A 72089-nucleotide genomic window follows, 5' to 3' on the forward strand; every position below is an offset into this window, starting at 1 on the left:
CATAATCAATGGCTACGAGTATATATAGATTATTATGAGATTTTGGAAATGGACCCATAAAGTCAATACCCCAAATGTCAAATACTTCACATACTTGGATGACATTTTGTGGCATTTCATCACGTTGACTTATTTTTCCGGCCCTTTGACATGCATCACAGGATTTGCAAAGAAGGTGTGCATCTTTGTAAATTGTAGGCCAATAGAATCCAGCTTCATAAACTTTTCTTGCTGTTAGTTGAGGCCCATAATGCCCTCCTGTTGGTCCTGTGTGACAATGGTTTAATATTTTACTAGCTTCATCTCCAAATACACATCGGCGTATTATTCCATCGGGACAACTTTTAAACAGGTGTGGATCTTCCCAGAAATAGTGTTTTATATCACTGAAGAATTTCTTTCGTCTTTGGTACGATAATCCTTTTTCAAGGAATCCACAAACTAAGTAGTTTGCATAGTCTGCAAACCATGGGATTTCATTATAATCTATCTTCAATAGATATTCATCAGGAAAGTTGTCTTGTATGGCCGATTCATTTAGAACTTCTAATTCGGGATTTTCAAGACGAGAAAGATGATCAGCGACGAGATTTTCTGCTCCTCTTTTATCTCGGATTTCAATATCAAATTCTTGTAAGAGTAAGATCCAACGGATTAATCTTGGTTTAGCATCTTGTTTTGAAAATAGGTATCTAAGAGCAGAATGGTCGGTATAGACCACCGTTTTTGCTAGAACGAGATATGATCGAAATTTGTCAAAAGCAAAGACAATAGCAAGGAGTTCTTTTTCAGTAGTTGTATAGTTTGTTTGTGCTCCTTGTAACGTCTTACTAGCATAATATATAGGTTGAAATCGTTTTTCAATCCTTTGTCCTAAAACGGCTCCCATTGCAAAATCACTTGCATCGCACATTAGTTCAAATGGTAGATTCCAATTTGGTGTTATCATGATCGGTGCATTAGTGAGTTTCTCTTTAAGAATATTAAAAGATTTGATACACTCATCTGAAAAGATGAATGGAGCATCCTTTTCTAGGAGTTTATTCATAGGAGTGGCAATTTTTGAAAAATCTTTTATGAAACGTCGGTAAAAACCGGCATGCCCTAGAAAACTCCTAACTCCTCTAACATTTGTGGGATGTGGAAGTTTAGCAATTACATCTACTTTAGCTCTATCCACTTCAATTCCTTCTTTTGAAATTTTATGTCCAAGAACGATGCATTCTTTAACCATGAAATGGCATTTCTCCCAATTAAGTACTAGATTTGATTTTTCGCATCTAATTAGCATTCGTTCCAGATTAACTAGACATGATTTAAATGTATCACCGAAGACTGAAAAGTCATCCATGAATACTTCCATGCATTCTTCTATCATGTCGTGAAAAATCGCCATCATACACCTTTGAAAGGTTGCAGGGGCGTTACAAAGTCCAAATGGCATGCGTTTGTAAGCAAAAGTACCATAAGGGCACGTGAATGTGGTTTTCTCTTGATCTTCGGGTGCTATTGGAATTTGAAAATATCCGGAAAATCCATCTAGAAAACAATAGTAACTATTTCCGGCTAATCTTTCCAACATTTGATCTATGAAAGGTAAGGGAAAGTGATCTTTTCTGGTGGCGTCATTTAATTTTCTATAATCAATACATACACGCCATCCTGTTACAGTCCTAGTAGGAATAAGCTCATTTTTCTCATTTGTAATGACAGTCATGCCACCCTTCTTAGGTACGCATTGAACTGGGCTTACCCATGGACTATCAGAAATTGGATATATCAAACCTGCATCTAGCAGTTTAATAATCTCTTTCTTAACTACATCTTGCATATTAGGATTTAGTCTTCGTTGGCGTTGCACATACATTTTATGACCTTCTTCCATAAGGATTTTATGTGTGCAATACGAAGGACTTATTTCTTTAATATCATGAATCTTCCATGCAATGGCTGGTTTATGAGCTTTTAACACAGAAATGAGTTGTGATTTTTCATTTTCAGTAAGAGAAGACGATATTATTACAGGTAATTCAGATTTACCATGTAAATAAGCGTATTCCAAATGGTTTGGAAGTGGCTTTAACTCTAATTTCGGAGGTTCTTCTATCGATGATTTGTATCGATATCTGTCTTCTTCTTTTAGCATTTGAATTTCTTCTGTTGTTGGTTCATATCCATTAGCTATAAGTGTAGCTAACATTTCAGCTTCATCAATTGGTTCATTACCTTCTCCTAAAGAACATTCTCCTGTTCCTTGTAATTCTGGAAATTCTTCTAATAATTCTGCATGTGCATCTATAGTTTGAATATAATAACATGTATCATCTGCATATTGTGGTTGTTGCATTGCTCTATCAACTGAAAAGGTAACACTCTCATCCTCTATACTTAGGGTCAGTTTCTTACCGAACACGTCTATCATTGCTTTAGCCGTGTTTAAGAATGGTCTTCCTAATATGAGAGGAACTTGAGAATCTTCTTCCATGTCCAGAACAACAAAATCTACTGGAAATACTAAAGTACCAACTTTAACTAGCATGTTCTCCATTATCCCTCTAGGATATTTTATTGATCTATCGGCTAGTTGTATGCTTATTCTGGTTGGTTTTAATTCTCCAAGGTCTAGTTTAGTGTATAGTGAATACGGCATTAGATTTATACTAGCACCTAAGTCTGCCAATGCTTCTATTGAACTAAGACTACCCAGAAAACATGGAATTGTGAAACTTCCTGGATCAGATAGTTTTTCTGGTATCTTATTCAACAGTACTGCTGAACAATTAGCATTCATAGTAACAGCCGAGAGTTCTTCCATTTTCTTTCTATTTGAGATTAGATCTTTCAAGAATTTAGCATATCTTGGCATTCCTGAAATCACATCAATGAAAGGAAGATTTACATTTATCTGTTTAAACATATCCAAGAATTTGGATTGCTCGGCTTCAAGTTTCTCTTTCTTCATTTTACTCGGGTAAGGAAGTGGTGGTTGGTATGGTTTAACATAAGGTTTATCCTTAACTGTGTTATTTTCATTAACCTTCTCAACTACCGGTTCTTTTTCCTTATCTTGATCAGGTTGTGGTTCTTGTGGAGTAGGAATAGTTTCATCAGAAGTTACAGGTATTTCAGGTGGTTTAAGTGTTGTACCACTTCTTGTGGTAATGGCTTTAGCTGTTTCATTTCGGGGGTTAGCATTTGTATCACTAGGTAGACTTCCCGGTTTTCTTTCACTTATTAACCTTGCTAGGTTACTTACTTCTTGTTCTAGATTTTGAATAGAAGCTTGTTGATTTCTAAATGCTTGAGCATTTTGTTCATTAGTTTGTTTTTGAGATGTGAAAAACTGCGTTTGAGTTTCAACTAGCTTCGTCATCATATCTTCTAAATTTGGCTTTTTATCATCGGTTTGTTGTGGTGGTTTGTTTTGAAAATTAGGTCTTTGCTGGTTGTAAGTATTATTGGATACTTGTTGATTGCTAGGACCTTGTTGGTTGTTGTATGGAATATTTCGGTTATAATTCTGGTTTTGATTGTAAATCGGTCTTGGCGGTTGATAATTATTCTGATAATTATTTCCAGGCCTTTGGTTTATGTATGAAATATTCTCTCTTTGTTCCATTGTTAATTCAATACTGAGACAATCTTTTGTCAAATGTGGTCCTCCACACTGCTCACAACTAATTCGTATTGAGTGAATATCCTTAGTCATCTTTTCCATTCGTCTCTCCACAGCATCTATCTTTGCGGAAATGGAATCTAAGTCATGGCTAGAATCGGCTCTAGCTGCTTTAGATGATCTAATGATATCTTTTTTCTTGGTGCCACTCATGTGAGTGGGAAGCAGTATTATCAATAATTTTGTAAGCATCAGTTTCGGTTTTCTTCATAATAGAACCACCAGCTGCTATATCTATGTCTTTTCTTGTAGTGATGTCGCATCCTTGGTAGAATATTTGTACTATTTGACAGGTGTCTAAACCATGTTGCGGACATCCTCTTAATAACTTTCCATATCTTGTCCACGCCTCATATAGAGTTTCATTTGGTTTCTGTGTGAACGTAACAATTTCTGCTTGAAGTCTTACGGCTTTAGATGCAGGAAAGAATTGTTTAAGAAATTTGTCAACTAAAACGTCCCATGTATCAATCGCCCCTTCAGGTAACGATTCCAACCAATCTTTGGCTTCTCCCTTTAAAGTCCAGGGAAATAACATGAGATATATCTGTTCATCCTCCACTTCTCGGATTTTAAATAGTGTGCAGATCCTATTAAAGGTACGTAGATGTTCATTAGGATCTTCCTTCGGCGCACCACTAAATTGGCATTGATTAGTCACCATGTGTAGAATTTGTCCTTTGATTTCATAATCTGGCGCATTAATGTCTGGATGAGTAATTGCGTGACCTTGGCCAGTGCGTTTAGCTCTCATTCGGTCTTCCATACTTAAAGGTTCCAGATTCTCCATAATTGAATTTGTTGAATCGGTATCACTAGATGATTCTGATTTAATGGTTCGTTCCTCAACAATCTCTGTTTGAATGATTGGTGGCTCCGGAGGAAAGTTTAGTGGTTCAGGATCTACGAACCGTTCCTGAATATTTTCCGGATTCTCAATTGTGAGGTTGGGTTCAAAAAATGGATTATCGGAAATTTGAACTGAAGTACTTGGTCGACTGGATGACGATTCTAAAGAAAAATCAACGGCGGTTATATTTGCTAAATGTCTTGATCTAGTTACAAGTGGTGAACGTACAAAAGGTGATGAACGTCTTGCTTGGTGCATTCACTGAATATCCTATTAGTTTTTAAAAGGAAAGAAAAATTATAATAAGTTATCCAATTAATAGACTTTTCTGATTTTGCCCACGTTTCGAATAGCCAAAAGATGCAGCAGAGGGGCATGATTCATTTGGTCTCAATATAATTGAGGACTGTTTGGCTCCAATAACCCGGTCCACGTACAAATCCAACTATTACTACGAACCAGAAAATTTTGATGTCTATTAATTTAACCACTTAAAATAAATTTTCGTAATTTTAAGAAATTTAGATAAGAAGTAGAAAAAATTCTAAGTCCTAAAAACTAGAATAGCGAGAAATAAGAGAGAAAAAGAGTTCGTCGCAAAAGGTCGAAAAAGAAAAAATGGTTGAAAAATAAAAGGTGACGGAAAAATAAAAGAAACTTATAAAAACTTAAAAATACTTGACTAACCTAACCTTATTACTACAAATAACTTAAAATTATAATCGCAAATTGAAATTACTAATTGGAATGATAATTGGTACATAGTAAAAGGTCTAAAAATATTAAAGCTTACAGGAAAAACTAAATCCCAAATGGAAATAACTTAAAAAGAAACTAAAACTTAAAAAGGCGTCGCAAAATTTTAAAGTACCTAAATCTTAGTCTAAAGAAAAAGCACTTAAGGAATTCTACGGCAAAGCCTAAAAATCTAGGAGTAAAAATAACTATAGCAAAAACTAAGTTTAAAATTAAATATGAGAGAAAAATACAAATATTATGCTACAACGATTAAAATTACAGCTCCGCGAGTCGCGGAGATTGAAATTACAGCTCACATCTTTTGGAGTCTTTCTTGCCGACGGATTTTATATATAAATATAAAATATAAATAATTAATATAATTATTTATATATTATATTATATTCTTGTGCATAGTAGACTTGTAGTTTTTAGTCCGTTGCGTCGAGCGTTGAGAGTTGACTCTGGTCCCGGTCCTGGATTTTCGAACGTCCTTGCGTACAATTTTATATTTTGTATTTTGCGTTTTGAATCTTGTACTCTTGTAATTTCGAGAAGTTTCTTATCAATAATTGGAACCTCTTTGATTGTCTTTTGTACTTTTGAGCTTTTTGGTCGTTTGCATCTTCAATTCGTCGAATCTGTCTTTTGTCTTCACCTTTTATTATTTAAACGAATATTACTTGTAAATAGAACAATTGCAACTAAAAGCTTGTCTTTCTTGAGGAATAATGCTATGAAATATATGTTCGTTTTTAGCATTATCAAATATCAAAAATACTTGATGTTATGCGAGGTGTATACGAAATAGTTATTAATTTTAGCAGAAAACACTATTAAATACGATACAATTTTACACAAGATATTTAATTATTTATAGAATGGATATACTTAAACCTTGCTACAACACTTATAGGCAGTGTACCTAATCGTACAGTAGTGTAGTTTTTAGTAAGTCCGGTTCGTTCCACAGGGAAATCTTTAAACAAAGCTCAACGCTATATTAGTTTACTTTTATAAAAATACAAATATATATATAAGTAATATTATTATTATAAAGGGGGATTTTTACCGTTTAATGACCGGTTTGTCGATTTTAAAACTTTAGTCGCAGTTAAAACCAAATGTAAAGTATTAAAAATAAATACAAGACTTAAATTAAAGCATAAAGTAAATAACGATAATGAAATTGCGATAAATAAAAGTACGATAAAATAAAATTGCGATAATTAAAAAGTACGATAATTGAAAGTGCAATTAAATACAATAACAATAAAAATGCGATAATTAGAAGTGCAATTAAATATAAAATAAAGGAAATTAAATATGAAATAAAAGAATTATGCTTATTTAAACTTCCGTAATCATGATGTTTGACGTGTTGATTTTAGTTTTATGCCCATGGGTTAATTGTCCTTTGTTCTGGATTATTTAATATGTCCGTCTGGTTTTTGTCCATAACAGTCCATCAGTCATAAATATAAAGTGCGAGTGTCCTCGTCAAATTTTAATTATACCCGAAGTTAAATATTCCAACTAATTGGGGACTTAAACTGTAACAAGATTTTAATACTTTGTTTAATAATTACACCAGGATGTCGACTGAGTGTAACCCAAGGTTTTAATATTTTGTTATCAATTATACCAAGTGTCCTTGTACATAATTTCACCCCTGTTTTAATTATTCTAGTGGCTATTAATCCATTCCCGTGTCCGGTTAAATGAACGATTATTCGTACATATAAATACCCCGCCCATCGTGTCCGATCGAGTGTATATGGTAAATTATAGGGACGCCCAATTGTAAATCTTTATATTAACATTAACAAACTTTCATTTAGTTAAACAAATATAAAGCCTATTAATAGCCCATAGTCTAATTTCCACAAGTGTCGTTCTTTTGTCCAAACCCCAATTATGGTACAAAGCCCAATTACCCAATTTTAGTAATTAGCCCAACATCATGATTACTTCGTTTTAAATAAGCATAATAATAACTTAGCTACGAGACATTAATGTAAAAAGGTTGAACATAACTTACAATGATTAAAAATAGCGTAGCGTTACACGGACAGAATTTCGACTTACACCCTTACAACATTCGCTAACATACCCTTATTATTAGAATTATAATTAAAATTAAAATTAAAATTAAAATTAAAATATAAATATAAATATATACGATATAGATAGAGAGATGGATATATTTGGTGGTTTTTAAGATCAGAATTTGTTTGCTTTTATAGGAAGTTTCTGAAATTGGGGCTCCGCGACTCGCGGCCTTTTTGGCCTTCAAACTCCGCGAGTCGCGGAGATTGAAATTACAGCTCACATCTTTTGGAGTCTTTCTTGCCGACGGATTTTATATATAAATATAAAATATAAATAATTAATATAATTATTTATATATTATATTATATTCTTGTGCATAGTAGACTTGTAATTTTTAGTCCGTTGCGTCGAGCGTTGAGAGTTGACTCTGGTCCCGGTCCTGGATTTTCGAACGTCCTTGCGTACAATTTTATATTTTGTATTTTGCGTTTTGAATCTTGTACTCTTGTAATTTCGAGACGTTTCTTATCAATAATTGGAACCTCTTTGATTGTCTTTTGTACTTTTGAGCTTTTTGGTCGTTTGCGTCTTCAATTCGTCGAATCTGTCTTTTGTCTTCACCTTTTATTATTTAAACGAATATTACTTGTAAATAGAAAAATTTCAACTAAAAGCTTGTCTTTCTTGAGGAATAATGCTATGAAATATATGTTCGTTTTTAGCATTATCAAATATCAAAAATACTTGATGTTATGCGAGGTGTATACGAAATAGTTATTAATTTTAGCAGAAAACACTATTAAATACGATACAATTTTACACAAGATATTTAATTATTTATAGAATGGATATACTTAAACCTTGCTACAACACTTATAGGCAGTGTACCTAATCGTACAGTAGTGTAGTTTTTAGTAAGTCCGGTTCGTTCCACAGGGAAATCTTTAAACAAAGCTCAACGCTATATTAGTTTACTTTTATAAAAATACAAATATATATATAAGTAATATTATTATTATAAAGGGGGATTTTTACCGTTTAATGACCGGTTTGTCGATTTTAAAACTTTAGTCACAGTTAAAACCAAATGTAAAGTATTAAAAATAAATACAAGACTTAAATTAAAGCATTAAGTAAATAACGATAATGAAATTGCGATAAATAAAAGTACGATAAAATAAAATTGCGATAATTAAAAAGTACGATAATTGAAAGTGCAATTAAATACAATAACAATAAAAATGCGATAATTAGAAGTGCAATTAAATATAAAATAAAGGAAATTAAATATGAAATAAAAGAATTATGCTTATTTAAACTTCCGTAATCATGATGTTTGACGTGTTGATTTTAGTTTTATGCCCATGGGTTAATTGTCCTTTGTTCTGGATTATTTAATATGTCCGTCTGGTTTTTGTCCATAACAGTCCATCAGTCATAAATATAAAGTGCGAGTGTCCTCGTCAAATTTTAATTATACCCGAAGTTAAATATTCCAACTAATTGGGGACTTAAACTGTAACAAGATTTTAATACTTTGTTTAATAATTACACCAGGATGTCGACTGAGTGTAACCCAAGGTTTTAATATTTTGTTATCAATTATACCAAGTGTCCTTGTACATAATTTCACCCCTGTTTTAATTATTCTAGTGGCTATTAATCCATTCCCGTGTCCGGTTAAATGAACGATTATTCGTACATATAAATACCCCGCCCATCGTGTCCGATCGAGTGTATATGGTAAATTATAGGGATGCCCAATTGTAAATCTTTATATTAACATTAACAAACTTTCATTTAGTTAAACAAATATAAAGCCTATTAATAGCCCATAGTCTAATTTCCACAAGTGTCGTTCTTTTGTCCAAACCCCAATTATGGTACAAAGCCCAATTACCCAATTTTAGTAATTAGCCCAACATCATGATTACTTCGTTTTAAATAAGCATAATAATAACTTAGCTACGAGACATTAATGTAAAAAGGTTGAACATAACTTACAATGATTAAAAATAGCGTAGCGTTACACGGACAGAATTTCGACTTACACCCTTACAACATTCGCTAACATACCCTTATTATTAGAATTATAATTAAAATTAAAATTAAAATTAAAATATAAATATAAATATATACGATATAGATAGAGAGATGGATATATTTGGTGGTTTTTAAGATCAGAATTCGTTTGCTTTTATAGGAAGTTTCTGAAATTGGGGCTCCGCGACTCGCGGCCTTTTTGGCCTTCAAACTCCGCGAGTCGCGGAGATTGAAATTACAGCTCACATCTTTTGGAGTCTTTCTTGCCGACGGATTTTATATATAAATATAAAATATAAATAATTAATATAATTATTTATATATTATATTATATTCTTGTGCATAGTAGACTTGTAATTTTTAGTCCGTTGCGTCGAGCGTTGAGAGTTGACTCTGGTCCCGGTCCTGGATTTTCGAACGTCCTTCGGTACAATTTTATATTTTGTATTTTGCGTTTTGAATCTTGTACTCTTGTAATTTCGAGACGTTTCTTATCAATAATTGGAACCTCTTTGATTGTCTTTTGTACTTTTGAGCTTTTTGGTCGTTTGCGTCTTCAATTCGTCGAATCTGTCTTTTGTCTTCACCTTTTATTATTTAAACGAATATTACTTGTAAATAGAACAATTGCAACTAAAAGCTTGTCTTTCTTGAGGAATAATGCTATGAAATATATGTTCGTTTTTAGCATTATCAAATATTCCCACACTTGAGCGTTGCTTGTCCTCAAGCAATATCGTCTTGAAATACTAGAATCACTTCTTTATTCTTCACACTTTGTACATCAGTAATTTCTATACGGCGGTATAAACAATGGTAGTAACGATATGGTTTACAGTCCCACATGACTATAAAAATTTAGATCCATTAAGGAAATTGGATCTTTATGAAAACATTTGATCTTTTGAAATCTAGTTTTTACCCTAGATAAGTTTTCCGGAATAACCCTTTACCGGTGTTTGCAAAATATTTTTGTGGGTTTGGTGGGTTTCAGATTTGAAAATTTTAGCTCAAAACTTGCGGTTTTGTGTCACCCACTTGCTAACCTTGTATTTGGAAAGCAACACGTCCAGTTTACTTGTCCCGTATATTACCTTTCGGTAAACTACCGTCCGGTTGTAAAGGAAAGCGTTGAACAAGCAACTGTTAAGGCAATGTCCCCTGACATGCTTTTAATTATGGTCTATAACGTGTCGGACGCAATTACTATCCTTGGTAGGAGCAATAGTAAAGCTCACCCTTATAATTTTTTCGGTCTGGCACAAGGTCCTGTCTTTGACCACTATGCAACCACCGTTCTTATGGTTGACACCCGATTTAGTTCAGGTGACCTAATGAATTCCAGGTGAATTCCTAGGATTTTACGTTCAATGGTAATGAACGCATTGAAAATGGGTTTTCAGAAAACAAATCGGTTTGTAATTTTGATCAAAATATTTTCTCGTTCAAGCTCGAGTTTAGATATCATTGAATTCCATGAGTTTGTAATTCTCAATCTTTAAGGTCAATCTCTAGGATTGAGTGATATCAGTCTTAAAAGCTGATTTTTAATCTTTAAGGAGATTATCCTTTCTGGAGATCTGATTCATTAGTTTTGTCCAGCTAATTTGCATGGTGCCCCCCCATTGTACGAGATAAATCCTTCTCATGGTTAGGATAAATCTAACCACTTGGCGACCCTGTTTAATGCTGAGGTCCGTGGATTTCCTGCTGATTTTAGTGATGACTTTTCTAGATTTTTCGTCAACCTACAGCTGTTCTGAACGACAACTTCATGACCTAAATCAAGAAGCGCGTTTCTTTTTCGGAAGACTTTACTTCCTTTTAATGATGGAATTGATTCATCGTGTAGATCCATCTTTTCTTTTCTTTCATTGGGTAAAACAGTTTAGTTTAGTCCAAAGCAAAAGTATTTTTCAGTTATTTGTTACAGATATATGTGACATATGTTTAAGATAACTTGGTAAATTTTCCCACACTTGGCTTTTATTTTCCTTTTTATCGTCCTCTATTCCATTTTAAATGAATTTTAACATCTTAGTTTGTTTCTTAATTTATGTCCTTTCCGAGGTAACAATAATTTCGGTGTTAAAACCTAGTTTTATCGTTCATAAATATGTATAAACATGATTTTGAATTCATTTAATTGAAAATTTTGAAAAATTTTACTAGAATTGGGTAGTCAGTATATAAGATTAGGGCTGTTCTTTTTTATCAGAGAGCACTAGATTCTAATACAACTACTGCTTTACTAGTATTTTTAATGGTAACCAAGTGTTAAAATCTGAAAGAATTTAACCCCTTCCCACACTTAAGATCTTGCAATGCCCTCATTTGCAAGAAATCAGTAACAATTTAAATTATTGAGGGTGATTTGTGTGAAAATGATTAAATTTTACCAAAGTTTCCAAATATATTGGCGTTTGTTTGCTGAATGATAAATGGTGCACATCATTTGTTCATTCCGTCTTGTTGTTATTTCACATATATTTTGCATCTTGTCGTCAAAATTAGTTGCTTTTGCTGAACTTAATGCCAGTCTTTGAAAATGCGTTGTTTTACCCTGTTGTGTACATAAGATAAACTTGCAAACATATATACATATTTTTGAAGTTTGGTATATTACCCCACATTCAAAAATTATTAAAATCTAAGAATAAAAGTTAGATAATTATAAAAATGATTACAATATTAACAAAAGTATTAAACGTATCAATAATTACAAATTACAAAATAAAAAAAATAAAAAAAATAATAAGTATACTAAGGATGATATTGGTACCAATAGGGGTTCCAGGCATAACCATAAGTGCTATAGAATGCTTCGGCAGGGTCATACGTAGGATATGGTAGCTGCATCTCTATAGACCAAGGAGGGAAGATGGGTTTCGGTGTAGGAATATAGTTTCTACCTATATGTTGGCAATGAGCTATGATTTGGTTCTGATGAACTTGCCAATCTTCAAATGCTCTCTGTCTAGCATTTTCGTATTCCTGAGAAGCTATAAACCTATGCATTTCTTGCATCTCATTCCCCCCTCCTACATTACCTTGCTGCTGGTTTCTCTCCACCTGTGGATGTCTACCATGGTATCGTACTGCGGCGTTATTTCGCCTCTTCAAAACTTTCGCACCATGGTATACATTTAAACCTATAGTATCGCGGGGTTCTGGCTCTTCTAGTAATAATCCCCCCCGACTTATATCCACACCGAGATATTCACCAATCAAAGTAATAAAAATACCACCTCCTATTATGCTATGTGGTCGCATCCCCCGAACCATAGCTGATAAATAATAACCCACACAATATGGTATACTTACAGCGCTTTGTGGGTCTCGAATACACATATGGTAAAACAAATCCTGTTCATTTACTTTTTCTTTGTTCTTACCCCTTTGTGTAATCGAATTAGCTAAAAACCTATGTATCACTCTTAATTCGGCTCTATCTATATCCAAATAAGAGTAATTTCCCCCTTTGAAACGGTGATGGCTTGTCATTTGACTCCACACACCGTGTGTATCAAAATTCTCATCTATCTTTCTACCGTTTAGTATCAATCCTCTACAATCGGCAGACGCTAACTCCTTAGGCGTATATATACGTAAAGCCTGAGCCATGTCCAGTAAAGACATGTGGCGCATCGAACCGCCTAACAAAAATCTAATAAAAGAACGATCGGTTAAACTAGCTACCCGATCATTCAACTCTATACTACATAACAATTCTTCACACCATACTTTATATACAGGTCTACGTATGGTGAATAAACATACCCAGTCATTAAAAGAAGAATTACCATACCTCTGTATAAGTAATTCCCTAATTGGCCCGGCCAATTCTACAGCTTCTAAGGGTCCCCATTCTATGACCCTCGGTACCTCAACAACCTTGGAATGAAGAGTATGCAAACCCCGTTGATATTTTGGATAATCTATCCAAAGTCTGTCAAATCTCAGGTTCGGGTGCAACTCTTCCAAGTGCATATCAGAAAAGGTCATGACTGGATGAGGTATATCCTGCTTGTAGTAGTTATCCACCTCCTGTTGTTCCAAATTCTCAGCAGGAGCATTGCGGGCTTGGGATGAAGATTCACCCCTTTCATTCTGCAAAACACATCAAACACAATTTTTGTGCATCCAAATATGCATTAGTGTTAGCAAAATCATCAATCAAAATAATTACAATGACATTATCAATTTATATCAAACTTAAGCTCATTTTCACATTTTTATCAAATCTACACTTTTTCAAATAAGCATATACGAAAATGTTCGCCAAGTTCATAAACATTCAACTCAAATAACATGTCAAAATAATCATTACTAGCAATTAAACAAGTCTCAAATGGCATTATCTTTCAAAAATCAAGTTCATGAATTTTAGACTTGAAAAAGTCCACTTTAATTCTTAAAATCATGTTTAGGCTCAAAGTTTGGATCATTTAACTACCTAGACATGTTACACTACTCAATTTAGCAACAATTCATGACAAAAATCGGCCATAACCTGTTTATATCAAAAAGCCCCAAATTGCTCAAGAAGACAAACCCTAGATTACTCAAAATTTGAAGTTTAAGGCTTCTAATCATGTTAAACAGCATCAATCTAGGTTATACAAGCATAATACATAAACAATTTAAGCCTAATTACACTAAAAAGCATCAAAATCAAATTGGGAAAAAAATTGCTCAAGAACATCAAATTTCGAATTAAATGGTGTTTAGGTGTAGAAATTTACCGTTTTTCTTGAGTAATTCTTAGATAGCATCCTTCTCAACATGATTTTAGCAAAAGATTTGGTGATTAACGGTTAAAAATTGTGATTTTGGGGGGTTTTTTTCGGGTTTTTTTTCGGGGTTTTTTCGCTGCTGTGTTTTTGAGTTGTGGAGTTGTGTGTCCATAAACTGATCGTTCAGCTCTTTTATTTTTTTTTCTGATTTTTGGTCCCTCCGCGAGTCGCGGGGATTTACCCTCCAAACTCCGCGAGTCGCGGAGTTTGGTATTTTTTTTTTTTTATTTTCATTAACTTATTAAAACAATTAAGTAATTAATTTTAAAATTTTGTTTCCCTTGTTATTTAGGACGAGGTCGTTTCGGATCGATGTCCTAGTCCGTCCCTCGACAAAATTTTAAAATTTGTCTTTTTGTAGCGATTGTTTTAAAAGCTAAGATTTTTGGGTTTTTTTAATGTTTTTGGCATACTTTAAATCAATAAGATTAAAAATAATGATAATAAAAGTTCTCGTCCCTCCCTTGGGTAAAGCAATTTCGGTTCAAAGACCTAGTCTTCAACTTACGACGAATTTTAAAAATCATATTCTTAACTTAATGAGATAAAGTAAATTTTTGTTTTTTAAATTCACACAACTTAAATATAAAATTCAAAATTAATATTAAAAATTCACACCAAACTTAAAATTTGAAATGCATAAAATTAAAAATTCATATTTTAAAAATTAAAAATTCACACCAAACTTAATTTAAAAATTTATATTATAAATTCACACCTAACTTATATTAATTTTTCAAATATTTACAATTTTAATTATATTGTTTTTACAAAGTTTACAATATTAATTTAAGATTTATATATTAATTTTAAAAACATGGTAAAAATAAATTTAAAAATCTTTTTGGCTTTTTATCCCACTTTAATCAATCAAATATTATCAAAAATATGCTCCCCTCTTTTCGGTAAAGTAATTTCGGTTCCAAGACCTAATTTAACTCATGACGAATTTTTGAAATATTTTGGGTTGATTGATTAAAGATATTTATACCTTAAGAATAAACGTTAAATTTCGCAGTGATGTAATAAATTTTTGAATGATATCAATAATTTTGGTCGCCAAACCTAATTTTATTCAATACCAATTTAATACTTTTTAGCGAACAAATTAGCGTTTATTATCAAAAGGTTAAAATAAAAATAAAAATAAAAATTGTACAGACATACCTGTGGAATAGATTTCTTAGTTATATGATCTATCCCATTCATAAGATAGTCGGTTTAATTGATTTTCCATGGCTACATAGGCGTAACCTCGAGCATTCAGTGTCTTTTCTTCTAAACATATGAACGGTCCGTCTCTGCATAAAGTAACAAATTCGGTATTTGAATAGGTTTGATTATTTGAACATTTACCTCCATGTGACCATTTTCCGCATTTGTGACATCTTTCTAGGTGTCGTGCTCTTCTTTTCGCTGCGGATTTTGATTTTCCTTTACCAAATTGTAACTTATTATCTTCGCATCTGGATTCTTTTCTAACTCCGTCCATTCTTTCTCTGATTACTGATACTAATTCGCTCGGTAGTATGTCATTATTACGTTTAGTGATCAAAGCGTGTAGCATTAGACCATGGTTTAGTTCACAGGCAGTCTTCATTTTGTAAAAACCTAAAAAAAATAAAAATTCAGAATGGGGGGAGAAGACTAGTTCTTTAGGGTCTGCTAGGGAAAGACCATTCGGGTTCCATTTTCGAGAACTACACGAAAACAGACAATCTAACTCTAACAGAAATACATATTATCCTTTAAAGACTTGATTCTCCCCACACTTAGTTAGCTGTGGTATCGAAATTGTGATTAACTTCATTGTCGAATTCCATCGGACTATCTATGTAGTGTTTAACTCTGTGACCATTAACTTTAAATTCAATCCCATTTGAATTTATCAATTCTATCGTTCCGTACGGGAAAACTCTTTTAACTATGAATGGTCCAGACCATCTTGATTTCAATTTTCCAGGAAATAGCTTGAATCGTGAATTGAAAAGAAGAACTCTGTCTCCTTCTTTAAATTCTTTTGAACTTCTGATTCTTTTATCATGCCATTTCTTCGTTCTTTCCTTATAGATTAACGAATTTTCGTATGCTTCATGTCTTAATTCTTCTAATTCGTTTAGTTGACTTAATCGTAGACGTCCGGCTTCATGTAAATCAAGATTACATGTCTTCAAAGCCCAAAATGCTTTGTGTTCAATTTCTACTGAAAGATGACATGCTTTTCCATAAACAAGTCTAAAAGGTGTGGTTCCAATTGGAGTTTTGTAGGCTGTTCTAAAAGCCCAGAGTGCATCCTCCAATTTAATGGACCATTCCTTCGGATTTGATCCTACGGTTTTCTCTAGAATACGTTTTAAAGCTCGGTTGGTATTTTCAACTTGTCCACTTGTTTGTGGATGATATGCGGTGGAGATTTTATGAGTTACTCCATATCTTTTAAGAACTTTCTCAAGTTGATTATTACAGAAATGAGTACCCCGATCACTTATTAAAGCTTTCGGTGTTCCAAACCTTGCGAAAAGACGTTTTAAAAAGTTGACTACAACTCGTGCATCATTAGTTGGGAGAGCTTGTGCTTCCGCCCATTTAGATACATAATCAATGGCTACGAGTATATATAGATTATTATGAGATTTTGGAAATGGACCCATAAAGTCAATACCCCAAATGTCAAATACTTCACATACTTGGATGACATTTTGTGGCATTTCATCACGTTGACTCATTTTTCCGGCCCTTTGACATGCATCACAGGATTTGCAAAGAAGGTGTGCGTCTTTGTAAATTGTAGGCCAATAGAATCCAGCTTCATAAACTTTTCTTGCTGTTAGTTGAGGCCCATAATGCCCTCCTGTTGGTCCTGTGTGACAATGGTTTAAAATTTTACTAGCTTCATCTCCAAATACACATCGGCGTATTATTCCATCGGGACAACTTTTAAACAGATGTGGATCTTCCCAAAAATAGTGTTTTATATCACTGAAGAATTTCTTTCGTCTTTGGTACGATAATCCTTTTTCAAGGAATCCACAAACTAAGTAGTTTGCATAGTCTGCAAACCATGGAATTTCTTTATAATCTATCTTCAATAGATATTCATCAGGAAAGTTGTCTTGTATGGCTGATTCATTTAGAACTTCTAATTCGGGATTTTCAAGACGAGAAAGATGATCAGCGGCGAGATTTTCTGCTCCTCTTTTATCTCGGATTTCAATATCAAACTCTTGTAAGAGTAAGATCCAACGGATTAATCTTGGTTTAGCATCTTGTTTTGAAAATAAGTATCTAAGAGCAGAATGGTCGGTATAGACCACCGTTTTTGCTAGAACGAGATATGATCGAAATTTGTCAAAAGCAAAGACAATAGCAAGGATTTCTTTTTCAGTAGTTGTATAGTTCGTTTGTGCTCCTTGTAACGTCTTACTAGCAAAATATATAGGTTGAAATCGTTTTTCAATCCTTTGTCCTAAAACGGCTCCCATTGCAAAATCACTTGCATCGCACATTAGTTCAAATGGTAGATTCCAATTTGGTGTTATCATGATTGGTGCATTAGTGAGTTTCTCTTTAAGAATATTAAAAGATTTGATACACTCATCTGAAAAGATGAATGGCGCATCCTTTTCTAGGAGTTTATTCATAGGAGTGGCAATTTTAGAAAAATCTTTTATGAAACGTCGGTAAAAACCGGCATGCCCTAGAAAACTCCTAACTCCTCTAACATTTGTGGGATGTGGAAGTTTAGCAATTACATCTACTTTAGCTCTATCCACTTCAATTCCTTCTTTTGAAATTTTATGTCCAAGAACGATGCCTTCTTTAACCATGAAATGGCATTTCTCCCAATTAAGTACTAGATTTGATTTTTCGCATCTAATTAGCATTCGTTCCAGATTAACTAGACATGATTTAAATGTATCACCGAAGACTGAAAAGTCATCCATGAATACTTCCATGCATTCTTCTATCATGTCGTGAAAAATCGCCATCATACACCTTTGAAAGGTTGCAGGGGCGTTACAAAGTCCAAATGGCATGCGTTTGTAAGCAAAAGTACCATAAGGGCACGTGAATGTGGTTTTCTCTTGATCTTCGGGTGCTATTGGAATTTGAAAATATCCGGAAAATCCATCTAGAAAATAATAGTAACTATTTCCGGCTAATCTTTCCAACATTTGATCTATGAAAGGTAAGGGAAAGTGATCTTTTCTGGTGGCGTCATTTAATTTTCTATAATCAATACATACACGCCATCCTGTTACAGTCCTAGTAGGAATAAGCTCATTTTTCTCATTTGTAATGACAGTCATGCCACCCTTCTTAGGTACGCATTGAACTGGGCTTACCCATGGACTATCAGAAATTGGATATATCAAACCTGCATCTAGCAGTTTAATAATCTCTTTCTTCACTACATCTTGCATATTAGGATTTAGTCTTCGTTGGCGTTGCACATACGTTTTATGACCTTCTTCCATAAGGATTTTATGTGTGCAATACGAAGGACTTATTCCTTTAATATCATGAATCTTCCATGCAATGGCTGGTTTATGAGCTTTTAACACAGAAATGAGTTGTGATTTTTCATTTTCAGTAAGAGAAGACGATATTATTACAGGTAATTCAGATTCACCATGTAAATAAGCGTATTCCAAATGGTTTGGAAGTGGCTTTAACTCTAATTTCGGAGGTTCTTCTATCGATGATTTGTATCGATATCTGTCTTCTTCTTTTAGCATTTCAATTTCTTCTGTTGTTGGTTCATATCCATTAGCTATAAGTGTAGCTAACATTTCAGCTTCATCAATTGGTTCATTACCTTCTCCTAAAGAACATTCTCCTGTTCCTTGTAATTCTGGAAATTCTTCTAATAATTCTGCATGTGCATCAATAGTTTGAATATAATAACATGTATCATCTGCAGATTGTGGTTGTTGCATTGCTCTATCAACTGAAAAGGTAACACTCTCATCCTCTATACTTAGGGTCAGTTTCTTACCGAACACGTCTATCATTGCTTTAGCCGTGTTTAAGAATGGTCTTCCTAATATGAGAGGAACTTGAGAATCTTCTTCCATGTCCAGAACAACAAAATCTACTGGAAATACTAAAGTACCAACTTTAACTAGCATGTTCTCCATTATCCCTCTAGGATATTTTATTGATCTATCGGCTAGTTGTATGCTTATTCTGGTTGGTTTTAATTCTCCAAGGTCTAGTTTAGTGTATAGTGAATACGGCATTAGATTTATACTAGCACCTAAGTCTGCCAATGCTTCTATTGAACTAAGACTACCCAGAAAACATGGAATTGTGAAACTTCCTGGATCAGATAGTTTTTCTGGTATCTTATTCAACAGTACTGCTGAACAATTAGCATTCATAGTAACAGCCGAGAGTTCTTCCATTTTCTTTCTATTTGAGATTAGATCTTTCAAGAATTTAGCATATCTTGGCATTCCTGAAATCACATCAATGAAAGGAAGATTTACATTTATCTGTTTAAACATATCCAAGAATTTGGATTGCTCGGCTTCAAGTTTCTCTTTCTTCATTTTACTCGGGTAAGGAAGTGGTGGTTGGTATGGTTTAACATAAGGTTTATCCTTAACTGTGTTATTTTCATTAACCTTCTCAACTACCGGTTCTTTTTCCTTATCTTGATCAGGTTGTGGTTCTTGTGGAGTAGGAATAGTTTCATCAGAAGTTACAGGTATTTCAGGTGGTTTAAGTGTTGTACCACTTCTTGTGGTAATGGCTTTAGCTGTTTCATTTCGGGGGTTAGTATTTGTATCACTAGGTAGACTTCCCGGTTTTCTTTCACCTATTAACCTTGCTAGGTTACTTACTTCTTGTTCCAGATTTTGAATAGAAGCTTGTTGATTTCTAAATGCTTGAGCATTTTGTTCATTAGTTTGTTTTTGAGATGTGAAAAACTGCGTTTGAGTTTCAACTAGCTTCGTCATCATATCTTCTAAATTTGGCTTTTTATCATCGGTTTGTTGTGGTGGTTTGTTTTGAAAATTAGGTCTTTGCTGGTTGTAAGTATTATTGGATACTTGTTGATTGCTAGGACCTTGTTGGTTGTTGTATGGAATATTTCGGGTATAATTCTGGTTTTGATTGTAAATCGGTCTTGGCGGTTGATAATTATTCTGATAATTATTTCCAGGCCTTTGGTTTATGTATGAAATATTCTCTCTTTGTTCCATTGTTAATTCAATACTGAGACAATCTTTTGTCAAATGTGGTCCTCCACACTGCTCACAACTAATTCGTATTGAGTGAATATCCTTAGTCATCTTTTCCATTCGTCTCTCCACAGCATCTATCTTTGCGGAAATGGAATCTAAGTCATGGCTAGAATCGGCTCTAGCTACTTTAGATGATCTAATGATATCTTTTTCTTGGTGCCACTCATGTGAGTGGGAAGCAGTGTTATCAATAATTTTGTAAGCATCAGTTTCGGTTTTCTTCATAATAGAACCACCAGCTGCTATATCTATGTCTTTTCTTGTAGTGATGTCGCATCCTTGGTAGAATATTTGTACTATTTGACAGGTGTCTAAACCATGTTGCGGACATCCTCTTAATAACTTTCCATATCTTGTCCACGCCTCATATAGAGTTTCATTTGGTTTCTGTGTGAACGTAACAATTTCTGCTTGAAGTCTTACGGCTTTAGATGCAGGAAAGAATTGTTTAAGAAATTTGTCAACTAAAACGTCCCATGTATCAATCGCCCCTTCAGGTAACGATTCCAACCAATCTTTGGCTTCTCCCTTTAAAGTCCAGGGAAATAACATGAGATATATCTGTTCATCCTCCACTTCTCGGATTTTAAATAGTGTGCAGATCCTATTAAAGGTACGTAGATGTTCATTAGGATCTTCCTTCGGCGCACCACTAAATTGGCATTGATTAGTCACCATGTGTAGAATTTGTCCTTTGATTTCATAATCTGGCGCATTAATGTCTGGATGAGTAATTGCGTGACCTTGGCCAGTGCGTTTAGCTCTCATTCGGTCTTCCATACTTAAAGGTTCCAGATTCTCCATAATTGAATTTGTTGAATCGAAATCACTAGAGGATTCTGATTTAATGGTTCGTTCCTCAACAATCTCTGTTTGAATGATTGGTGGCTCCGGAGGAAAGTTTAATGGTTCAGGATCTATGAACCGTTCCTGAATATTTTTCGGATTCTCAATTGTGAGGTTGGGTTCAAAAAATGGATTATCGGAAATTTGAACTGAAGTACTTGGTCGACTGGATGACGATTCTAAAGAAAAATCAACGGCGGTTATATTTGCTAAATGTCTTGATCTAGTTATAGGTGGTGAACATACAAAAGGTGATGAACGTCTTGCTTGGTGCATTCACTGAATATCCTATTAGTTTTTAAAAGGAAAGAAAAATTATAATAAGTTATCCAATTAATAGACTTTTCTGATTTTGCCCACGTTTCGAATAGCCAAAAGATGCAGCAGAGGGGCAGGATTCGTTTGGTCTCAATATAATTGAGGACTGTTTGGCTCCAATAACCCGGTCCACGTACAAATCCAACTATTACTACGAACCAGAAAATTTTGATGTCTATCAATTTAACCACTCAAAATAAATTTTCGTAATTTTAAGAAATTTAGATAAGAAGTAGAATAAAAATCTATGTCCTAAAAACTACTAATTATTATTATTATTATTATTATTATTATTAGTTTTATTTTTACTTTTACTTTTTATTTAATTTATGTATTTAGTATTAATTAGTTTTATTAAATTGTAAAATTAGTAGTTTTATTAAATAAAAAAAATATATAAAAATAATATTTTTATAAAAATTGTACTTTTTACAACTTTTTGTATATTTTTATAATTTGTCCCTTTTTAATCGTTTTAGCGTAACTTTTGTATTTTTAGCTCATATTTAATTTTAAACTTAGTTTTTGCTATAGTTATTTTTACTCCTAGATTTTTAGACTTTGCCGTAGAATTCCTTAAGTGCTTTTTCTTTAGACTAAGATTTAGGTACTTTAAAATTTTGCGACGCCTTTTTAAGTTTTAGTTTCTTTTTAAGTTATTTCCATTTGGGATTTAGTTTTTCCTGTAAGCTTTAATATTTTTAGACCTTTTACTATGTACCAATTATCATTCCAATTAGTAATTTCAATTTGCGATTATAATTTTAAGTTAGTTGTAGTAATAAGGTTAGGTTAGTCAAGTATTTTTAAGTTTTTATAAGTTTCTTTTATTTTTCCGTCACCTTTTATTTTTCAACCATTTTTTCTTTTTCGACCTTTTTCGACGAACTCTTTTTCTCTCTTATTAATAATAATAATAATACTAAATACATAAATTAAATAAAAAGTAAAAGTAAAAATAAAACTAATTAATACTAAATACATAAATTAAATAAAAAGTAAAAGTAAAAATAAAACTAATAATAATAATAATAATAATAAAAAGTAAAAATTGTACTTTTTACAACTTTTTGTATATTTTTATAATTTGTCCCTTTTTAATCGTTTTAGCGTAACTTTTGTATTTTTAGCTCATATTTAATTTTAAACTTAGTTTTTGCTATAGTTATTTTTACTCCTAGATTTTTAGGCTTTGCCGTAGAATTCCTTAAGTGCTTTTTCTTTAGACTAAGATTTAGGTACTTTAAAATTTTGCGACGCCTTTTTAAGTTTTAGTTTCTTTTTAAGTTATTTCCATTTGGGATTTAGTTTTTCCTGTAAGCTTTAATATTTTTAGACCTTTTACTATGTACCAATTATCATTCCAATTAGTAATTTCAATTTGCGATTATAATTTTAAGTTAGTTGTAGTAATAAGGTTAGGTTAGTCAAGTATTTTTAAGTTTTTATAAGTTTCTTTTATTTTTCCGTCACCTTTTATTTTTCAACCATTTTTTCTTTTTCGACCTTTTTCGACGAACTCTTTTTCTCTCTTATTTCTCGCTATTCTAGTTTTTAGGACATAGATTTTTATTCTACTTCTTATCTAAATTTCTTAAAATTACGAAAATTTATTTTGAGTGGTTAAATTGATAGACATCAAAATTTTCTGGTTCGTAGTAATAGTTGGATTTGTACGTGGACCGGGTTATTGGAGCCAAACAGTCCTCAATTATATTGAGACCAAACAGTCCTCAATTATATTGAGACCAAACGAATCCTGCCCCTCTGCTGCATCTTTTGGCTATTCGAAACGTGGGCAAAATCAGAAAAGTCTATTAATTGGATAACTTATTATAATTTTTCTTTCCTTTTAAAAACTAATAGGATATTCAGTGAATGCACCAAGCAAGACGTTCATCACCTTTTGTACGTTCACCACCTGTAACTAGATCAAGACATTTAGCAAATATAACCGCCGTTGATTTTTCTTTAGAATCGTCATCCAGTCGACCAAGTACTTCAGTTCAAATTTCCGATAATCCATTTTTTGAACCCAACCTCACAATTGAGAATCCGGAAAATATTCAGGAACGGTTCATAGATCCTGAACCATTAAACTTTCCTCCGGAGCCACCAATCATTCAAACAGAGATTGTTGAGGAACGAACCATTAAATCAGAATCCTCTAGTGATTTCGATTCAACAAATTCAATTATGGAGAATCTGGAACCTTTAAGTATGGAAGACCGAATGAGAGCTAAACGCACTGGCCAAGGTCACGCAATTACTCATCCAGACATTAATGCGCTAGATTATGAAATCAAAGGACAAATTCTACACATGGTGACTAATCAATGCCAATTTAGTGGTGCGCCGAAGGAAGATCCTAATGAACATCTACGTACCTTTAATAGGATCTGCACACTATTTAAAATCCGAGAAGTGGAGGATGAACAAATATATCTCATGTTATTTCCCTGGACTTTAAAGGGAGAAGCCAAAGATTGGTTGGAATCGTTACCTGAAGGGGCGATTGATACATGGGACGTTTTAGTTGACAAATTTCTTAAACAATTCTTTCCTGCATCTAAAGCCGTAAGACTTCAAGCAGAAATTGTTACGTTCACACAGAAACCAAATGAAACTCTATATGAGGCGTGGACAAGATATGGAAAGTTATTAAGAGGATGTCCGCAACATGGTTTAGACACCTGTCAAATAGTACAAATATTCTACCAAGGATGCGACATCACTACAAGAAAAGACATAGATATAGCAGCTGGTGATTCTGTTATGAAGAAAACCGAAACTGATGCTTACAAAATTATTGATAACACTGCTTCCCACTCACATGAGTGGCACCAAGAAAAAGATATCATTAGATCATCTAAAGCAGCTAGAGCCGATTCTAGCCATGACTTAGATTCCATTTCCGCAAAGATAGATGCTGTGGAGAGACGAATGGAAAAGATGACTAAGGATATTCACTCAATACGAATTAGTTGTGAGCAGTGTGGAGGACCACATTTGACAAAAGATTGTCTCAGTATTGAATTAACAATGGAACAAAGAGAGAATATTTTATACATAAACCAAAGGCCTGGAAATAATTATCAGAATAATTATCAACCGCCAAGACCGATTTACAATCAAAACCAGAATTATAACCGAAATATTCCATACAACAACCAACAAGGTCCTAGCAATCAACAAGTATCCAATAATATTTACAACCAGCAAAGACCTAATTTTCAAAACAAACCACCACAACAAACCGATGATAAAAAGCCAAATTTAGAAGATATGATGACGAAGCTAGTTGAAACTCAAACGCAGTTTTTCACATCTCAAAAACAAACTAATGAACAAAATGCTCAAGCATTTAGAAATCAACAGGCTTCTATTCAAAATCTGGAACAAGAAGTAAGTAACCTAGCAAGGTTAATAGGTGAAAGAAAATCGGGAAGTCTACCTAGTGATACAAATGCTAACCCCCGAAATGAAACAGCTAAAGCCATTACCACAAGAAGTGGTACAACACTTAAACCACCTGAAATACCTGTAACTTCTGATGAAACTATTCCTACTCCACAAGAACCACAACCTGATCAAGATAAGGAAAAAGAACCGGTTGTTGAGAAGGTTAATGAAAATAACACAGTTAAGGATAAACCTTATGTTAAACCATACCAACCACCACTTCCTTACCCGAGTAAAATGAAGAAAGAGAAACTTGAAGCCGAGCAATCCAAATTCTTGGATATGTTTAAATAGATAAATGTAAATCTTCCTTTCATTGATGTGATTTCAGGAATGCCAAGATATGCTAAATTCTTGAAAGATCTAATCTCAAATAGAAAGAAAATGGAAGAACTCTCGGCTGTTACTATGAATGCTAATTGTTCAGCAGTACTGTTGAATAAGATACCAGAAAAACTATCTGATCCAGGAAGTTTCACAATTCCATGTTTTCTGGATAGTCTTAGTTCAATAGAAGCATTGGCAGACTTAGGTGCTAGTATAAATCTAATGCCGTATTCACTATACACTAAACTAGACCTTGGAGAATTAAAACCAACCAGAATAAGCATACAACTAGCCGATAGATCAATAAAATATCCTAGAGGGATAATGGAGAACATGCTAGTTAAAGTTGGTACTTTAGTATTTCCAGTAGATTTTGTTGTTCTGGACATGGAAGAAGATTCTCAAGTTCCTCTCATATTAGGAAGACCATTCTTAAACACGGCTAAAGCAATGATAGACGTGTTCGGTAAGAAACTGACCCTAAGTATAGAGGATGAGAGTGTTACCTTTTAAGTTGATAGAGCAATGCAACAACCACAATCTGCAGATGATACATGTTATTATATTCAAACTATAGATGCACATGCAGAATTATTAGAAGAATTTCCAGAATTACAAGGAACAGGAGAATGTTCTTTAGGAGAAGGTAATGAACCAATTGATGAAGCTGAAATGTTAGCTACACTTATAGCTAATGGATATGAACCAACAACAGAAGAAATTCAAATGCTAAAAGAAGAAGACAGATATCGATACAAATCATCGATAGAAGAACCTCCGAAATTAGAGTTAAAGCCACTTCCAAACCATTTGGAATACGCTTATTTACATGGTGAATCTGAATTACCTGTAATAATATCGTCTTCTCTTACTGAAAATGAAAAATCACAACTCATTTCTGTGTTAAAAGCTCATAAACCAGCCATTGCATGGAAGATTCGTGATATTAAAGGAATAAGTCCTTCGTATTGCACACATAAAATCCTTATGGAAGAAGGTCATAAAACGTATGTGCAACGCCAACGAAGACTAAATCCTAATATGCAAGATGTAGTTAAGAAAGAGATTATTAAACTGCTAGATGCAGGTTTGATATATCCAATTTCTGATAGTCCATGGGTAAGCCCAGTTCAATGCGTACCTAAGAAGGGTGGCATGACTGTCATTACAAATGAGAAAAATGAGCTTATTCCTACTAGGACTGTAACAGGATGGCGTGTATGTATTGATTATAGAAAATTAAATGACGCCACCAGAAAAGATCACTTTCCCTTACCTTTCATAGATCAAATGTTGGAAAGATTAGCCGGAAATAGTTACTATTGTTTTCTAGATGGATTTTCCGGATATTTTCAAATTCCAATAGCACCCGAAGATCAAGAGAAAACCACATTCACGTGCACTTATGGTACTTTTGCTTACAAACGCATGCCATTTGGACTTTGTAATGCCCCTGCAACCTTTCAAAGGTGTATGATGGCGATTTTTCACGACATGATAGAAGAATGCATGGAAGTATTCATGGATGACTTTTCAGTCTTCGGTGATACATTTAAATCATGTCTAGTTAATCTGGAACGAATGCTAATTAGATGCGAAAAATCAAATCTAGTACTTAATTGGGAGAAATGCCATTTCATGGTTAAAGAAGGCATCGTTCTTGGACATAAAATTTCAAAAGAAGGAATTGAAGTGGATAGAGCTAAAGTAGATGTAATTGCTAAACTTCCACATCCCACCAATGTTAGAGGAGTTAGGAGTTTTCTAGGGCATGCCGGTTTTTACCGACGTTTCATAAAAGATTTTTCAAAAATTGCCACTCCTATGAATAAACTCCTAGAAAAGGATGCTCCATTCATCTTTTCAGATGAGTGTATCAAATCTTTTAATATTATTAAAGAGAAACTCACTAATGCACCGATCATGATAACACCAAATTGGAATCTACCATTTGAACTAATGTGCGATGCAAGTGATTTTGAAATGGGAGCCGTTTTAGGACAAAGGATTGAAAAACGATTTCAACCTATATATTATGCTAGTAAGACGTTACAAGGAGCACAAACAAACTATACAACTACTGAAAAAGAACTCCTTGCTATTGTCTTTGCTTTTGACAAATTTCGATCATATCTCGTTCTAGCAAAAACGGTGGTCTATACCGACCATTCTGCTCTTAGATACCTATTTTCAAAACAAGATGCTAAACCAAGATTAATCCGTTGGATCTTACTCTTACAAGAATTTGATATTGAAATCCGAGATAAAAGAGGAGAAGAAAATCTCGCCACTGATCATCTTTCTCGTCTTGAAAATCCCGAATTAGAAGTTCTAAATGAATCGGCCATACAAGACAACTTTCCTGATGAATATCTATTGAAGATAGATTATAATGAAATCCCATGGTTTGCAGACTATGCAAACTACTTAGTTTGTGGATTCCTTGAAAAACGATTATCGTACCAAAGACGAAAGAAATTCTTCAGTGATATAAAACACTATTTCTGGGAAGATCCACACCTGTTTAAAAGTTGTCCCGATGGAATAATACGCCGATGTGTATTTGGAGATGAAGCTAGTAAAATATTAAACCATTGTCACACAGGACCAACAGGAGGGCATTATGGGCCTCAACTAACAGCAAGAAAAGTTTATGAAGCTGGATTCTATTGGCCTACAATTTACAAAGACGCACACCTTCTTTGCAAATCCTGTGATGCATGTCAAAGGGCCGGAAAAATGAGTCAACGTGATGAAATGCCACAAAATGTCATCCAAGTATGTGAAGTATTTGACATTTGGGGTATTGACTTTATGGGTCCATTTCCAAAATCTCATAATAATCTATATATACTCGTAGCCATTGATTATGTATCTAAATGGGCGGAAGCACAAGCTCTCCCAACTAACGATGCACGAGTTGTAGTCAACTTTTTAAAACGTCTTTTCGCAAGGTTTGGAACACCGAAAGCTTTAATAAGTGATCGGGGTACTCATTTCTGTAATAATCAACTTGAGAAAGTTCTTAAAAGATATGGAGTAACTCATAAAATCTCCACCGCATATCATCCACAAACAAGTGGACAAGTTGAAAATACCAACCGAGCTTTAAAACGTATTCTAGAGAAAACCGTAGGATCAAATCCGAAGGAATGGTCCATTAAATTGGAGGATGCACTCTGGGCTTTTAGAACAGCCTACAAAACTCCAATTGGAACCACACCTTTTAGACTTGTTTATGGAAAAGCATGTCATCTTCCAGTAGAAATTGAACACAAAGCATTTTGGGCTTTGAAGACATGTAATCTTGATTTACATGAAGCCGGACGTCTACGATTAAGTCAACTAAACGAATTAGAAGAATTAAGACATGAAACATACGAAAATTCGTTAATCTATAAGGAAAGAACGAAGAAATGGCATGATAAAAGAATCAGAAGTTCAAAAGAATTTAAAGAAGGAGACAGAGTTCTTCTTTTCAATTCACGATTCAAGCTATTTCCTGGAAAATTGAAATCAAGATGGTCTGGACCATTCATAGTCAAAAGAGTTTTCCCATACGGAACGATAGAATTGATAAATTCAAATGGGATTGAATTTAAAGTTAATGGTCACAGAGTTAAACACTACATAGATAGTCCGATGGAATTCGACAATGAAGTTAATCACAATTTCGACACCACAGCTAACTAAGTGTGGGGAGAATCAAGTCTTTAAAGGATAATATGTATTTCTGTTAGAGTTAGATTGTCTGTTTTCGTGTAGTTCTCGAAAATGGAACCCGAATGGTCTTTCCCTAGCAGACCCTAAAGAACTAGTCTTCTCCCCCCATTCTGAATTTTTATTTTTTTTAGGTTTTTACAAAATGAAGACTGCCTGTGAACTAAACCATGGTCTAATGCTACACGCTTTGATCACTAAACGTAATAATGTCATACTACCGAGCGAATTAGTATCAGTAATCAGAGAAAGAATGGACGGAGTTAGAAAAGAATCCAGATGCGAAGATAATAAGTTACAATTTGGTAAAGGAAAATCAAAATCCGCAGCGAAAAGAAGAGCACGACACCTAGAAAGATGTCACAAATGCGGAAAATGGTCACATGGAGGTAAATGTTCAAATAATCAAACCTATTCAAATACCAAATTTGTTACTTTATGCAGAGACGGACCGTTCATATGTTTAGAAGAAAAGACACTGAATGCTCGAGGTTACGCCTATGTAGCCATGGAAAATCAATTAAACCGACTATCTTATGAATGGGATAGATCATATAACTAAGAAATCTATTCCACAGGTATGTCTTTACAGTTTTTATTTTTATTTTTATTTTTAACCTTTTGATAATAAACGCTAATTTGTTCGCTAAAAAGTATTAAATTGGTATTGAATAAAATTAGGTTTGGCGACCGAAATTATTGATATCATTCAAAAATTTATTACATCACTGCGAAATTTAACGTTTATTCTTAAGGTATAAATATCTTTAATCAATCAACCCAAAATATTTCAAAAATTCGTCATGAGTTAAATTAGGTCTTGGAACCGAAATTACTTTACCGAAAAGAGGGGCGCATATTTTTGATAATATTTGATTGATTAAAGTGGGATAAAAAGCCAAAAAGATTTTTAAATTTATTTTTACCATGTTTTTAAAATTAATATATAAATCTTAAATTAATATTGTAAACTTTGTAAAAGCAATATAATTAAAATTGTAAATATTTGAAAAATTAATATAAGTTTGGTGTGAATTTATAATATAAATTTTTAAATTAAGTTTGGTGTGAATTTTTAATTTTTAAAATATGAATTTTTAATTTTATGCATTTCAAATTTTAAGTTTGGTGTGAATTTTTAATATTAATTTTGAATTTTATATTTAAGTTGTGTGAATTTAAAAAACAAAAATTTACTTTATCTCATTAAGTTAAGAATATGATTTTTAAAATTCGTCGTAAGTTGAAGACTAGGTCTTTGAACCGAAATTGCTTTACCCAAGGGAGGGAAGAGAACTTTTATTATCATTATTTTTAATCTTATTGATTTAAAGTATGCCAAAAACATTAAAAAAACCCAAAAATCTTAGCTTTTAAAACAATCGCTACAAAAAGACAAATTTTAAAATTTTGTCGAGGGACGGACTAGGACATCGATCCGAAACGACCTCGTCCTAAATAACAAGGGAAACAAAATTTTAAAATTAATTACTTAATTGTTTTAATAAGTTAATGATAATAAAAAAAAAAAAATACCAAACTCCGCGACTCGCGGAGGGACCAAAAATCAGAAAAAAAAATAAAAGAGCTGAACGATCAGTTTATGGACACACAACTCCACAACTCAAAAACACAGCAGTGAAAAAACCCCGAAAAAAAACCCGAAAAAAACCCCCCAAAATCACAATTTTTAACCGTTAATCACCAAATCTTTTGCTAAAATCATGTTGAGAAGGATGCTATCTAAGAATTACTCAAGAAAAACGGTAAATTTCTACACCTAAACACCATTTAATTCGAAATTTGATGTTCTTGAGCAATTTTTTCCCAATTTGATTTTGATGCTTTTTAGTGTAATTAGGCTTAAATTGTTTATGTATTATGCTTGTATAACCTAGATTGATGCTGTTTAACATGATTAGAAGCCTTAAACTTCAAATTTTGAGTAATCTAGGGTTTGTGTTCTTGAGCAATTTGGGGCTTTTTGATATAAACAGGTTATGGCCGATTTTTGTCATGAATTGTTGCTAAATTGAGTAGTGTAACATGTCTAGGTAGTTAAATGATCCAAACTTTGAGCCTAAACATGATTTTGAGAATTAAAGTGGACTTTTTCAAGTCTAAAATTCATGAACTTGATTTTTGAAAGATAATGCCATTTGAGACTTGTTTAATTGCTAGTAATGATTATTTTGACATGTTATTTGAGTTGAATGTTTATGAACTTGGCGAACATTTTCGTATATGCTTATTTGAAAAAGTGTAGATTTGATAAAAATGTGAAAATGAGCTTAAGTTTGATATAAATTGATAATGTCATTGTAATTATTTTGATTGATGATTTTGCTAACACTAATGCATATTTGGATGCACAAAAATTGTGTTTGATGTGTTTTGCAGAATGAAAGGGGTGAATCTTCATCCCAAGCCCGCAATGCTCCTGCTGAGAATTTGGAACAACAGGAGGTGGATAACTACTACAAGCAGGATATACCTCATCCAGTCATGACCTTTTCTGATATGCACTTGGAAGAGTTGCACCCGAACCTGAGATTTGACAGACTTTGGATAGATTATCCAAAATATCAACGGGGTTTGCATACTCTTCATTCCAAGGTTGTTGAGGTACCGAGGGTCATAGAATGGGGACCCTTAGAAGCTGTAGAATTGGCCGGGCCAATTAGGGAATTACTTATACAGAGGTATGGTAATTCTTCTTTTAATAATTGGGTATGTTTATTCACCATACGTAGACCTGTATATAAAGTATGGTGTGAAGAATTGTTATGTAGTATAGAGTTGAATGATCGGGTAGCTAGTTTAACCGATCGTTCTTTTATTAGATTTTTGTTAGGCGGTTCGATGCGCCACATGTCTTTACTGGACATGGCTCAGGCTTTACGTATATATACTCCTGAGGAGTTAGCGTCTGCCGATTGTAGAGGATTGATACTAAACGGTAGAAAGATAGATGAGAATTTTGATACACACGGTGTGTGGAGTCAAATGACAAGCCATCACCGTTTCAAAGGGGGAAATTACTCTTATTTGGATATAGATAGAGCGGAATTAAGAGTGATACATAGGTTTTTAGCTAATTCGATTACACAAAGGGGTAAGAACAAAGAAAAAGTAAATGAACAGGATTTGTTTTACCATATGTGTATTCGAGACCCACAAAGCGCTGTAAGTATACCATATTGTGTGGGTTATTATTTATCAGCTATGGTTCGGGGGATGCGACCACATAGCATAATAGGAGGTGGTATTTTTATTACTTTGATTGGTGAATATCTCGGTGTGGATATAAGTCGGGGGGGATTATTACTAGAAGAGCCGGAACCCCGCGATACTATAGGTTTAAATGTATACCATGGTGCGAAAGTTTTGAAGAGGCGAAATAACGCCGCAGTACGATACCATGGTAGACATCCACAGGTGGAGAGAAACCAGCAGCAAGGTAATGTAGGAGGGGGGAATGAGATGCAAGAAATGCATAGGTTTATAGCTTCTCAGGAATACGAAAATGCTAGACAGAGAGCATTTGAAGATTGGCAAGTTCATCAGAACCAAATCATAGCTCATTGCCAACATATAGGTAGAAACTATATTCCTACACCGAAACCCATCTTCCCTCCTTGGTCTATAGAGATGCAGCCACCATATCCTACGTATGACCCTGCCGAAGCATTCTATAGCACTTATGGTTATGCCTGGAACCCCTATTGGTACCAATATCATCCTTAGTATACTTATTATTTTTTTTATTTTTTTTATTTTGTAATTTGTAATTATTGATACGTTTAATACTTTTATTAATATTGTAATCATTTTTATAATTATCTAACTTTTATTCTTAGATTTTAATAATTTTTGAATGTGGGGTAATATACCAAACTTCAAAAATATGTATATATGTTTGCAAGTTTATCTTATGTACACAACAGGGTAAAACAACGCATTTTCAAAGACTGGCATTAAGTTCAGCAAAAGCAACTAATTTTGACGACAAGATGCAAAATATATGTGAAATAACAACAAGACGGAATGAACAAATGATGTGCACCATTTATCATTCAGCAAACAAACGCCAATATATTTGGAAACTTTGGTAAAATTTAATCATTTTCACACAAATCACCCTCAATAATTTAAATTGTTACTGATTTCTTGCAAATGAGGGCATTGCAAGATCTTAAGTGTGGGAAGGGGTTAAATTCTTTCGGATTTTAACACTTGGTTACCATTAAAAATACTAGTAAAGCAGTAGTTGTATTAGAATCTAGTGCTCTCTGATAAAAAAGAACAGCCCTAGTCTTATATACTGACTACCCAATTCTAGTAAAATTTTTCAAAATTTTCAATTAAATGAATTCAAAATCATGTTTATACATATTTATGAACGATAAAACTAGGTTTTAACACCGAAATTATTGTTACCTCGGAAAGGACATAAATTAAGAAACAAACTAAAATGTTAAAATTCATTTAAAATGGAATAGAGGACGATAAAAAGGAAAATAAAAGCCAAGTGTGGGAAAATTTACCAAGTTATCTTAAACATATGTCACATATATCTGTAACAAATAACTGAAAATACTTTTGCTTTGGACTAAACTAAACTGTTTTACCCAATGAAAGAAAAGAAAAGATGGATCTACACGATGAATCAATTCCATCATTAAAAGGAAGTAAAGTCTTCCGAAAAAGAAACGCGCTTCTTGATTTAGGTCATGAAGTTGTCGTTCAGACCAGCTGTAGGTTGACGAAAAATCTAGAAAAGTCATCACTAAAATCAGCAGGAAATCCACGGACCTCAGCATTAAACAGGGTCGCCAAGTGGTCAGATTTATCCTAACCATGAGAAGGATTTATCTCGTACAATGGGGGGCACCATGCAAATTAGCTGGACAAGACTAATGAATCAGATCTCCAGAAAGGATAATCTCCTTAAAGATTAAAAATCAGCTTTTAAGACTGATATCACTCAATCCTAGAGATTGACCTTAAAGATTGAGAATTACAAACTCATGGAATTCAATGATATCTAAACTCGAGCTTGAACGAGAAAATATTTTGATCAAAATTACAAACCGATTTATTTTCTGAAAACCCATTTTCAATGCGTTCATTACCATTGAACGTAAAATCCTAGGAATTCACCTGAAATTCATTAGGTCACCTGAACTAAATCGGGTGTCAACCGTAAGAACGGTGGTTGCATAGTGGTCAAAGACAGGACCTTGTGCCAGACCGAAAAAATTATAAGGGTAAGCTTTACTATTGCTCCTACCAAGGATAGTAATTGCGTCCGACACGTTATAGACCATAATTAAAAGCATGTCAGGGGACATTGCCTTAACAGTTGCTTGTTCAACGCTTTTCCTTAACAACCGGACGGTAGTTTACCGAAAGGTAATATACGGGACAAGTAAACTGGACGTGTTGCTTTCCAATTACAAGGTTAGCAAGTGGGTGACACAAAACCGCAAGTTTTGAGCTAAAATTTTCAAATCTGAAACCCACCAAACCCACAAAAATATTTTGCAAACACCGGTAAAGGGTTATTCCGGAAAACTTATCTAGGGTAAAAACTAGATTTCAAAAGATCAAATGTTTTCATAAAGATCCAATTTCCTTAATGGATCTAAATTTTTATAGTCATGTGGGACTGTAAACCATATCGTTACTACCATTGTTTATACCGCCGTATAGAAATCACTGATGTACAAAGTGTGAAGAATAAAGAAGTGATTCTAGTATTTCAAGACGATATTGCTTGAGGACAAGCAACGCTCAAGTGTGGGAATATTTGATAATGCTAAAAACGAACATATATTTCATAGCATTATTCCTCAAGAAAGACAAGCTTTTAGTTGCAATTGTTCTATTTACAAGTAATATTCGTTTAAATAATAAAAGGTGAAGACAAAAGACAGATTCGACGAATTGAAGACGCAAACGACCAAAAAGCTCAAAAGTACAAAAGACAATCAAAGAGGTTCCAATTATTGATAAGAAACGTCTCGAAATTACAAGAGTACAAGATTCAAAACGCAAAATACAAAATATAAAATTGTACGCAAGGACGTTCGAAAATCCAGGACCGGGACCAGAGTCAACTCTCAACGCTCGACGCAACGGACTAAAAATTACAAGTCTACTATGCACAAGAATATAATATAATATATAAATAATTATATTAATTATTTATATTTTATATTTATATATAAAATCCGTCGGCAAGAAAGACTCCAAAAGATGTGAGCTGTAATTTCAATCTCCGCGACTCGCGGAGTTTGAAGGCCAAAAAGGCCGCGAGTCGCGGAGCCCCAATTTCAGAAACTTCCTATAAAAGCAAACGAATTCTGATCGAAAAAACCACCAAATATATCCATCTCTCTATCTATATCGTATATATTTATATTTATATTTTAATTTTAATTTTAATTTTAATTATAATTCTAATAATAAGGGTATGTTAGCGAATGTTGTAAGGGTGTAAGTCGAAATTCTGTCCGTGTAACGCTACGCTATTTTTAATCATTGTAAGTTATGTTCAACCTTTTTACATTAATGTCTCGTAGCTAAGTTATTATTATGCTTATTTAAAACGAAGTAATCATGATGTTGGGCTAATTACTAAAATTGGGTAATTGGGCTTTGTACCATAATTGGGGTTTGGACAAAAGAACGACACTTGTGGAAATTAGACTATGGGCTATTAATAGGCTTTATATTTGTTTAACTAAATGAAAGTTTGTTAATGTTAATATAAAGATTTACAATTGGGCGTCCCTATAATTTACCATATACACTCGATCGGACACGATGGGCGGGGTATTTATATGTACGAATAATCGTTCATTTAACCGGACACGGGAATGGATTAATAGCCACTAGAATAATTAAAACAGGGGTGAAATTATGTACAAGGACACTTGGTATAATTGATAACAAAATATTAAAACCTTGGGTTACACTCAGTCAACATCCTGGTGTAATTATTAAACAAAGTATTAAAATCTTGTTACAGTTTAAGTCCCCAATTAGTTGGAATATTTAACTTCGGGTATAATTAAAATTTGACGAGGACACTCGCACTTTATATTTATGACTGATGGACTGTTATGGACAAAAACCAGACGGACATATTAAATAATCCAGAACAAAGGACAATTAACCCATGGGCATAAAACTAAAATCAACACGTCAAACATCATGATTACGGAAGTTTAAATAAGCATAATTCTTTTATTTCATATTTAATTTCCTTTATTTTGTATTTAATTGCACTTCTAATTATCGCATTTTTATTGTTATTGTATTTAATTGCACTTTCAATTATCGTACTTTTTAATTATCGCAATTTTATTTTATCGTACTTTTATTTATCGCAATTTCATTATCGTTATTTACTTTATGCTTTAATTTAAGTCTTGTATTTATTTTTAATACTTTACATTTGGTTTTAACTGCGACTAAAGTTTTAAAATCGACAAACCGGTCATTAAACGGTAAAAATCCCCCTTTATAATAATAATATTACTTATATATATATTTGTATTTTTAGAAAAGTAAACTAATATAGCGTTGAGCTTTGTTTAAAGATTTCCCTGTGGAACGAACCGGACTTACTAGTAAAGCAGTAGTTGTATTAGAATCTAGTGCTCTCTGATAAAAAAGAACAGCCCTAGTCTTATATACTGACTACCCAATTCTAGTAAAATTTTTCAAAATTTTCAATTAAATGAACTAAAAATCATGTTTATACATATTTATGAACGATAAAAATAGGTTTTAACACCGAAATTATTGTTACCTCGGAAAGGACATAAATTGAGAAACAAACTAAAATGTTAAAATTCATTTAAAATGGAATAGAGGACGATAAAAAGGAAAATAAAAGCCAAGTGTGGGAAAATTTACCAAGTTATTTTAAACATATGTCACATATATCTGTAACAAATAACTGAAAATACTTTTGCTTTGGACTAAACTAAACTGTTTTACCCGATGAAAGAAAAGAAGAGATGGATCTACACGATGAATCAATTCCATCATTAAAAGGAAGTAAAGTCTTCCGAAAAAGACACGCGCTTCTTGATTTAGGTCATGAAGTTGTCGTCCAGACCAGCTGTAGGTTGACAAAAATCTAGAAAAGTCATCACTAAAATCGGTTGGAAATCCACGTACCTCAGCATTAAACAGGGTCGCCATGTGGTCAGATTTATCCTAACCATGAGAAGGATTTATCTCGTACAATGGGGGGGGGGCACCGTGCAAATTAGCTTGATAAGACTAATGAATCAGATCCCCAGAACGGATAATCTCCTTAAAGATTAAAAATCAGCTTTTAAGACTGATATTACTCAATCCTAGAGATTGACCCTAAAGATTGAGAATTCAAACTCATGGAATTCAATGATATCTAAACTCGAGCTTGAACGAGAAAATATTTTGATCAAAATTACAAACTGATTTGTTTTCTGAAAACCCTATTTTCAATGCGTTCATTACCATTGAACGTAAAATCCTAGGAATTCACCTGAAATTCATTAGGTCACCTGAACTAAATCGGGTGTCAACCGTAAGAACGGTGGTTGCATAGTGGTCAAAGACAGGACCTTGTGCCATACCGAAAAATTATAAGGGTGAGCTTTACTATTGCTCCTACCAAGGATAGTAATTGCGTCCGACACGTTATAGACCATAATTAAAAGCATGTCAGGGGACATTGCCTTAACAGTTGCTTGTTCAACGCTTTCCTTTACAACCGGACAGTAGTTTATCGAAAGGTAATATACGGGACAAGTAAACTAGACGTGTTGCTTTCCAAATACAAGGTTAGCAAGTGGGTGACACAAAACAGCAAGTTTTGAGCTAAAATTTTCAATTCTGAAACCCACCAAACCCACAAAAATATTTTGCAAACACCGGTAAAGGGTTATCCCGGAAAACTTATCTAGGGTAAAAACTAGATTTAATTTTCAAAAGATCAAATGTTTTCATAAAGATCCAATTTCCTTAATGGATCTAAATTTTTATAGTCATGTGGGACTGTAAACCATATCGTTACTACCATTGTTTATACCGCCGTATAGGAAATCACTGATGTACAAAGTGTGAAGAATAAAGAAGTGATTCTAGTATTTCAAGACAATATTGCTTGAGGACAAGCAACGCTCAAGTGTGGGAATATTTGATAATGCTAAAAACGAACATATATTTCATAGCATTATTCCTCAAGAAAGACAAGCTTTTAGTTGCAATTGTTCTATTTACAAGTGATATTCGTTTAAATAATAAAAGGTGAAGACAAAAGACAGATTCGACGAATTGAAGACGCAAACGACCAAAAAGCTCAAAAGAACAAAAGACAATCAAAGAGGTTCCAATTATTGATAAGAAACGTCTCGAAATTACAAGAGTACAAGATTCAAAACGCAAAATACAAAATATAAAATTGTACGCAAGGACGTTCGAAAATCCGGACCGGGACCAGAGTCAACTCTCAACGCTCGACGCAACGGACTAAAAATTACAAGTCTACTATGCACAAGAATATAATATAATATATAAATAATTATATTAATTATTTATATTTTATATTTATATATAAAATCCATCGGAAAGAAAGACTCCAAAAGATGTGAGCTGTAATTTCAATCTCCGCGACTCGCGGAGTTTGAAGGCCAAAAAGGCCGCGAGTCGCGGAGCCCCAATTTCAGAAACTTCCTATAAAAGCAAACGAATTCTGATCGAAAAAACAACAAAAAATATATCCATCTCTCTATCTATATCGTATATATTTATATTTATATTTTAATTTTAATTTTAATTTTAATTATAATTCTAATAATAAGGGTATGTTAGCGAATGTTGTAAGGGTGTAAGTCGAAATTCTGTCCGTGTAACGCTACGCTATTTTTAATCATTGTAAGTTATGTTCAACCTTTTTACATTAATGTCTTGTAGCTAAGTTATTATTATGCTTATTTAAAACGAAGTAATCATGATGTTGGGCTAATTACTAAAATTGGGTAATTGGGCTTTGTACCATAATTGGGGTTTGGACAAAAGAACGACACTTGTGCAAATTAGACTATGGGCTATTAATAGGCTTTATATTTGTTTAACTAAATGAAAGTTTGTTAATGTTAATATAAAGATTTACAATTGGGCATCCTATAATTTACCATATACACTCGATCGGACACGATGGGCGGGGTATTTATATGTACGAATAATCGTTCATTTAACCGGACACAGGGAATGGATTAATAGCCACTAGAATAATTAAAACAGGGGTGAAATTATGTACAAGGACACTTGGTATAATTGATAACAAAATATTAAAACCTTGGGTTACACTCAGTCGACATCCTGGTGTAATTATTAAACAAAGTATTAAAATCTTGTTACAGTTTAAGTCCCCAATTAGTTGGAATATTTAACTTCGGGTATAATTAAAATTTGACGAGGACACTCGCACTTTATATTTATGACTGATGGACTGTTATGGACAAAAACCAGACGGACATATTAAATAATCCAGAACAAAGGATAATTAACCCATGGGCATAAAACTAAAATCAACACGTCAAACATCATGATTACAGAAGTTTAAATAAGCATAATTCTTTTATTTCATATTTAATTTCCTTTATTTTATATTTAATTGCACTTCTAATTATCGCATTTTTATTGTTATTGTATTTAATTGCACTTTCAATTATCGTACTTTTTAATTATCGCAATTTTATTTTATCGTACTTTTATTTATCGCAATTTCATTATCGTTATTTACTTTATGCTTTAATTTAAGTCTTGTATTTATTTTTAATACTTTACATTTGGTTTTAACTGCGACTAAAGTTTTAAAATCGACAAACCGGTCATTAAACGGTAAAAATCCCCCTTTATAATAATAATATTACTTATATATATATTTGTATTTTTATAAAAGTAAACTAATATAGCGTTGAGCTTTGTTTAAAGATTTCCCTGTGGAACGAACCGGACTTACTAAAAACTACACTACTGTACGATTAGGTACACTGCCTATAAGTGTTGTAGCAAGGTTTAAGTATATGCATTCTATAAATAATTAAATATCTTGTGTAAAATTGTATCGTATTTAATAGTGTTTTCTGCTAAAATTAATAACTATTTCGTATACACCTCGCATAACATCAAGTATTTTTGGCGCCGCTGCCGGGGACACTCTTAAACGCCGGAAGCGCAACGCTAATATATATAAATAAAAAAAAAGATTTTTAGCTTACTTCTATTAAAAATTCGTTTTTGTAAAAATACGTGTTAATTATTCAAAAATATAAAAAGAAAAACAAAAATATAAGCATTTTTAAGATTTTGTTAAATATTTAAGTTTTATAAGTTTCTTTATTTTTATTTTAGTTTATAAAAATATAAGTTTTATTAACTATCTTTTATTTATAGAAAAAAATTAAAAACAGAAAATAAAATAAAAAATAAATAAATAAAGAAAAAACGCGTCGAATTTAAAGCTGTCATCTGAATTTTTGAACCCCGCGACTCGCGGGGTTTTCTGCATTAATTACCGCGACTCGCGGAGCCTTTCTGACAGGCGACAAAAAACCCTAATTCAGCATTAATTACAGGTATTAATTAATTATTATTATTATTTTACCCTAATTATTATTATTATTATTAGTTTTATTTTTACTTTTTATTTAATTTATGTATTTAGTATTAATTAGTTTTATTAAATTGTAAAATTAGTAGTTTTATTAAATAAAAAAAAATATAAAAATAATATTTTTATAAAAATTGTACTTTTTACAACTTTTTGTATATTTTTATAATTTGTCCCTTTTTAATCGTTTTAGCGTAACTTTTGTATTTTTAGCTCATATTTAATTTTAAACTTAGTTTTTGCTATAGTTATTTTTACTCCTAGATTTTTAGGCTTTGCCGTAGAATCAAAAATACTTGATGTTATGCGAGGTGTATACGAAATAGTTATTAATTTTAGCAGAAAACACTATTAAATACGATACAATTTTACACAAGATATTTAATTATTTATAGAATGGATATATTTAAACCTTGCTACAACACTTATAGGCAGTGTACCTAATCGTACAGTAGTGTAGTTTTTAGTAAGTCCGGTTCGTTCCACAGGAAAATCTTTAAACAAAGCTCAACGCTATATTAGTTTACTTTTATAAAAATACAAATATATATATAAGTAATATTATTATTATAAAGGGGGATTTTTACCGTTTAATGACCGGTTTGTCGATTTTAAAACTTTAGTCGCAGTTAAAACCAAATGTAAAGTATTAAAAATAAATACAAGACTTAAATTAAAGCATAAAGTAAATAACGATAATGAAATTGCGATAAATAAAAGTACGATAAAATAAAATTGCGATAATTAAAAAGTACGATAATTGAAAGTGCAATTAAATACAATAACAATAAAAATGCGATAATTAGAAGTGCAATTAAATATAAAATAAAGGAAATTAAATATGAAATAAAAGAATTATGCTTATTTAAACTTCCGTAATCATGATGTTTGACGTGTTGATTTTAGTTTTATGCCCATGGATTAATTGTCCTTTGTTCTGGATTATTTAATATGTCCGTCTGGTTTTTGTCCATAACAGTCCATCAGTCATAAATATAAAGTGCGAGTGTCCTCGTCAAATTTTAATTATACCCAAAATTAAATATTCCAACTAATTGGGGACTTAAACTGTAACAAGATTTTAATACTTTGTTTAATAATTACACCAGGATGTTGACTGAGTGTAACCCAAGGTTTTAATATTTTGTTATCAATTATACCAAGTGTCCTTGTACATAATTTCACCCCTGTTTTAATTATTCTAGTGGCTATTAATCCATTCCCGTGTCCGGTTAAATGAACGATTATTCGTACATATAAATACCCCGCCCATCGTGTCCGATCGAGTGTATATGGTAAATTATAGGGACGCCCAATTGTAAATCTTTATATTAACATTAACAAACTTTCATTTAGTTAAACAAATATAAAGCCTATTAATAGCCCATAGTCTAATTTCCACAAGTGTCGTTCTTTTGTCCAAACCCCAATTATGGTACAAAGCCCAATTACCCAATTTTAGTAATTAGCCCAACATCATGATTACTTCGTTTTAAATAAGCATAATAATAACTTAGCTACGAGACATTAATGTAAAAAGGTTGAACATAACTTACAATGATTAAAAATAGCGTAGCGTTACACGGACAGAATTTCGACTTACACCCTTACAGCATTCGCTAACATACCCTTATTATTAGAATTATAATTAAAATTAAAATTAAAATTAAAATATAAATATAAATATATACGATATAGATAGAGAGATTGATATATTTGGTGGTTTTTTCGATCAGAATTCGTTTGCTTTTATAGGAAGTTTCTGAAATTGGGGCTCCGCGACTCGCGGCCTTTTTGGCCTTCAAACTCCGCGAGTCGCGGAGATTGAAATTACAGCTCACATCTTTTGGAGTCTTTCTTGCCGACGGATTTTATATATAAATATAAAATATAAATAATTAATATAATTATTTATATATTATATTATATTCTTGTGCATAGTAGATTTGTAATTTTTAGTCCGTTGCGTCGAGCGTTGAGAGTTGACTCTGGTCCCGGTCCTGGATTTTCGAACGTCCTTGCGTACAATTTTATATTTTGTATTTTGCGTTTTGAATCTTGTACTCTTGTAATTTCGAGACGTTTCTTATCAATAATTGGAACCTCTTTGATTGTCTTTTGTACTTTTGAGCTTTTTGGTCGTTTGCGTCTTCAATTCGTCGAATCTGTCTTTTGTCTTCACCTTTTATTATTTAAACGAATATTACTTGTAAATAGAACAATTGCAACTAAAAGCTTGTCTTTCTTGAGGAATAATGCTATGAAATATATGTTCGTTTTTAGCATTATCAAATATTCCCACACTTGAGCGTTGCTTGTCCTCAAGCAATATCGTCTTGAAATACTAGAATCACTTCTTTATTCTTCACACTTTGTACATCAGTGATTTCTATACGGCGGTATAAACAATGGTAGTAACGATATGGTTTACAGTCCCACATGACTATAAAAATTTAGATCCATTAAGGAAATTGGATCTTTATGAAAACATTTGATCTTTTGAAATCTAGTTTTTACCCTAGATAAGTTTTCCGGAATAACCCTTTACCGGTGTTTGCAAAATATTTTTGTGGGTTTGGTGGGTTTCAAATTTGAAAATTTTAGCTCAAAACTTGCGGTTTTGTGTCACCCACTTGCTAACCTTGTATTTGGAAAGCAACACGTCCAGTTTACTTGTCCCGTATATTACCTTTCGGTAAACTACCGTCCGGTTGTAAAGGAAAGCGTTGAACAAGCAACTGTTAAGGCAATGTCCCCTGACATGCTTTTAATTATGGTCTATAACGTGTCGGACGCAATTACTATCCTTGGTAGGAGCAATAGTAAAGCTCACCCTTATAATTTTTTCGGTCTGGCACAAGGTCCTGTCTTTGACCACTATGCAACCACCGTTCTTACGGTTGACACCCGATTTAGTTCAGGTGACCTAATGAATTCCAGGTGAATTCCTAGGATTTTACGTTCAATGGTAATGAACGCATTGAAAATGGGTTTTCAGAAAACAAATCGGTTTGTAATTTTGATCAAAATATTTTCTCGTTCAAGCTCGAGTTTAGATATCATTGAATTCCATGAGTTTGTAATTCTCAATCTTTAAGGTCAATCTCTAGGATTGAGTGATATCAGTCTTAAAAGCTGATTTTTAATCTTTAAGGAGATTATCCTTTCTGGAGATCTGATTCATTAGTCTTGTCCAGCTAATTTGCATGGTGCCCCCCCATTGTACGAGATAAATCCTTCTCATGGTTAGGATAAATCTGACCACTTGGCGACCCTGTTTAATGCTGAGGTCCGTGGATTTCCTGCTGATTTTAGTGATGACTTTTCTAGATTTTTCGTCAACCTACAGCTGGTCTGAACGACAACTTCATGACCTAAATCAAGAAGCGCGTTTCTTTTTCGGAAGACTTTACTTCCTTTTAATGATGGAATTGATTCATCGTGTAGATCCATCTTTTCTTTTCTTTCATTGGGTAAAACAGTTTAGTTTAGTCCAAAGCAAAAGTATTTTCAGTTATTTGTTACAGATATATGTGACATATGTTTAAGATAACTTGGTAAATTTTCCCACACTTGGCTTTTATTTTCCTTTTTATCGTCCTCTATTCCATTTTAAATGAATTTTAACATTTTAGTTTGTTTCTTAATTTATGTCCTTTCCGAGGTAACAATAATTTCGATGTTAAAACCTAGTTTTATCGTTCATAAATATGTATAAACATGATTTTGAATTCATTTAATTGAAAATTTTGAAAAATTTTACTAGAATTGGGTAGTCAGTATATAAGACTAGGGCTGTTCTTTTTTATCAGAGAGCACTAGATTCTAATACAACTACTGCTTTACTAGTATTTTTAATGGTAACCAAGTGTTAAAATCTGAAAGAATTTAACCCCTTCCCACACTTAAGATCTTGCAATGCCCTCATTTGCAAGAAATCAGTAACAATTTAAATTATTGAGGGTGATTTGTGTGAAAATGATTAAATTTTACCAAAGTTTCCAAATATATTGGCGTTTGTTTGCTGAATGATAAATGGTGCACATCATTTGTTCATTCCGTCTTGTTGTTATTTCACATATATTTTGCATCTTGTCGTCAAAATTAGTTGCTTTTGCTGAAGTTAATGCCAGTCTTTGAAAAAGCGTTGTTTTACCCTGTTGTGTACATAAGATAAACTTGCAAACATATATACATATTTTTGAAGTTTGGTATATTACCCCACATTCAAAAATTATTAAAATCTAAGAATAAAAGTTAGATAATTATAAAAATGATTACAATATTAACAAAAGTATTAAACGTATCAATAATTACAAATTACAAAATAAAAAAAATAAAAAAAATAATAAGTATACTAAGGATGATATTGGTACCAATAGGGGTTCCAGGCATAACCATAAGTGCTATAGAATGCTTCGGCAGGGTCATACGTAGGATATGGTGGCTGCATCTCTATAGACCAAGGAGGGAAGATGGGTTTCGGTGTAGGAATATAGTTTCTACCTATATGTTGGCAATGAGCTATGATTTGGTTCTGATGAACTTGCCAATCTTCAAATGCTCTCTGTCTAGCATTTTCGTATTCCTGAGAAGCTATAAACCTATGCATTTCTTGCATCTCATTCCCCCCTCCTACATTACCTTGCTGCTGGTTTCTCTCCACCTGTGGATGTCTACCATGGTATCGTACTGCGGCGTTATTTCGCCTCTTCAAAACTTTCGTACCATGGTATACATTTAAACCTATAGTATCGCGGGGTTCCGGCTCTTCTAGTAATAATCCCCCCCGACTTATATCCACACCGAGATATTCACCAATCAAAGTAATAAAAATACCACCTCCTATTATGCTATGTGGTCGCATCCCCCGAACCATAGCTGATAAATAATAACCCACACAATATGGTATACTTACAGCGCTTTGTGGGTCTCGAATACACATATGGTAAAACAAATCCTGTTCATTTACTTTTTCTTTGTTCTTACCCCTTTGTGTAATCGAATTAGCTAAAAACCTATGTATCACTCTTAATTCGGCTCTATCTATATCCAAATAAGAGTAATTTCCCCCTTTGAAACGGTGATGGCTTGTCATTTGACTCCACACACCGTGTGTATCAAAATTCTCATCTATCTTTCTACCGTTTAGTATCAATCCTCTACAATCGGCAGACGCTAACTCCTCAGGCGTATATATACGTAAAGCCTGAGCCATGTCCAGTAAAGACATGTGGCGCATCGAACCGCCTAACAAAAATCTAATAAAAGAACGATCGGTTAAACTAGCTACCCGATCATTCAACTCTATACTACATAACAATTCTTCACACCATACTTTATATACAGGTCTACGTATGGTGAATAAACATACCCAGTCATTAAAAGAAGAATTACCATACCTCTGTATAAGTAATTCCCTAATTGGCCCGGCCAATTCTACAGCTTCTAAGGGTCCCCATTCTATGACCCTCGGTACCTCAACAACCTTGGAATGAAGAGTATGCAAACTTCGTTGATATTTTGGATAATCTATCCAAAGTCTGTCAAATCTCAGGTTCGGGTGCAACTCTTCCAAGTGCATATCAGAAAAGGTCATGACTGGATGAGGTATATCCTGCTTGTAGTAGTTATCCACCTCCTGTTGTTCCAAATTCTCAGCAGGAGCATTGCGGGTTTGGGATGAAGATTCACCCCTTTCATTCTGCAAAACACATCAAACACAATTTTTGTGCATCCAAATATGCATTAGTGTTAGCAAAATCATCAATCAAAATAATTACAATGACATTATCAATTTATATCAAACTTAAGCTCATTTTCACATTTTTATCAAATCTACACTTTTTCAAATAAGCATATACGAAAATGTTCGCCAAGTTCATAAACATTCAACTCAAATAACATGTCAAAATAATCATTACTAGCAATTAAACAAGTCTCAAATGGCATTATCTTTCAAAAATCAAGTTCATGAATTTTAGACTTGAAAAAGTCCACTTTAATTCTCAAAATCATGTTTAGGCTCAAAGTTTGGATCATTTAACTACCTAGACATGTTACACTACTCAATTTAGCAACAATTCATGACAAAAATCGGCCATAACCTGTTTATATCAAAAAGCCCCAAATTGCTCAAGAACACAAACCCTAGATTACTCAAAATTTGAAGTTTAAGGCTTCTAATCATGTTAAACAGCATCAATCTAGGTTATACAAGCATAATACATAAACAATTTAAGCCTAATTACACTAAAAAGCATCAAAATCAAATTGGGAAAAAATTGCTCAAGAACATCAAATTTCGAATTAAATGGTGTTTAGGTGTAGAAATTTACCGTTTTTCTTGAGTAATTCTTAGATAGCATCCTTCTCAACATGATTTTAGCAAAAGATTTGGTGATTAACGGTTAAAAATTGTGATTTTGGGGGGTTTTTTTCGGGGTTTTTTCACTGCTGTGTTTTTGAGTTGTGGAGTTGTGTGTCCATAAACTGATCGTTCAGCTCTTTTATTTTTTTTTCTGATTTTTGGTCCCTCCGCGAGTCGCGGGGATTTACCCTCCAAACTCCGCGAGTCGCGGAGTTTGGTATTTTTTTTTTTTTATTATCATTAACTTATTAAAACAATTAAGTAATTAATTTTAAAATTTTGTTTCCCTTGTTATTTAGGACGAGGTCGTTTCGGATCGATGTCCTAGTCCGTCCCTCGACAAAATTTTAAAATTTGTCTTTTTGTAGCGATTGTTTTAAAAGCTAAGATTTTTGGGTTTTTTTAATGTTTTTGGCATACTTTAAATCAATAAGATTAAAAATAATGATAATAAAAGTTCTCTTCCCTCCCTTGGGTAAAGCAATTTCGGTTCAAAGACCTAGTCTTCAACTTACGACGAATTTTAAAAATCATATTCTTAACTTAATGAGATAAAGTAAATTTTTGTTTTTTAAATTCACACAACTTAAATATAAAATTCAAAATTAATATTAAAAATTCACACCAAACTTAAAATTTGAAATGCATAAAATTAAAAATTCATATTTTAAAAATTAAAAATTCACACCAAACTTAATTTAAAAATTTATATTATAAATTCACACCAAACTTATATTAATTTTTCAAATATTTACAATTTTAATTATATTGTTTTTACTAAGTTTACAATATTAATTTAAGATTTATATATTAATTTTAAAAACATGGTAAAAATAAATTTAAAAATCTTTTTGGCTTTTTATCCCACTTTAATCAATCAAATATTATCAAAAATATGCGCCCCTCTTTTCGGTAAAGTAATTTCGGTTCCAAGACCTAATTTAACTCATGACGAATTTTTGAAATATTTTGGGTTGATTGATTAAAGATATTTATACCTTAAGAATAAACGTTAAATTTCGCAGTGATGTAATAAATTTTTGAATGATATCAATAATTTCGGTCGCCAAACCTAATTTTATTCAATACCAATTTAATACTTTTTAGCGAACAAATTAGCGTTTATTATCAAAAGGTTAAAAATAAAAATAAAAATAAAAACTGTACAGACATACCTGTGGAATAGATTTCTTAGTTATATGATCTATCCCATTCATAAGATAGTCGGTTTAATTGATTTTCCATGGCTACATAGGCGTAACCTCGAGCATTCAGTGTCTTTTCTTCTAAACATATGAACGGTCCGTCTCTGCATAAAGTAACAAATTCGGTATTTGAATAGGTTTGATTATTTGAACATTTACCTCCATGTGACCATTTTCCGCATTTGTGACATCTTTCTAGGTGTCGTGCTCTTCTTTTCGCTGCGGATTTTGATTTTCCTTTACCAAATTGTAACTTATTATCTTCGCATCTGGATTCTTTTCTAACTCCGTCCATTCTTTCTCTGATTACTGATACTAATTCGCTCGGTAGTATGTCATTATTACGTTTAGTGATCAAAGCGTGTAGCATTAGACCATGGTTTAGTTCACAGGCAGTCTTCATTTTGTAAAAACCTAAAAAAAATAAAAATTCAGAATGGGGGGAGAAGACTAGTTCTTTAGGGTCTGCTAGGGAAAGACCATTCGGGTTCCATTTTCGAGAACTACACGAAAACAGACAATCTAACTCTAACAGAAATACATATTATCCTTTAAAGACTTGATTCTCCCCACACTTAGTTAGCTATGGTGTCGAAATTGTGATTAACTTCATTGTCGAATTCCATTGGACTATCTATGTAGTGTTTAACTCTGTGACCATTAACTTTAAATTCAATCCCATTTGAATTTATCAATTCAATCGTTCCGTATGGGAAAACTCTTTTGACTATGAATGGTCCAGACCATCTTGATTTCAATTTTCCAGGAAATAGCTTGAATCGTGAATTGAAAAGAAGAACTCTGTCTCCTTCTTTAAATTCTTTTGAACTTCTGATTCTTTTATCATGCCATTTCTTCGTTCTTTCCTTATAGATTAACGAATTTTCATATGCTTCATGTCTTAATTCTTCTAATTCGTTTAGTTGACTTAATCGTAGACGTTCGGCTTCATGTAAATCAAGATTACATGTCTTCAAAGCCCAAAATGCTTTGTGTTCAATTTCTACTGGAAGATGACATGCTTTTCCATAAACAAGTCTAAAAGGTGTGGTTCCAATTGGAGTTTTGTAGGCTGTTCTAAAAGCCCAGAGTGCATCCTCCAATTTAATGGACCATTCCTTCGGATTTGATCCTACCGTTTTCTCTATAATACGTTTTAAAGCTCGGTTGGTATTTTCAACTTGTCCACTTGTTTGTGGATGATATGCGGTGGAGATTTTATGAGTTACTCCATATCTTTTAAGAACTTTCTCAAGTTGATTATTACAGAAATGAGTACCCCGATCACTTATTAAAGCTTTCGGTGTTCCAAACCTTGCGAAAAGACGTTTTAAAAAGTTGACTACAACTCGTGCATCGTTAGTTGGGAGAGCTTGTGCTTCCGCCCATTTAGATACATAATCAATGGCTACGAGTATATATAGATTATTATGAGATTTTGGAAATGGACCCATAAAGTCAATACCCCAAATGTCAAATACTTCACATACTTGGATGACATTTTGTGGCATTTCATCACGTTGACTTATTTTTCCGGCCCTTTGACATGCATCACAGGATTTGCAAAGAAGGTGTGCGTCTTTGTAAATTGTAGGCCAATAGAATCCAGCTTCATAAACTTTTCTTGCTGTTAGTTGAGGCCCATAATGCCCTCCTGTTGGTCCTGTGTGACAATGGTTTAAAATTTTACTAGCTTCATCTCCAAATACACATCGGCGTATTATTCCATCGGGACAACTTTTAAACAGGTGTGGATCTTCCCAGAAATAGTGTTTTATATCACTGAAGAATTTCTTTCGTCTTTGGTACGATAATCCTTTTTCAAGGAATCCACAAACTAAGTAGTTTGCATAGTCTGCAAACCATGGGATTTCATTATAATCTATCTTCAATAGATATTCATCAGGAAAGTTGTCTTGTATGGCCGATTCATTTAGAACTTCTAATTCGGGATTTTCAAGACGAGAAAGATGATCAGCGGCGAGATTTTCTGCTCCTCTTTTATCTCGGATTTCAATATCAAACTCTTGTAAGAGTAAGATCCAACGGATTAATCTTGGTTTAGCATCTTGTTTTGAAAATAAGTATCTAAGAGCAGAATGGTCGGTATAGACCACCGTTTTTGCTAGAACGAGATATGATCGAAATTTGTCAAAAGCAAAGACAATAGCAAGGAGTTCTTTTTCAGTAGTTGTATAGTTCGTTTGTGCTCCTTGTAACGTCTTACTAGCATAATATATAGGTTGAAATCGTTTTTCAATCCTTTGTCCTAAAACGGCTCCCATTGCAAAATCACTTGCATCGCACATTAGTTCAAATGGTAGATTCCAATTTGGTGTTATCATGATTGGTGCATTAGTGAGTTTCTCTTTAAGAATATTAAAAGATTTGATACACTCATCTGAAAAGATGAATGGCGCATCCTTTTCTAGGAGTTTATTCATAGGAGTGGCAATTTTAGAAAAATCTTTTATAAAACGTCGGTAAAAACCGGCATGCCCTAGAAAACTCCTAACTCCTCTAACATTTGTGGGATGTGGAAGTTTAGCAATTACATCTACTTTAGCTCTATCCACTTCAATTCCTTCTTTTGAAATTTTATGTCCAAGAACGATGCCTTCTTTAACCATGAAATGGCATTTCTCCCAATTAAGTACTAGATTTGATTTTTCGCATCTAATTAGCATTCGTTCCAGATTAACTAGACATGATTTAAATGTATCACCGAAGACTGAAGAGTCATCCATGAATACTTCCATGCATTCTTCTATCATGTCGTGAAAAATCGCCATCATACACCTTTGAAAGGTTGCAGGGGCGTTACAAAGTCCAAATGGCATGCGTTTGTAAGCAAAAGTACCATAAGGGCACGTGAATGTGGTTTTCTCTTGATCTTCGGGTGCTATTGGAATTTGAAAATATCCGGAAAATCCATCTAGAAAACAATAGTAACTATTTCCAGCTAATCTTTCCAATATTTGATCTATGAAAGGTAAGGGAAAGTGATCTTTTCTGGTGGCGTCAATTAATTTTCTATAATCAATACATACACGCCATCCTGTTACAGTCCTAGTAGGAATAAGCTCATTTTTCTCATTTGTAATGACAGTCATGCCACCCTTCTTAGGTACGCATTGAACTGGGCTTACCCATGGACTATCAGAAACTGGATATATCAAACCTGCATCTAGCAGTTTAATAATCTCTTTCTTAACTACATCTTGCATATTAGGATTTAGTCTTCGTTGGCGTTGCACATACGTTTTATGACCTTCTTCCATAAGGATTTTATGTGTGCAATACGAAGGACTTATTCCTTTAATATCATGAATCTTCCATGCAATGGCTGGTTTATGAGCTTTTAACACAGAAATGAGTTGTGATTTTTCATTTTTAGTAAGAGAAGACGATATTATTACAGGTAATTCAGATTCACCATGTAAATAAGCGTATTCCAAATGGTTTGGAAGTGGCTTTAACTCTAATTTCGGAGGTTCTTCTATCGATTATTTGTATCGATATCTGTCTTCTTCTTTTAGCATTTGAATTTCTTCTGTTGTTGGTTCATATCCATTAGCCATAAGTGTAGCTAACATTTCAGCTTCATCAATTAGTTCATTACCTTCTCCTAAAGAACATTCTCCTGTTCCTTGTAATTCTGGAAATTCTTCTAATAATTCTGCATGTGCATCTATAGTTTGAATATAATAACATGTATCATCTGCAGATTGTGGTTGTTGCATTGCTCTATCAACTGAAAAGGTAACACTCTCATCCTCTATACTTAGGGTCAGTTTCTTACCGAACACGTCTATCATTGCTTTAGCCGTGTTTAAGAATGGTCTTCCTAATATGAGAGGAACTTGAGAATTTTCTTCCATGTCCAGAACAACAAAATCTACTGGAAATACTAAAGTACCAACTTTAACTAGCATGTTCTCCATTATCCCTCTAGGATATTTTATTGATCTATCGGCTAGTTGTATGCTTATTCTGGTTGGTTTTAATTCTCCAAGGTCTAGTTTAGTGTATAGTGAATACGGCATTAGATTTATACTAGCACCTAAGTCTGCCAATGCTTCTATTGAACTAAGACTCCCCAGAAAACATGGAATTGTGAAACTTCCTGGATCAGATAGTTTTTCTGGTATCTTATTCAACAGTACTGCTGAACAATTAGCATTCATAGTAACAGCCGAGAGTTCTTCCATTTTCTTTCTATTTGAGATTAGATCTTTCAAGAATTTAGCATATCTTGGCATTCCTGAAATCACATCAATGAAAGGAAGATTTACATTTATCTGTTTAAACATATCCAAGAATTTGGATTGCTCGGCTTCAAGTTTCTCTTTCTTCATTTTACTCGGGTAAGGAAGTGGTGGTTGGTATGGTTTAACATAAGGTTTATCCTTAACTGTGTTATTTTCATTAACCTTCTCAACTACCGGTTCTTTTTCCTTATCTTGATCAGGTTGTGGTTCTTGTGGAGTAGGAATAGTTTCATCAGAAGTTACAGGTATTTCAGGTGGTTTAAGTGTTGTACCACTTCTTGTGGTAATGGCTTTAGCTGTTTCATTTCGGGGGTTAGCATTTGTATCACTAGGTAGACTTCCCGGTTTTCTTTCACCTATTAACCTTGCTAGGTTACTTACTTCTTGTTCCAGATTTTGAATAGAAGCTTGTTGATTTCTAAATGCTTGAGAATTTTGTTCATTGGTTTGTTTCTGAGATGTGAAAAACTGCGTTTGAGTTTCAACTAACTTCGTCATCATATCTTCTAAATTTGGCTTTTTATCATCGGTTTGTTGTGGTGGTTTGTTTTGAAAATTAGGTCTTTGCTGGTTGTAAGTATTATTGGATACTTGTTGATTGCTAGGACTTTGTTGGTTGTTGTATGGAATATTTCGGTTATAATTCTGGTTTTGATTGTAAATCGGTCTTGGCGGTTGATAATTATTCTGATAATTATTTCCAGGCCTTTGGTTTATGTATGAAATATTCTCTCTTTGTTCCATTGTTAATTCAATACTGAGACAATCTTTTGTCAAATGTGGTCCTCCACACTGCTCACAACTAATTCGTATTGAGTGAATATCCTTAGTCATCTTTTCCATTCGTCTCTCCACAGCATCTATCTTTGCGGAAATGGAATCTAAGTCATGGCTAGAATCGGCTCTAGCTGCTTTAGATGATCTAATGATATCTTTTTCTTGGTGCCACTCATGTGAGTGGGAAGCAGTGTTATCAATAATTTTGTAAGCATCAGTTTCGGTTTTCTTCATAATAGAACCACCAGCTGCTATATCTATGTCTTTTCTTGTAGTGATGTCGCATCCTTGGTAGAATATTTGTACTATTTGACAGGTGTCTAAACCATGTTGCGGACATGCTCTTAATAACTTTCCATATCTTGTCCATGCCTCATATAGAGTTTCATTTGGTTTCTGTGTGAACGTAACAATTTCTGCTTGAAGTCTTACGGCTTTAGATGCAGGAAAGAATTGTTTAAGAAATTTGTCAACTAAAACGTCCCATGTATCAATCGCCCCTTCAGGTAACGATTCCAACCAATCTTTGGCTTCTCCCTTTAAAGTCCAGGGAAATAACATGAGATATATCTGTTCATCCTCCACTTCTCGGATTTTAAATAGTGTGCAGATCCTATTAAAGATACGTAGATGTTCATTAGGATCTTCCTTCGGCGCACCACTAAATTGGCATTGATTAGTCACCATGTGTAGAATTTGTCCTTTGATTTCATAATCTGGCGCATTAATGTCTGGATGAGTAATTGCGTGACCTTGGCCAGTGCGTTTAGCTCTCATTCGGTCTTCCATACTTAAAGGTTCCAGATTCTCCATAATTGAATTTGTTGAATCGAAATCACTAGAGGATTCTGATTTAATGGTTCGTTCCTCAACAATCTCTGTTTGAATGATTGGTGGCTCCGGAGGAAAGTTTAATGGTTCAGGATCTATGAACCGTTCCTGAATATTTTCCGGATTCTCAATTGTGAGGTTGGGTTCAAAAAATGGATTATCGGAAATTTGAACTGAAGTACTTGGTCGACTGGATGACGATTCTAAAGAAAAATCAACGGCGGTTATATTTGCTAAATGTCTTGATCTAGTTACAGGTGGTGAACGTACAAAAGGTGATGAACGTCTTGCTTGGTGCATTCACTGAATATCCTATTAGTTTTTAAAAGGAAAGAAAAATTATAATAAGTTATCCAATTAATAGACTTTTCTGATTTTGCCCACGTTTCGAATAGCCAAAAGATGCAGCAGAGGGGCAGGATTCGTTTGGTCTCAATATAATTGAGGACTGTTTGGCTCCAATAACCCGGTCCACGTACAAATCCAACTATTACTACGAACCAGAAAATTTTGATGTCTATTAATTTAACCACTTAAAATAAATTTTCGTAATTTTAAGAAATTTAGATAAGAAGTAGAAAAAAATCTAAGTCCTAAAAACTAGAATAGCGAGAAATAAGAGAGAAAAAGAGTTCGTCGCAAAAGGTCGAAAAAGAAAAAATGGTTGAAAAATAAAAGGTGACGGAAAAATAAAAGAAACTTATAAAAACTTAAAAATACTTGACTAACCTAACCTTATTACTACAACTAACTTAAAATTATAATCGCAAATTGAAATTACTAATTGGAATGATAATTGGTACATAGTAAAAGTCCTCTAAAAATATTAAAGCTTACAGGAAAAACTAAATCCCCAAATGGAAATAACTTAAAAAGAAACTAAAACTTAAAAAGGCGTCGCAAAATTTTAAAGTACCTAAATCTTAGTCTAAAGAAAAAGCACTTAAGGAATTCTACGGCAAAGCCTAAAAATCTAGGAGTAAAAATAACTATAGCAAAAACTAAGTTTAAAATTAAATATGAGAGAAAAATACAAATATTATGCTACAACGATTAAAAAGGGACAAAATATAAAAATATATAAAAAGTTGTAAAAAGTACAATTTTTATAAAAATATTATTTTTATATATTTTTTTTTTTATAAAACTACTAATTTTACAATTTAATAAAACTAATTTAAACAAAATACATAAATTAAATAAAAAGTAAAAGTAAAAATAAAACTAATAATAATAATAATAATAATTAGGGTAAAATAATAATAATAATTAATTAATACCCGTAATTAATGCTGAATTAGGGTTTTTTGTCGCCTGTCAGAAAGGCTCCGCGAGTCGCGGTAATTAATGCAGAAAACCCCGCGAGTCGCGGGGTTCAAAAATTCAATTCTGGCACAGTTTGAATCGACGCGTTTTTTCTTTATTTATTTTTTTTTTTTCTGTTTTCTGTTTTTTTTCTATATATAAAAGATATTTAATAAAACTTATATTTTTATAAATTAAAATAAAAATAAAGAAACTTATAAAACTTAAATATTTAACAAAATCTTAAAAATACTTATATTTTTGTTTTTCTTTTTATATTTTCGAATATGTAAAACGTATTTTTACAAAAGCGAATTTTTAATAGAAGTAAGCTAAAAATCTTTTTTTTTTATTATTATTAGCGTTGCACTTCCGGCGTTTAAGAGTGTCCCCGGCAGCGGCGCCAAAAATACTTGATGTTATGCGAGGTGTATACGAAATAGTTATTAATTTTAGCAGAAAACACTATTAAATACGATACAATTTTACACAAGATATTTAATTATTTATAGAATGGATATACTTAAACCTTGCTACAACACTTATAGGCAGTGTACATAATCGTACAGTAGTGTAGTTTTTAGTAAGTCCGGTTCGTTCCACAGGGAAATCTTTAAACAAAGCTCAACGCTATATTAGTTTACTTTTATAAAAATACAAATATATATATAAGTAATATTATTATTATAAAGGGGGATTTTTACCGTTTAATGACCGGTTTGTCGATTTTAAAACTTTAGTCGCAGTTAAAACCAAATGTAAAGTATTAAAAATAAATACAAGACTTAAATTAAAGCATAAAGTAAATAACGATAATGAAATTGCGATAAATAAAAGTACGATAAAATAAAATTGCTATAATTAAAAAGTACGATAATTGAAAGTGCAATTAAATACAATAACAATAAAAATGCGATAATTAGAAGTGCAATTAAATATAAAATAAAGGAAATTAAATATGAAATAAAAGAATTATGCTTATTTAAACTTCCGTAATCATGATGTTTGACGTGTTGATTTTAGTTTTATGCCCATGGGTTAATTGTCATTTGTTCTGGATTATTTAATATGTCCGTCTGGTTTTTGTCCATAACAGTCCATCAGTCATAAATATAAAGTGCGAGTGTCCTCGTCAAATTTTAATTATACCCGAAGTTAAATATTCCAACTAATTGGGGACTTAAACTGTAACAAGATTTTAATACTTTGTTTAATAATTACACCAGGATGTCGACTGAGTGTAACCCAAGGTTTTAATATTTTGTTATCAATTATACCAAGTGTCCTTGTACATAATTTCACCCCTGTTTTAATTATTCTAGTGGCTATTAATCCATTCCCGTGTCCGGTTAAATGAACGATTATTCGTACCGGGGTGAAATTATGTACAAGGACACTTGGTATAATTGATAACAAAATATTAAAACCTTGGGTTACACTCAGTCGACATCCTGGTGTAATTATTAAACAAAGTATTAAAATCTTGTTACAGTTTAAGTCCCCAATTAGTTGGAATATTTAACTTCGGGTATAATTAAAATTTGACGAGGACACTCGCACTTTATATTTATGACTGATGGACTGTTATGGACAAAAACCAGACGGACATATTAAATAATCCAGAACAAAGGACAATTAACCCATGGGCATAAAACTAAAATCAACACGTCAAACATCATGATTACGGAAGTTTAAATAAGCATAATTCTTTTACTTCATATTTAATTTCCTTTATTTTATATTTAATTTCACTTCTAATTATCGCATTTTTATTGTTATTGTATTTAATTGCACTTTCAATTATCGTACTTTTTAATTATCGCAATTTTATTTTATCGTACTTTTATTTATCGCAATTTCATTATCGTTATTTACTTTATGCTTTAATTTAAGTCTTGTATTTATTTTTAATACTTTACATTTGGTTTTAACTGCGACTAAAGTTTTAAAATCGACAAACCGGTCATTAAACGGTAAAAATCCCCCTTTATAATAATAATATTACTTATATATATATTTTTATTTTTATAAAAGTAAACTAATATAGCGTTGAGCTTTGTTTAAAGATTTCCCTGTGGAACGAACCGGACTTACTAAAAACTACACTACTGTACGATTAGGTACACTGCCTATAAGTGTTGTAGCAAGGTTTAAGTATATCCATTCTATAAATAATTAAATATCTTGTGTAAAATTGTATCGTATTTAATAGTGTTTTCTGCTAAAATTAATAACTATTTCGTATACACCTCGCATAACATCAAGTATTTTTGGCGCCGCTGCCGGGGACACTCTTAAACGCCGGAAGCGCAACGCTAATATATAAAAAAAAAAGATTTTTAGCTTACTTCTATTAAAAATTCGTTTTTGTAAAAATACGTGTTAATTATTCAAAAATATAAAAAGAAAAACAAAAATATAAGTATTTTTAAGATTTTGTTAAATATTTAAGTTTTATAAGTTTCTTTATTTTTATTTTAGTTTATAAAAATATAAGTTTTATTAACTATCTTTTATTTATAGAAAAAAAATTAAAAACAGAAAATAAAAAAAAAATAAATAAATAAAGAAAAAACGCGTCGAATTTAAAGCTGTCATCTGAATTTTTGAACCCTGCGACTCGCGGGGTTTTCTGCATTAATTATCGCGACTCGCGGAGCCTTTCTGACAGGCGACAAAAAACCCTAATTCAGCATTAATTACGGGTATTAATTAATTATTATTATTATTTTACCCTAATTATTATTATTATTATTATTAGTTTTATTTTTACTTTTACTTTTTATTTAATTTATGTATTTAGTATTAATTAGTTTTATTAAATTGTAAAATTAGTAGTTTTATTAAATAAATAAAAAAATATAAAAATAATATTTTTATAAAAATTGTACTTTTTACAACTTTTTGTATATTTTTATAATTTGTCCCTTTTTAATCGTTTTAGCGTAACTTTTGTATTTTTAGCTCATATTTAATTTTAAACTTAGTTTTTGCTATAGTTATTTTTACTCCTAGATTTTTAGGCTTTGCCGTAGAATTCCTTAAGTGCTTTTTCTTTAGACTAAGATTTAGGTACTTTAAAATTTTGCGACGCCTTTTTAAGTTTTAGTTTCTTTTTAAGTTATTTCCATTTGGGATTTAGTTTTTCCTGTAAGCTTTAATATTTTTAGACCTTTTACTATGTACCAATTATCATTCCAATTAGTAATTTTAATTTGCGATTATAATTTTAAGTTAGTTGTAGTAATAAGGTTAGGTTAGTCAAGTATTTTTAAGTTTTTATAAGTTTCTTTTATTTTTCCGTCACCTTTTATTTTTCAACCATTTTTTCTTTTTCGACCTTTTTCGACGAACTCTTTTTCTCTCTTATTTCTCGCTATTCTAGTTTTTAGGACATAGATTTTTATTCTACTTCTTATCTAAATTTCTTAAAATTACGAAAATTTATTTTGAGTGGTTAAATTGATAGACATCAAAATTTTCTGGTTCGTAGTAATAGTTGGATTTGTACGTGGACCGGGTTATTGGAGCCAAACAGTCCTCAATTATATTGAGACCAAACGAATCCTGCCCCTCTGCTGCATCTTTTGGCTATTCGAAACATGGGCAAAATCAGAAAAGTCTATTAATTGGATAACTTATTATAATTTTTCTTTCCTTTTAAAAACTAATAGGATATTCAGTGAATGCACCAAGCAAGACGTTCATCACCTTTTGTACGTTCACCACCTGTAACTAGATCAAGACATTTAGCAAATATAACCGCCGTTGATTTTTCTTTAGAATCGTCATCCAGTCGACCAAGTACTTCAGTTCAAATTTCCGATAATCCATTTTTTGAACCCAACCTCACAATTGAGAATCCGGAAAATATTCAGGAACGGTTCATAGATCCTGAACCATTAAACTTTCCTCCGGAGCCACCAATCATTCAAACAGAGATTGTTGAGGAACGAACCATTAAATCAGAATCCTCTAGTGATTTCGATTCAACAAATTCAATTATGGAGAATCTGGAACCTTTAAGTATGGAAGACCGAATGAGAGCTAAACGCACTGGCCAAGGTCACGCAATTACTCATCCAGACATTAATGCGCCAGATTATGAAATCAAAGGAAAAATTTTACACATGGTGACTAATCAATGCCAATTTAGTGGTGCGCCGAAGGAAGATCCAAATGAACATCTACGTACCTTTAATAGGATCTGCACACTATTTAAAATACGAGAAGTGGAGGATGAACAGATATATCTCATGTTATTTCCATGGACTTTAAAGGGAGAAGCCAAAGATTGGTTGGAATCATTACCTGAAGGGGCGATCGATACATGGGATGTTTTAGTTGACAAATTTCTTAAACAATTCTTTCCTGCATCTAAAGCCGTAAGACTTCAAGCAGAAATTGTTACGTTCACACAGAAACCAAATGAAACTCTATATGAGGCGTGGACAAGATATGGAAAGTTATTAAGAGGATGTCCGCAACATGGTTTAGACACCTGTCAAATAGTACAAATATTCTACCAAGGATGCGACATCACTACAAGAAAAGACATAGATATAGCAGCTGGTGGTTCTATTATGAAGAAAACCGAAACTGATGCTTACAAAATTATTGATAACACTGCTTCCCACTCACATGAGTGGCACCAAGAAAAAGATATCATTAGATCATCTAAAGCAGCTAGAGCCGATTCTAGCCATGACTTAGATTCCATTTCCGCAAAGATAGATGCTGTGGAGAGACGAATGGAAAAGATGACTAAGGATATTCACTCAATACGAATTAGGTGTGAGCAGTGTGGAGGACCACATTTGACAAAAGATTGTCTCAGTATTGAATTAACAATGGAACAAAGAGAGAATATTTCATACATAAACCAAAGGCCTGGAAATAATTATCAGAATAATTATCAACCGCCAAGACCGATTTACAATCAAAACCAGAATTATAACCGAAATATTCCATACAACAACCAACAAGGTCCTAGCAATCAACAAGTATCCAATAATACTTACAACCAGCAAAGACCTAATTTTCAAAACAAACCACCACAACAAACCGATGATAAAAAGCCAAATTTAGAAGATATGATGACGAAGCTAGTTGAAACTCAAACGCAGTTTTTCACATCTCAAAAACAAACTAATGAACAAAATGCTCAAGCATTTAGAAATCAACAAGCTTCTATTCAAAATCTGGAACAAGAAGTAAGTAACCTAGCAAGGTTAATAGGTGAAAGAAAACCGGGAAGTCTACCTAGTGATACAAATGCTAACCCCCGAAATGAAACAGCTAAAGCCATTACCACAAGAAGTGGTACAACACTTAAACCACCTGAAATACCTGTAACTTCTGATGAAACTATTCCTACTCCACAAGAACCACAACCTGATCAAGATAAGGAAAAAGAACCGGTAGTTGAGAAGGTTAATGAAAATAACACAGTTAAGGATAAACCTTATGTTAAACCATACCAACCACCACTTCCTTACCCGAGTAAAATGAAGAAAGAGAAACTTGAAGCCGAGCAATCCAAATTCTTGGATATGTTTAAACAGATAAATGTAAATCTTCCTTTCATTGATGTGATTTCAGGAATGCCAAGATATGCTAAATTCTTGAAAGATCTAATCTCAAATAGAAAGAAAATGGAAGAACTCTCGGCTGTTACTATGAATGCTAATTGTTCAGCAGTACTGTTGAATAAGATACCAGAAAAACTATCTGATCCAGGAAGTTTCACAATTCCATGTTTTCTGGGTAGTCTTAGTTCAATAGAAGCATTGGCAGACTTAGGTGCTAGTATAAATCTAATGCCGTATTCACTATACACTAAACTAGACCTTGGAGAATTAAAACCAACCAGAATAAGCATACAACTAGCCGATAGATCAATAAAATATCCTAGAGGGATAATGGAGAACATGCTAGTTAAAGTTGGTACTTTAGTATTTCCAGTAGATTTTGTTGTTCTGGACATGGAAGAAGATTCTCAAGTTCCTCTCATATTAGGAAGACCATTCTTAAACACGGCTAAAGCAATGATAGACGTGTTCGGTAAGAAACTGACCCTAAGTATAGAGGATGAGAGTGTTACCTTTTCAGTTGATAGAGCAATGCAACAACCACAATCTGCAGATGATACATGTTATTATATTCAAACTATAGATGCACATGCAGAATTATTAGAAGAATTTCCAGAATTACAAGGAACAGGAGAATGTTCTTTAGGAGAAGGTAATGAACCAATTGATGAAGCTGAAATGTTAGCTACACTTATAGCTAATGGATATGAACCAACAACAGAAGAAATTCAAATGCTAAAAGAAGAAGACAGATATCGATATAAATCATCGATAGAAGAATCTCCGAAATTAGAGTTAAAGCCACTTCCAAAACCATTTGGAATACGCTTATTTACATGGTGAATCTAAATTACCTGTAATAATATCGTCTTCTCTTACTGAAAATGAAAAATCACAACTCATTTCTGTGTTAAAGCTCATAAACCAGCCATTGCATGGAAGATTCATGATATTAAAGGAATAAGTCCTTCGTATTGCACACATAAAATCCTTATGGAAGAAGGTCATAAAACGTATGTGCAACGCCAACGAAGACTAAATCCTAATATGCAAGATGTAGTTAAGAAAGAGATTATTAAACTGCTAAATGCAGGTTTGATATATCCAATTTCTGATAGTCCATGGGTAAGCCCAGTTCAATGCGTACCTAAGAAGGGTGGCATGACTGTCATTACAAATGAGAAAAATGAGCTTATTCCTACTAGGACTGTAACAGGATGGCATGTATGTATTGATTATAGAAAATTAAATGACGCCACCAGAAAAGATCACTTTCCCTTACCTTTCATAGATCAAATGTTGGAAAGATTAGCCGGAAATAGTTACTATTGTTTTCTAGATGGATTTTCCGGATATTTTCAAATTCCAATAACACCCGAAGATCAAGAGAAAACCACATTCACGTGCCCTTATGGTACTTTTGCTTACAAACGCATGCCATTTGGACTTTGTAACGCCCCTGCAACCTTTCAAAGGTGTATGATGGCGATTTTTCACGACATGATAGAAGAATGCATGGAAGTATTCATGGATGACTTTTCAGTCTTCGGTGATACATTTAAATCATGTCTAGTTAATCTGGAACGAATGCTAATTAGATGCGAAAAATCAAATCTAGTACTTAATTGGGAGAAATGCCATTTCATGGTTAAAGAAGGCATCGTTCTTGGACATAAAATTTCAAAAGAAGGAATTGAAGTAGATAGAGCTAAAGTAGATGTAATTGCTAAACTTCCACATCCCACAAATGTTAGAGGAGTTAGGAGTTTTCTAGGGCATGCCGGTTTTTACCGACGTTTCATAAAAGATTTTTCTAAAATTGCCACTCCTATGAATAAACTCCTAGAAAAGGATGCGCCATTCATCTTTTCAGATGAGTGTATCAAATCTTTTAATATTCTTAAAGAGAAACTCACTAATGCACCAATCATGATAACACCAAATTGGAATCTACCATTTGAACTAATGTGCGATGCAAGTGATTTTGCAATGGGAGCCGTTTTAGGACAAAGGATTGAAAAACGATTTCAACCTATATATTATGCTAGTAAGACGTTACAAGGAGCACAAACGAACTATACAACTACTGAAAAAGAACTCCTTGCTATTGTCTTTGCTTTTGACAAATTTCGATCATATCTCGTTCTAGCAAAAACGGTGGTCTATACCGACCATTCTGCTCTTAGATACTTATTTTCAAAACAAGATGCTAAACCAAGATTAATCCGTTGGATCTTACTCTTACAAGAGTTTGATATTGAAATCCGAGATAAAAGAGGAGCAGAAAATCTCGCCGCTGATCATCTTTCTCGTCTTGAAAATCCCGAATTAGAAGTTCTAAATGAATCAGCCATACAAGACAACTTTCCTGATGAATATCTATTGAAGATAGATTATAAAGAAATTCCATGGTTTGCAAACTATGCAAACTACTTAGTTTGTGGATTCCTTGAAAAAGGATTATCGTACCAAAGACGAAAGAAATTCTTCAGTGATATAAAACACTATTTTTGGGAAGATCCACATCTGTTTAAAAGTTGTCCCGATGGAATAATACGCCGATGTGTATTTGGAGATGAAGCTAGTAAAATTTTAAACCATTGTCACACAGGACCAACAGGAGGGCATTATGGGCCTCAACTAACAGCAAGAAAAGTTTATGAAGCTGGATTCTATTGGCCTACAATTTACAAAGACGCACACCTTCTTTGCAAATCCTGTGATGCATGTCAAAGGGCCGGAAAAATAAGTCAACGTGATGAAATGCCACAAAATGTCATCCAAGTATGTGAAGTATTTGACATTTGGGGTATTGACTTTATGGGTCCATTTCCAAAATCTCATAATAATCTATATATACTCGTAGCCATTGATTATGTATCTAAATGGGCGGAAGCACAAGCTCTCCCAACTAACGATGCACGAGTTGTAGTCAACTTTTTAAAACGTCTTTTCGCAAGGTTTGGAACACCGAAAGCTTTAATAAGTGATCGGGGTACTCATTTCTGTAATAATCAACTTGAGAAAGTTCTTAAAAGATATGGAGTAACTCATAAAATCTCCACCGCATATCATCCACAAACAAGTGGACAAGTTGAAAATACCAACCGAGCTTTAAAACGTATTCTAGAGAAAACCGTAGGATCAAATCCGAAGGAATGGTCCATTAAATTGGAGGATGCACTCTGGGCTTTTAGAACAGCCTACAAAACTCCAATTGGAACCACACCTTTTAGACTTGTTTATGGAAAAGCATGTCATCTTCTAGTAGAAATTGAACACAAAGCATTTTGGGCTTTGAAGACATGTAATCTTGATTTACATGAAGCCGGACGTCTACGATTAAGTCAACTAAACGAATTAGAAGAATTAAGACATGAAGCATACGAAAATTCGTTAATCTATAAAGAAAGAATGAAGAAATGGCATGATAAAAGAATCAGAAGTTCAAAAGAATTTAAAGAAGGAGACAGAGTTCTTCTTTTCAATTCACGATTCAAGCTATTTCCTGGAAAATTGAAATCAAGATGGTCTGGACCATTCATAGTCAAAAGAGTTTTCCCATACGGAACGATAGAATTGATAAATTCAAATGGGATTGAATTTAAAGTTAATGGTCACAGAGTTAAACACTACATAGATAGTCCGATGGAAGTCGACAACGAAGTTAATCACAATTTCGACACCACAGCTAACTAAGTGTGGGGAGAACCAAGTCTTTAAAGGATAATATGTATTTCTGTTAGAGTTAGATTGTCTGTTTTCGTGTAGTTCTCAAAAATGGAACCCGAATGGTCTTTCCCTAGCAGACCCTAAAGAACTAGTCTTCTCCCCCCATTCCGAATTTTTATTTTTTTTAGGTTTTTACGAAATGAAGACTGCCTGTGAACTAAACCATGGTCTAATGCTACACGCTTTGATCACTAAACGTAATAATGACATACTACCGAGTGAAATAGTATCAGTAATCAGAGAAAGAATGGACGGAGTTAGAAAAGAATCCAGATGCGAAGATAATAAGTTACAATTTGGTAAAGGAAAATCAAAATCCGCAGCGAAAAGAAGAGCACGACACCTAGAAAGATGTCACAAATGCGGAAAATGGTCACATGGAGGTAAATGTTCAAATAATCAAACCTATTCAAATACCGAATTTGTTACTTTATGCAGAGACGGACCGTTCATATGTTTAGAAGAAAAGACACTGAATGCTCGAGGTTACGCCTATGTAGCCATGGAAAATCAATTAAACCGACTATCTTATGAATGGGATAGATCATATAACTAAGAAATCTATTCCACAGGTATGTCTGTACAATTTTTATTTTTATTTTTATTTTTAACTTTTTGATAATAAATGCTAATTTGTTCGCTAAAAAGTATTAAATTGGTATTGAATAAAATTAGGTTTGGAGACCGAAATTATTGATATCATTAAAAAATTTATTACATCACTGCGAAATTTAACGTTTATTCTTAAGGTATAAATATCTTTAATCAATCAACCCAAAATATTTCAAAAATTCGTCATGAGTTAAATTAGGTCTTGGAACCGAAATTACTTTACCGAAAAGAGGGGCGCATATTTTTGATAATATTTGATTGATTAAAGTGGGATAAAAAGCCAAAAAGATTTTTAAATTTATTTTTACCATGTTTTTAAAATTAATATATAAATCTTAAATTAATATTGTAAACTTTGTAAAAACAATATAATTAAAATTGTAAATATTTGAAAAATTAATATAAGTTTGGTGTGAATTTATAATATAAATTTTTAAATTAAGTTTGGTGTGAATTTTTAATTTTTAAAATATGAATTTTTAATTTTATGCATTTCAAATTTTAAGTTTGGTGTGAATTTTTAATATTAATTTTGAATTTTATATTTAAGTTGTGTGAATTTAAAAAACAAAAATTTACTTTATCTCATTAAGTTAAGAATATGATTTTTAAAATTCGTCGTAAGTTGAAGACTAGGTCTTTGAACTGAAATTGCTTTACCCAAGGGAGGGACGAGAACTTTTATTATCATTATTTTTAATCTTATTGATTTAAAGTATGCCAAAAACATTAAAAAAAACCCAAAAATCTTAGCTTTTAAAACAATCGCTACAAAAAGACAAATTTTAAAATTTTGTACATAGAATGTACAACACTATAGGCAGTGTACCTAATCGTAGAGTAGTGTAGTTTTTAGTAAGTCCGGTTCGTTCCACAGGGAGCTGGTGATACTTACTATATTTTTAACTATATTTATACAAAATATATATAATTATATAAGTAGTAATATTATTATAAAAGGGGGGTTTTACCGTTTAATGACCGGTTTGTCGATTCTATATTTTAAGCGTAAAGATAAATGACGATAATTAAAGTGAGTAAAATAATGATAATAAATAAAATGACAGTAAATAAAATTGCGAGTAATAAAATGACAGTAAATAAAGATACGATGAGAAATATAATAAAAGAATTATGCTTATTTAAACTTCCGTAATCATGATGTTTGACGTGTTGATTTTAATTTATTACCATGGGTTAATTGTCCTTTGTCCTGGTTTATTTGATACATCTATCTGGTTTTTGTCCATAATAGTCCATCGGTCATAAATATAAAGTGCGAGTATCCTCGTCAAATTACCCTTATACCCGAAGTCAAATATTCCAACTGATTAAGGATTTAAACTGTAACGCAGTTATCACTTCTGTCAACAATTACACCAGTTATCACTGTATGTAATCCACCCCTGTTTTAATTAGTTTATGAATATTAATTCATCCACTTGATCAGAATGAATAATCAATTACCCAACCCAATTGATTAATTAAATGATTATAACAGATTCCATATGAACATCACTAAATAGGACAACCATAATCATTATTAATTATTAGGTTAATTAATTTGAAGATAGGTTCAACAGACTCCAATGAGTTGTCACTCAATTAGACAATACCCCCCATCTATTAATAGTCAATAGTTCAATTTCCACAAGTGTCGGTCTTTTGCCCAAACCTTAATTATGGTCCAAAGTTCAATAACCCATTCTTAATATTTTAGCCCAACATCACGATTACTTCAGCTCAAATAAGCATAATAATAACTTAGTTACGATACATTAATTTAAAAAGGAAGAACATAGCTTACAGTGGTGATTAATCGCGTAGCGTTACACGGGTAGAGTTTCGACTTTAAAACCCGTAAAATATTTCTTACAATAACCCAATTATTATTAAACTTAAATTAAACTTAATATTATAAATATAAATATATATATTCTTACAGAGGGAAAGAAAGAAAAATGAAGTGAAGGTGTTCTTTTTCATTACTACGTGAATTCCATTTTATAGGCAAATGTTGATTTGAAATTTTCACTTATGACCCCTTAACTATGCTCAATTAACAACTTTTTATTATTTATTATTATTCTTATTATGAATTATTTAAATATTATATTATATTCTTGTGCATAGTTGACTTGTACTTTCAGCTCCGTTGCGTCGAGCGTTGATAGTTGGCTCGGGTACCGGTTCCGGATTTTCGAACGTCCTTTCGTATAATTTAATATCTTGTACTTTGCGTTTTGTAACTTGTACTCTTGTCATTTTTAGACGTTTCTCATCAATAAATTGAACCTTTTGAACTGTATCTTGTACATTTGAGCTTTTTGGACGTTTTGGTCTTTCAAATCTTCGTTTTTGTCTTTAAATCTTCATTTTCGAGCGATTTGCGTCTTTCGTCTTCGCACTTATTTATTTAACTATTACAACTAAAAATAAGGAAATTACATTTAAAAACTTTACATATTGGAACGATATTGCTACTAAATATATGTTCATTTGGAGCACTATCAAATATCCCCACACTTGAGCGTTGCTTGTCCTCAAGCAATACAGAACTTGAAATAAAAACATACATGAATCACTTTTTTATTCATCACATTTTGTACATCAGTGATTTTGATATAGCGGTATAAACAATGACAGTAATGATGGTTAAAGGTGGGTGTGTCATCCACAGTTGCCTTGGGTTTAGGTCAACGACACTTGCAATCAAATAGCCGATTTACTTTCGGTTTCCAAAGCAAAGTGCACATTTGAAAGGCGGTTTACAGTCCCACATGACTATAAAAATTTAGATCCTTTAGGAAATTGGATCTTTATGAAAACAATTGATCTTTTGAAAATTCAAGCTAGATTTTACCCTAGACAAGTTTTCTGATTTGATCCATCATCGGTGTTGCAAAATATATTTGTGGATCATTATTTTGGCTAAAACTTTTAGGCTCGTGTAATCCACTGCTATCCCGGTATCGGAAAGCACACATCCAGTTTACTTGTTCCGTATATTACCTTTCGGTAAACTACCGTCCGGTTGTAAAGGAAAGCGATGAACACGAAACTGTTAAGGCAATGTCTAATGACATGCATTTGTTCATGGTCTAATTACGTGTCGGATGCTAGTACTATCCTTGGTAGGAGCAATAGTAAAGATCATCCTATGATTTTTCGGTCTGGCACAAGGTCCTGTCTCCGACCATGCTATGCAACCACCGTTCTTACGGTTGACACCCGATTTGGTTCAGGTGACCTAATGAATTCCAGGTGAATTCCTAGGATTTTACGTTCAATGGTAATGAACGCATTGAAAATGGATTTTCAGAAAACAAATCGGTTTGCAATTTTGATCAAAATATTTTCTCGTTCAAGCTCGAGTTTAGATATCATTGAATTCCATGAGTTTGTAATTCTCAATCTTTAAGGTCAATCTCTAGGATTGAGTAATATCAGTCTTAAAAGCTGATTTTTGATCTTTAAGGAGATTATCCTTTCTGGGGATTTGATTCATTAGTCTTATCAAGCTAATTTGCACGGTGCCCCCCCCCCCATTATGCGAGATAAATCCTTCTCATGGTTAGGATAAATCTGACCACATGGCGACCCTGTTTGATGCTGAGGTCCGTGGATTTCCTGCTGATTTTAGTGATGACTTTTCTAGATTTTTCGTCAACCTACAGCTGGTCTGGACGACAACTTCATGACCTAAATCAAGAAGCGCGTGTCTTTTTCGGAAGACTTTACTTCCTTTTAATGATGGAATTGATTCATCGTGTAGATCCATCTTTCTTTAAAATATATTACAGTAAACCGGGTAAAACTGATTAGTATCGTCCAAAGCAAAAGTACCTGCAATAATTCTTATACAAAAATGTGATAGATAGTTTTTAATTGAATAACTTGGTACATTCTCCCCACACTTAGCTTTTATTTATTCTTTTCTTTGCCTTTTTATTCTCTTCTATCCCATTTTAAATGAATTCAAGCGTTTTGGGTTGTTTCTCAATTTATGTCCGCGAGGTAACAATAATTTCGGCATTAACACCTAGTTTTATCGTTCATAAATATGTATAAACATGATTTTGAATTCATTTAGTTGAAATTTTTTTCAAATTTTCACAAAATTTGGCAATTAAAACAAGTGTAAACCCGAAAGAATTTATAACCCTTCCCCACACTTGAGATCTTGCAATGCCCTCATTTGCAAGAAATCAGTAAAAATTTAAATTCATGAGGGTGATTAGTGTAGAAAAATGATTAAAAATACCGAGTTTGCAAACATATTGTTGTTATTTCACATTTGATATTTTGTTTCTTGTCGTCAAAATTAGTACCTTTTTCTGAACTTAATGACAGTCTTTGAAAGTGCGTTATTTTACCCTGTTTTGTACATAAGATAAAATACAAACATATATATATATATATATATATATATATATATATATATATATATATATATATATATATATATATATATATATATATATATATATATATATATTTGAAGTTTGGTTTATAACCCCACTTTTCAAAAATTTATAAAGTATAATATTTTTGGCATACTTTAAATCAATAAAATTAAAAATAATGATAACAAAATTTGTCGCCCCGCCCTCGGGTAAAGTAATTTCGGTTCAACTACCTGATCTTCAACTCACGACGAATTTTAGAAATCATTTTTTTACTTAATGAAATAAAGTAAATTTTGTTTTTAAATTCACACAAAACTTAAATTTAAAAAGCATATTAATTTCATATAAAACCTACAAAATAAAAAAAAATCAGAATGGGGGGAGAAAACTAGTTCTTTAGTGTCTGCTACCGGAAAAGACCAATCGAATTCCATTCTCGGAACTACACGAGAACAGAACAACTAACTCCAAACAGCATTTTCTTTTTAGAATATTTGAATCTCCTCACACTTAGGTAGATGTGGTGTCGAAATTGTGATTAACTTCATCGTTAATTTCTCTTGGTCCATAATCAACTTGCATATCCGTGACTTTTTCTTTAAGCCATTGGTCGGATTCCTGTGTAATATCCACAATTTCAACTAGTTTCTCCTTTTCTTTAGGTGATAGATTGGATACTAACCGGTTACATAACTTAAAGTTCCCCTTGGTTCTAGCATCGCGAATCCGTTTAATAAGTTTCTTCATTGAACTATTAATAACGGGATCATTTAATTTCGTATCAACAACGGGGTTCTTTGTTATCATGTCATCATTAGGTGTTACTTCATTTTCCCCACACTTAGGCGTTTCATTATTGCTAAGTATTACCGTTGGAGTTGGTAAAACAACATGGTTCTTACCAATCGTTTTTGCTGGTTCAACGGTTTTGGTTGGTGGAGATTTAGTCTTTCGAATCATAAAGGTGATTGATTTGTCATCACTACTAAGTGTCATTCTACCATTTCTTACATCAAATAACGCCCTGGTGGACGCAAAGAATGGTCGACCTAAAATTAGAGGAATGTTTAGGTCCTCTTCTATGTCAATGACAATAAATTCGACTAGAAAGGTTAAATTACCTACTTGAACGGGTAGGTTGTCAGCAATTCCAACTGGGTGCTTAATGGTTTGATCAAGGAGTTGAACACTCATATCCGTTGGACTTAACTTACCTACTCCTAATCTCTTATATAATGAAAGAGGCATAACACTTACACTTGCACCTAAATCTGCTAGTGCATCATACATGACACAATCACTAAGTAGACAAGGAACAATAAATTCACCCGGATCACCTATCCTAGGAGGAGGTTTTGGTGGAACTGTCTTCACCGGGTTTACTTCTACTGTTTTTGTTTCTTGCATTTTTTTATTCTTCTTCTTCTTCTTTCCAGAGGTATCACAAACTTTATTACCTATTACTTGCTCATACTCAACTCCTTTTCTTGGAAACGGGATGGGTGGTCTGTATGGTGCCACCACTGGCTTTACATACTCGGGTGGTGGTGGTGGTGTAACTTTTTCATTGTTACTTACATCTAAAACTTTCCCATCTTCTGGTATTGGTTTTTCAGAATTTGTTGATATCATGTTAACATTTTCATTCCGAGGATTTATTTCATTATTACTCGGTAGCTTTCCTTGTTCCCTTTCACTCATCAATCTAGCAAGAGTACCTACTTGTTTTTCTAGATTCAAAATGGAAGCTTGTTGAGTTCTAAATGACTGATCAAACCTCTCATTCGTTTGGGTTTGAGTTTCAATAAATTGTGTTTGAGATTCAACTAGCTTAAATACCACTTCTTCCAGATTTGACTTCTTCTCTTCGGTTTGTTGTGGTGGTTTATACAAGCCAGGTCTTTGTTGATTGAAAGTGTTGTTTTGAGTTGGTTGGTTATTCGGACCTTGTTGGTTATACGAGTTATTGTTGGGTCCTTTTGGATTGTAAAGAATGTTTTGATTTCGATTGAAGTTTGGCCTTGGCGGTTGATAATTATTCTGATAACTATTTTCCAGCCTTTGGTTCATGTAGACAACATTCTCACATTGTTCCATCGTTTGTTCAATGTGACAGTCTTTCATTAAGTGTGGTCCACCGCATTGCTCACAACTAATTTGTATTGCGTGAATATCTTTATTCATCTTTTCCATTCGTCTCTCGAAAGCATCTATTTTTGCGGAA

Source organism: Rutidosis leptorrhynchoides, chromosome 2 (genome assembly GCF_046630445.1).
Source record: "Rutidosis leptorrhynchoides isolate AG116_Rl617_1_P2 chromosome 2, CSIRO_AGI_Rlap_v1, whole genome shotgun sequence".
Taxonomy (NCBI): Eukaryota; Viridiplantae; Streptophyta; class Magnoliopsida; order Asterales; family Asteraceae; genus Rutidosis; species Rutidosis leptorrhynchoides.